A 72,089-nucleotide genomic window follows, 5' to 3' on the forward strand; every position below is an offset into this window, starting at 1 on the left:
TAAATTGAGCATGAGGTTATATTTTTTATTTGCTTTTATATTTGGTTGCTATACAGTATTATGTTTAAGATTTGTTCACATATATTTGTGAATGAGATTGGACTATCTTTCTTGCCAATTTTTATCTGGTTTTTATATTAAGGATATTTTAGACTCATGAATTATTTGGCAAACAATACTTGGCAAGTAATTTTTTTGGCAAATTTGTTTTGGCTATTTTGAGTATTACCCAATATATTTTAATTAAGTTATTCTTAATGTTTTCTTAATTTAAAAAATTACCTACTATATCTTTAGAGATATTCTTTACGTACCCCAGATTTTGTCTATTTATACCATTTTTCTTTTTTCCTTGATGAGTCTCATAGATGTTCATCTATCTTTTTATCTTCTTTGATCTTCTCATATTCTTTGTTTCTATTAATTTCTGTTCTCAAATTTATTATTTTCTTTTTTCTACTTCCTTATGGTTTATTCTTTCAATTTTTCTCTAACTCCTTAAGTTGGGTGTTTAATTTTTAGCTTGCTTTGCTTTTCTAGTATAAGCATTAAAACTACAAATTTTCCTTGTTATTCTTTTGCTGCACCCCAAATTGTTGGTATGTAGTATTTTTATTCAATTGTAATACTTTATAGTTTCTTTTTGATTTTTGAAAACTAACTTTTAAATTGACAAATAAAAATTATGTATATTTATTGTGCACAGCATATGGCTTTGAAATATGTACACATCGTGGAATGGCTAAATTTAGCTAATTAACATATCATTATCTCACATACTTATCATTTTTCATGGTGAGAGCTATGTGACTTTTTAACTTATTAGTTATTTAAATATTTTTAAATTATTAATCATATTGGGATTTTAAGTAATTTACCTTTTCATTATTAACTTATAACAAGTAGAACAGATAGTAACCTGTATGATTCTGCACCATTAAAATTTATTCACATTTGCTTTATAGTCTCTTATATGGTCACTTTTGTGCATGTTACAGCTGTAGTAGAATTGGCTAATAGTTGAGTAAAGTACACATATGTCTATGAAATCAAGTGTAATCCAGAGAAAAAGAGAAATTTATTGAATATATTGTTCTAGGTGGTACTATATGTTGTCATGTTTAATCCTCACCACAATTGTATGAGGCAGCCGTAATTAATTCCACTTTACGCATGAGGAACCTGAGGGTTAAAAAAAAACCTAGCTCTACTATTTGTAAAGAATGAAACAAAGATACAAATGAAGGCCCACATATCCTATAACTAGACATTTAAGCATTTTAATTCAAGATTTAAAACTGCTAAGTAAAATGTGCTCCAATTTCTACATTGACAGACATACCTTCATAATGAGCTGGGGTTCAAATTTAGAAATCTCTGATGCTTCAGAGTCCCACACTGAAATGTGGAGGCACATGGTGAGTTGGTCCCCAGCCTTCAGTCCACCCACCTCTTTACCAAAACACATTTCACATACATGTATGAACACCCCAGCCTACAAGTCCAAACCCTAAACAAAATGGGACACCCTTGTGCATACACTGAGACACAGCCCATCCTCGGGAAAACCTGGAAGAGTCCATACAAGTTCTGGAAGCAAACTTGGGATGGTCTCAGTAGTGTGGTCTATAGCAGAGGCTTCAGAAGACATGTTTTCTTAATTCCGTGAACTTCTCTCACTGTAGAAAGGGTGCTGGAGGAGCGTCAGAGTGAGGACTTCTAAAGCATGGGGTCCTGAGTAGGGGCCACTCTTGCCCAAGTCTAAGAAGGGTACTAGAATAGCAAACTAATGGGCTTTATATCACACTACTACTAGGTACCAGAACCCGGATAGAAGCATAGGTCTTCTGAAATTAATAATAATAATAACTATTACCGTTATTATACCAGTAGCTGTCATTCATTCAGTGCTTACTATTTGCCAGGCACTGTTCTAAATTCTTTACATGTATTAGCCTATTTAATTCATACAATTGCCATATGAGGGATGTACCCTCATTGTCACCATTTTACCAATGAGAAAACTGGCATAAAACATTTAAGTAACTTGTCCAAGTTGCAGAGCATAGTGAAGCCACAATGTTGCTCGATTTGCTCTCAAACTTCAAAGGGATGGGAAGGACATTTAAGTCTATAAGAATTAGAGCCAGAAGGAATCTTAGATGTTATCTAGTCCACCTCCTCCCATTACAGTCTAAGAGAAGAAGGCCCTGAGTTACTTATAGGTATTTTTGCATGTAAATTGCAGGTGAATATACATTCTACTGAAGATAAAAGATCTTGAAAGATATTGCTGGGTTATAGGAACAAACAAACAGTGGTTTTAAACCTCTAGGCTTTAACTTTTCTCAGAACAAGGAACCCTTTTCCATTTTAATCTACATGCACATCTGTGTTTTTCTCAATTATTGGGTAGTAAAATATAACTTTTCTTCTGTAATATTTTTTAACTTTAATGAGTGTTCCTCATAATAGAAAAGTTTGGAAACCATTGCTATGGGTATATGCTTTCTAAAGAGATAGTAATTTCTCTAGAATGTTCATCTCATGCTCCAGACGTAATTAGCACAATTGTGCAAGACTGTGCAACATCAACTATGCATTCTGCCTGTTTACTCCAAATCCACATGAAACTGATTATACAGTCAAAGTTAAGCCCAGTGGAGAGGCATTTTTGGAGACTTCCTGGTACATTGAGACAGGGTTGGCCAGTCTGCATTAGGGTCTTGGTCAAAACTGCATTTCTGAAACTAAATTCAGATTGCTTTCTTTTAAAGGGTCAGAACTGATTCAAATCCACATTTTTAAGAGCCTTAGATATGGGGCTTTTCCTATTCCCAGTCCCTTCTATTGGTCTTTACGAATCCACAGGCAATTTGGCCACATCCTTGACTCACTCCTATATTAAGAATTAGAGAGTTAAGTTCATGCAGAGGAAATATAACAAACGAGGGACTTTCCTACAAGATCTTTGAAAAAGTGGAACATTTGCATAAGTCATATTTAGCCAGAACTGTTGTTTTATGTTTTCCTTTCCGAATACTTTGTTACACACCCTCCCAGCCAGCGCCCCCTCTCCCTGACCCCAACTAGTCAGAGACCAAAGCCTTCACAATGGTTTACACTGGAACCTTCCTGGCCCCACCCTCATCATCACGCCTGAATAATTACATTCACTGACTGGTCTCCTCTGCTTCCGTTTATCTCCACTCCTAAACCCTCTGACACCTTAACTTCCCAGAATACCACTGTGATCCTGTTCCACTCTTGCTCAAGTTTTCCCAGAAACTAGAGCACAAACTTTATAAGCTTTAGAGTTTAAAGCCACTCTATCTCTTTTTCATCCCCAGGTCTCTACCAAGACAGTATAACCTGTCCGACATCTCTAACTTCAATACATTTGTCTTAGATACTAGACTCTCCACCTGGTTTCTAATGAAACCCTATCTAGGATCTAATTTTATCTCTGAATTCTGCTGCCCACTTGGCATGGCCATCGCACACACAGCCTTACCTTGGCAGTTAGTTCAGGGTGTTTACCTTCCCTCCCCTTCCAAGTGCTGGATCCCCAGGGATAGGAACTCTGCCTGTACGTGTCCACAGTCCCTGGTAATATTTCTTGCAGTCGTACATTTTCAGCAAATGTTTAATCAGTTAATTGAAGACCACTGTACCATGCCTTAAGCCTCTCTTTTTGCTAAACATGCCTGTTTCCTTTGTCATTGAACAACTATTTTGATCTATTTTCTTAGTTCTGAGGACGCTGGAATCAAGAGACATAGCCTATTCTCTCAAAATTGCTTTCAAGAGTGATTTTGTTGTGAATTGAGAAATGGCTGCATACTTTTGGACTACCCACTTCAGCAAGAGTGTTTGAAACCAAATGTATTCTAAGTAATCTTGTATTCCCTTTTATCTATGGCATTAGACGCATAGCTCTTTTAAACTACCTTTTGTTAACTATTAAACAGACTCTCAACAACTCTATAGACACTGTCTAGCTATATGAACATAGACAAACTAATATCTCTGAGCTTGAGTTTCTTAAAATTTAAAAGGAGGAGAATACCATCTATGGCCAGGGATTAAATGCCACGAGGAATGTAAAGCAGATGTCAGGTACCATCTCTCTAAAATCCAGATAAAATGAATTAAAAATACTGGCCCCAAAGCCTCTCTAAGAGTTCTCAAAATTCTCAGAGAACTCAATTTTCATGCTCACCATAGCACTGATTTTCTTCTAAATATTTTGTTTCTACCAAAATATTTTGTCCCAATTTTGCCTTTTGTGGCTATTTCTTCATGTCCACTTTCCCAAACTAAAGAAGCAGCCCCTTCACCTTAAACTCCTCCTTCAAAGCAGCCTAAATACAGGTCTGGGTTTGTATTCCTAGTAGGATGTCACAGAGGTTAGTGTGATGCATGGGAGTCATGCTGTTTAAGTTCATACTAGCCCCCAGAGGCCAGGCTGCCCCCACCACTCCCACCCCTCCCACCACAGAGCTCTTCAGCTTCTCACATTTCTAGTTCTTCTCTCTCTACTGTCATTACCTTCTCTTTTTTTCTTCTCATGTGCTCACAGGAGCAAAGAAAATTAACTCCTCTAAGTTTTCTTACACAGAGTGCCTTAATTACATATTACTATTGTCTGAGTTCCTGCCAACACTACATCTGCAGGGTCTCACCTGCTATATTCGAGGCTTATCAAAAGGTAGCTTTCTCCTAAAAAGGGATTTGGATGCCCACTAAGATAACTGGATGCCAAGATAAGTTTAATCTAACAAACTTTATTATTATTATTAATATTATTATTATTATTATTATTAGAGACAGGGTCTTATTCTGTCACCCAGACTGCAGTGCAGGGGTACAATACTCATAGCTCACTGCAGCCTCAAAGTCCTGAGTTCAAGCGATCCTCCCACCTCAGCCTCCTGATTAGCTAGGACTACAGGCATATGCCACCATGTCCAGCTAATTTAAAAAAAATAATTAGGGATGGGGTCTTGTTGTATTGCCCAGGCTGGCCCCAAACTTCTGGTTTCAAGCAATCCTCCTGCCTTTTACCTCCCTAATTGTTGGTGTTACAGGCATGAACCACAGCACTCAACCAAGATTTAAAAACTTTTAAGAGAAACCGTATCACTTACTATTATCATCATTGTGGTTACTAGTACTATTAAAACAATTGATATTTAAAACACCACTACCAGATCAAGCTTCAAACCAAGATGTCAAATAAATATTATTGTCAGCCCTCTGAGCCCAAGCCTGCAGGTACACATCCAGATGGCCTGAAGCAAGTGAAGAATCACAAAAGAAGTGAAAATGGCCAGCACCGGCCTCAACTGATGACATTCCACTATTGTGATTTGTTCCTGCCCCACCTTGGCTGAGCGATTAACCTTGTGAAATTCCTTCTCCTGGCCCAGAAGCTCCCCCATTGAGCACCTTGTGACCCCCACCCCTGCCCACAAGAGAAAAACCCCCTTTGACTGTAATTTTCCACTACCCACCCAAATCCTATAAAACGGCCCCACCCCTATCTCCCTTCACTGACTCTCTTTTCAGACTCAGCCCGCCTGCACCCAGGTGATTAAAAAGCTTTATTGCTCACACAAAGCCTGTTTGGTGGTCTCTTCACACGGACATGTGTGACAATTGTTTTATGACTTCCAACGAAAACCCTTTCGGAGTCTCACAGAGAAGGCTGTATGTATCTCATAAAGTGTCGGGGCCCACTGGATCAGACAAAGCTATGAAGGTCAGAGGGAACTAAAGATCTCATTATTTCTCCTAACAATTTCCCTGTCCTTTGTCATAAATGGGTAGGTTGTTTTGGTGATGGCAGATTTTCTTTCCGTAATAGGACATTTGAACAGAAGGGAAAAATCAAATTGCTGAAGTCAAAAGAGGTCAATGCAAAGAACTTTGGAGAAAGAACTATAGAGAGAAGTCAGCTGGCAGATAGGACGAAGTTTAAGGGCAAGAATATGGATGTCTAAAGAATACATTTATTCATTTTCCACAGTGCAATTTGGACAAGAAGCCTCTTTCTTGCTTCTTTCTATTCTCATTAAATCATTAGCACTCAAGCAATCCTTCTGCCTCAGCTTCCTGACTAGCTAGGACTACAGGTATGTGCTACCATGCCCAGCTAATTTTTTAAAAATTAGATTTTAATTTGGTGAACTATTTCTGTAGGAAACTACCATCATATAGCTCAGGCACATTGATCTTGAGGTGAACAAATCAGAAGGAATGAATAATTCTGTGTTCCTGGAACTCTGTCACTTTCATAAACTTGGTACTCTGAGTAAAGGATGGGAGGAGTTATTTCATAAAATGTGGAGCACAACCATGTGAGGAAGATAATGGGATCCCTATTTCATAAATAAATCTGAAGTTCAGAGACAGTAACAACTGGCCAGGGTCACATCACAGAGACAGAGGCAGGGTTCCCACTGATGCCTCTGACTCCCTGCCCCAGACCCTTCCACCGCCCCCCAGCAGAAGGGTAGGTGTCAGAGTTGACCCTGTGCAGTGAAAATCTGAGGACTGGGTTCCTATTGGAACACAAGTGAAAGACTTCCTGGCTTCTTATCTCAGGATAAGGACTCAGAGTTCCATCTGTTCCAGCCTTAGGATAAGAGCCAGAATCTTACACCAAGAAAGCATGAAAGGTAAGATTTGAGTGAGAAAAAAAAAAAAAGTGCACGTTTCAGATTCAGTTCACGAAACAATTTCATACTTAAGGTACCATCACAGTAACGCTGTGAGGTAAGCAAGGCAAATTTCATTCTTGTTTTACGGGCATAGGAAGTAAGTCTCAGGGAGGTTAAGACCAAGGTTTTTAGAGAAATTTATATTATGAATATTTATGGGATATACTATTATGTAATTCCTAAGATCATATAGGAATCCTAGAACTTGAATGTAGAACTTTATTTTTAAATCTATATGCATCATAATTACAAGGAGTAGTGTCCATTTGGGTTCCTTGGCCCTGATGTGTTAGTCAAATAAACAGGTTCCATCAGGGTTGCCATGTGAGTCTGTGCGGGTGCGCACCGTACACCTCCAGGGGATGTACCTGTTACTGGGAGATCCTTGCTCCCAGAGCACCCAAGATGGTGGCGGGCCACTTCCAAAATGGTGGCAGGCTGCTTCTAAGATGGTGGCAAGCCTTGTGTTCTCTGACCTGGGGTTCTTGGCCTCACGGATTCCAAGGAATGGAATCTTGGGCCATGCGGTGAGTGTTATAGCTCTATTAGAAGCCATGGGTCACTGAAGAGAACCGTGGAACCCAGTGACTAGTGTTCAGCTCCATTAGGACAAACCCGCGCCCTTAGCTGTGCAGGAACAATGGCAAGCCTTTAGCCTGATTGGGAGTGGCAATGGGCGCCTCGCTGTATCAGGAGCACAGCAGACACCCTGCCAAATCCGGAGGGATGGAAGTCAGTGGTGGGTCTGCCATGGTGGCAAACAGCAGTGGTGGATGGCAAGTGAAAGCTCAGCTTGAGCTATAACAAACACAGACCAGAAGAGAGTGCAGTTGCAAGATTTAACCGAGTGAAAACAGAGCTCCCATACAAAGGGAGGGGACCCAAAGACAGTAGCCATTGCTGGCTCGAATGCTTGGGTTTATATCCTGATTATTGTCCCTCCCGCTGTGCTCTCAGGCAATAGATGATTGGCTATTTCTTTATCTCCTGTTTTTGCCTAATTAGCAGTTTAGTGAGCTCTCTTTACTACCTGATTGGTTGGGTATGAGCTAAGTTGCAAGCGCCATGTTTAAAGGTGGATGCGGTCACCTTCCCAGCTAGGCTTAGGGATTCTTAGTTGGCCTAGGAAATCCAGCTAGTCCTGTCTTTCAGTCCCTTCTCTCAACAGGAAAACCCAAGTGCTGTTGGGAAGGTTGGCCTACGACTGCTCTAACTTCTTCCTGCTGAATTGGGGCGTAGTAGGGGTTGTGCAGTTGAGATTTCCTTGCAGTTGAGATTTCCTTTGAAGAACCATTTGTAGCTTTACAGCTTCAATTCTGGAAGAGACAAACTTAACAAGGAGTTTAAAGATACAGGGTCCAAAGAGGAGTAGCAATATATAACTGCTAGAGGTCCTAAGAAGGGGAGAATCCAGGGCATCCACTGACTGAGGAGGCCCCGGGGTCCGGTGTTTTGAAACTCCTCTGCTCTATGTTGTATTCGATCTCGAATTTCTTTAACTTTCTTGGTGATGATTCCAGATTGATTAGCATAATGACAGCATTCTTCACCTAAAAATAAACAGATTCCCCCTCTTTCAGCAGTTAGCAAGTCTAAAGCTCTTCGATTTTGAAGGACTACTGCTGCTAGGGAGTTAAGTTGATCTTGCAAGGTGACCAGGGAGTCGGCGACCAGTTCCCTGTCATCATTTAGTTCTTGAGATAATTTGTAGTAGAACTGACTAGAGGTTGTGATACCACCAATGCCAGTACTTAGTCCACCTAGCACTCCCACTCCAATAACAAAAGGAAGAATGGGTACTCTTTGTTGCGGCCCTTAGATACGACATAATTATATAAATCTTGTTCAGTGTAAATGGTCATGGGGGCACTAAGAAAGAGAGGAAGCACATAGATTCTGAAGAGCCATTCAAACAACAATAGGCTGAGATACCACAGACAAAAAATATTTCTGAGGGTGGTCAGACTATTCGTGTGGGAGAATTTATCCACCTGATGCATTGGGAGTTGGTTGTGTCTATAGTATTGCTAAATTTTACACAGGTGAGGTCAGAGGTATGGGTTATTTCCAGATTGGAAACAAGAGGTCCTACTAAAACTGTAGTGGTGTTTATTTCTGTGCTGAAGTTGTTCCATTGTTCAGGTACAGGGATTGAAATGTATGGCCTGAAATGCAGAGGGAGGCACATCCAATAGTTAGTAGGGTTTTGAGCCGAGACCTCATGGAGCCCAGTGAGGGTGGTATTAAATAAGCTTACCAGGCAAGTATGGGTTTGGAGGGTTTCATGTAGTTTTGAGAGATCTAGTCCTTTGTAGGGGGTAGGGGTACTATGTACCAGGGTCAGTTGAGAGATTACTGCCTTTACGTGTTTTTCTCTTGCCTGATCTTGAACTCCACGCCTGTCAGACATACCAGTATGGGTGAAGTCAGTCCACAAGGCAGTGGCTCCAAGTCCTCCAGGACAACTAAGATTAATCATTTTCCCTGTCCAATAATGAGTATTTGCATGCATGCAAAGAGTGGCAGAGTTATAGCAGTTGCAGGGCATATGGGTGTGGGCAGTGAAGGTCAGAGTTCCCTTAAATAAATTCCTATACGATGGGGCATCAATATATCTGGGAAGCTGCATTCTCCATAGAAACTCTTGGTAAGGGGAGCTACTGGTCATACAGCAGCATGGAGGGGGTGCAGTAAGAATGAAAGGGGGTAAGAGAACAGTAAAGATAAAAATATGATAAAGGAGGGCCATGGGGATTTATGATTGTAGTTACTTTCTTCACGATTGTTGAAGAGCAGGTACAGATCCTCTAGAGGTTCACAGGAATAGCTAGCATTGTCTCCTGGATTTTCGAGTTCCTTTGGCAGTATCCAGGGTTTGACTCGAGTGTGATGTATCCAAGACTCCACTCCAGCCACTTCAACCACGGTTGGGGTAGACAAAATGACTGGGTAGGGTCCTTCCCAGGAATGTGTGTAGGGATGGGGAATTAGAGGGAAGGGACTTGACTAATACCATGTCACCAAGTGGAATAATTCCTTTCCCTCTTCTCGGGGACAGGCTTCATGTAATGTTTTAAGAACTTGTTGATATTTGGCTACGGAGGTGATGTCTGCAACTAAATGGGCAGTCTCTCAGTCAAGCACAAGGTCATTGGTTAGGAAGGGCCATCCATACAGCATTTCGTATGGGCTAAGTCCTGCTTTTTGGGGAGAGTTTCGGATTCTTAGTAAGGCTATAGGCCACAGAGCAGGCCATGAGAGATGGGCATCCTGGGTTAGCTTTTTTAGATGTCGTTTGAGTGTTACGTTCATTTTCTCGACCTTCCCTGAGGACTGTGGCCTCAAGGCGCAGTGTAAGTGATATTGTATACCTAACAGCTGGGATATTCCCTGGGTTACTGTAGCCTTGAAAGCGGAGCCATTGTCACTCTTTCACTCTGTAAGCCTCGGGGAAGTCCGAATCTGGGAATTATTTCGTGAACTAGTGCCTTTATTATCTCTTGGGCCTTTTCTATCCTACAGGGGAAGGCCTCTGCTCAACCAGTGAAAGTATTTACCCAAACTAGTAGATACTGAAATCCCTGAGATTTGGGCATGCGGGTAAAATCTGGTTGCCAGTGTTCTCCAGGGTAATGTAATGGCCTGTTCTTTGTTGAGCTTGGCGATAAGGCAGGGGATTATTTCTTTGGCACACTTCACAGGCTCTGACTATCTGCTTGATCGTTTTGAAAAGGCCTGGTCCAGATGGCTTTGGCCATCTGATGAGTGCTATCAATGCCTAAGTGAAAGATTTGGTGAAGGGTTTTAAGTAATTTCCATTGGTTAGCAGCAGGCAAAAGTATTTTTCCTTCTTCGGTGACTAGCCATCCTAAGGGGAGCAAACTATGTCCTTGTGAGTTTCCCCATTCTATTTCTTCTTCTGAGTACTGGGGCTTGGTTTACCAGAGGGGATTACACCATACTAGGGGTCCTTCTATAAGCATTTCTAATGGAGGGTCCTGACTTGTGGCTCTTTTGGCTTCAATATCCTCTTGGTGGTTCCCTTCCATTTCCCTTTCCTTTCCTTTCTGATGACCCCAGCAGTGTAAAACTGCCACCTCTTTAGGTTTCTGTACAGCCAATAACAATCTCCTAAAGGCTTCCTGATGTTTGATAGGTGTTCCCTCGGAAGTTAGGAATTCTCTTTCTCTCCATATCGCTGTGTGGGCATGGAGGACTAGGTAAACTTACTTAAAGTCTGTATATCTATTTACCCTTTTTCCTTCTCCTAATTCTAGTGCCCGAGTGAGGGCTAATAGTTCTGCCAGCTGAGCACTAGTTCCTGGAGTGAGGGGATTACCTTCAAGTATTCCATATCACTGACCACTGCGTACCCCACTTTTTGAAGTCCTTTTTCTACAAAGGAACTTCCCTCAGTATACAAGTTGAGGTCGGGATCAGTCAAGGGAACCTCTAAAAGGTCCCTTCGAGTGGCATAGGTTTGAGAAACTGTTGACAATTATGTTCTATCTGTTCTTCATTGTCTGGAAGAAATGTGGCTGGGTTAAGTGTTGCACAGGTGTGCAGTCACAGCACTGGCCCTTCAAGTAATAGAGCCTGATATTTAAGTAAACGGTTGTCTGACAGCCACAAGTCTCCTTTAGCAGTGAGTATGCCCTTCACATCATGAGATGTCCACACAGTAAGATCTCTTCCCTGTATTATTTTAAATGCTTCGGATACGAAAACTGCTAGGGCTGCCACTACCTGTAAACAATGAGGCCAACCCTTTGCCACTATATCAGTTTCCTTACTCAAGTCTGCCACGGGTTGCAAGCTTGTCCCTCGGACCTGTGTAAGGACTCCTAGAGCTATTCCTGCTTTTTCTGTGACATATAAAGAAAAGTCTTGCCCTGTTGGCAAGCTTAACACTGGGGCTTGGGTTAGGGCCTTCTTTAGGGCTTGGAAAGCTGCTTCTGCTTCTGGTGTCCATCTTACTAAATGAGTATTGGCTTTCTGAGTTTCCTTAATTAGTGTATATATTGATCTGGCTATTTCGCCATACCTGGGACTCCATATTCGGCAGAAACCTGTTATGCCAAGGAACCCTCTTAGTTGCTTTAGGGTTTTGGGATGAGGATAAGCCAGTATAGGCTGGATACTTTCCTCACTAAGGGCCCTGGTGCCTTTGGATAATTTTAGCCCTAAGTATTTAACCTGCTGTGAGCAGAGCTGAGCATTTGGTTTGGAAACCTTGTAGCCACAGGTGGTGAGGAAATTTAAGAGTGCTTGGGTGGCTTGATGGCACAAGGTTTCTGAACGGGCAGCTAAAAGTAAATCATCCACGTACCAAAGGACAAGAGTGTCCAGGTATGAGAACTGACTCAAGTCTTCAGCTAATGCCTGGCCAAATAGATGGAGGCTAACCCTGAACCCTTGGGGTAAAACAGTCCAGGTGAGTTGAGACATTGGGTTCGAGGGATCTTCAAAGGCAAACAAGAAATGAGAGTCAAGACGTACAGGGATGCAGAAAAAGGTATCCTTAAGGTCCAGGACTGTAAACCACTCTGCTGCCTCTGGTATTTGGCAAAGCAGAGTATAAGGGTTAGGTACAGCTGGGTATAGAGGGACAACGGCCTCATTGATAATCCTGAGATCTTGCACTAACCTCCACTGTCTGTTGGGTTTCTGTACTCCTAAAATTGGAGTATTGCAGGGTCCGTTGCATGGTTTTACTAGGCCTTGGGCTTTTAGGTCCTTAACAGTATTTTGGAGTCCTTGTTGGGCCTTGGGTCTAAGGGGGTACTGCCTTTGTTAGGGAAAGGAGGTGGAATCCTTTAACTTGAACAGGACGGGCATTCTTTTCTCATCCATATTGTCCTTCTGTTGCCCAGACTTCAGGATTAATTCCTTCCTCAAGCAGGGGACAACAAACGGGGGTTCCTTCTCCTATGTTCAGGTGTATAATGGCCCCTGCTTTTCCTAGAATGTCTCTCCCTAACAAAGAAGTGGGGCTTTCAGGCATAATTAGAAAAGCATGTGAAAAGAGTAAAGTTCTCCAGTCACAATTTAGTGGCTGGGAGAAGTATCTAGTGACTGTCTGTCCTAGGACCCCTCAGATAGTGACAGATATAGAGGACAGTTGTCCGGGACAGGAGAGTAAGACTGAGAAGGCTGCGCCAGTGTCCAGGAGACAGTTAATCTCCTGGCCCTCAATGAGGGGCTCTGTGAGGTGAGGGCATGGCCTGGTGCTTGCCCTGGGCACCCTCACCCTCAGTCCTGCTGCTAGATCATCTGGCTAGTGGCTTCTGACTCAGAAGAACTTAGTGTCTTTGGGCAGTGGGCCTTCCAGTGATTCCCTTGACATAAGGGGCATGGACGAGGGGTCAGCTTACTTCTACTTGGACAATCTTTTTTAAAGTGTCCTTGTAGACCGCACTGGAAGCAAACCCTATGAGGCATTCAATTTGCCCAGCTTTTCCCTTTTCCAGAGCCTCCAAAGTCTGCTTGTCTGAGGGCCATGACTAAAGCAGTGGCCTTTTGTTCATCCCTCTGCCAGCTCCTCCTGATCTCTATTATAAAAAACAGAGGTTGCCAAGTTCAATAGGGTTTCTAAATTTTGCTCCAGGCCTAAGGCAGACTTTTGAAGTTGTTTTCTAATGTCTGCAGCTGACTGAGTGATAAACTTATCCTGTAAGATTAGTTGGCCTTCAATAGAGTCAGGTGACAGAGAGGTATGCTTTCTCAAGCCTTCCTTAGTCTCTCCAGAAAGGCGGTAGGATTTTCTTCCTTTCCCTGTGTTATAGTGGACATCATTGAATAATTCATAGGCTTCTTCCTAGTTTTCCTTAGTGCTTCTAGCACCTAAGTTAGCAAATGTCTGCAGCACCAATCTCCATGTTCTGATTCTGTGTCCCAGTCAGGGTCTGCATTGGGAATTGCCTGCTGGCCTGTGAGGAATCGTTCTCTTTCCTCTGTTGTCACCTTATCATTGACCTGACTGAGATACCTGAAATAGCAAACTCTCAGGCTGCAGTTAAGGTGGCACTTCTCTCATTTGGACTTAGTGTCTGAATTAGCAGAAACATTATGTCTCTCCATGTCAGATCAAAGGATTGTCCTAACCCTTGTAAAACATCAATATAGCCATCAGGGTTATCTGAGAATTTACCTAGTTCTCTTTTAATTTGCTTTAAGTCTGAGAGAGAAAAAGGTACACGCACTCTGGCTGGGCCGAATTCTCCTCCTCCCACTGCTTGGAGGGGGCATAATCGGGGAATATTGGCACTCTTTGGTTTATTGTTTACCCCTTTGTCTATCTTCTTTTGGACCATTTGGGTTGAAGGGGGGTCCCTATTAGTTGGGGAAGGAGTCGGGGGAACGCTGGGGTAGGGAGGTAGACTCTGAGGGCTTCATATAGGGCATAAATCACACTTTTTACATAATTGCGAGTTGTCTCTTAATGAAAAGAAAGTTTGTACATATGGCACTTCACACCATTTGCCTTCTTTTCTACAAAAGAGGTCCAGCTGTAAGATGGTGTTATAATTTATCCTTCCCTCAGGAGGCCAGGTTTCTCCCCCTTGAAGAGGGTATCGTGGCCAGGCTGTACTGCAGAAGAATATAAGTCATTTCTTTCTTAGAGTCTGAGGGTCAAATTGGTCCCAATTCTCCAGAATACATCTTAGGGACGTTTTTGCCTTGGGGGGAAACGTTTCCCATCTGAAAAAAAACATAAGGATGCCAGTACCCCTAGTCATTTTCCGAAGAGCATTAGTCCTAAAGCGTCCTCTATGATTCTAATGCTTATTCCTTTCCAGGGTGCATAACCACCCATGGAGCTCTGCTGATCGGATTAGTTATGCTCACCAATGTAGCAGTCCTGCACCCCTTTTCCCACCTTTCTTGACCACAAAGAAAGGGGTCCAGGCTTCTGGATTCTAGTGGTCCTTTGCCAGCATGCCCAACATTGCCTTTGTGCTCAGGGGTGAGTCCTAGGCCTGGGCTGGGTTCCTGAGCATTTCATAACAACCCAGCTGCCCCATCCAGATGCATTCCCATAAACACAGTTCTTACGCAAATTCATTTCAGAGAGAGTGTAGGTAACCTTCTGAGACAGAATTGAGATAATCTTTTTTGATTCTGTAAGTACTTTAAGGCTTGGCTGAGTGCAAACAGCTCGCGCGTTTGAGCAGACCAATTAATAGGCAATTTTTCTAACTCTGCTTCCACAAGAGTCTCCCTATCACTTACTGAATACCCACTGTGGTTTTTTCCTCAATCGCCTGGGAGGAAGCATCTATTGTCCTGTCCTGAAGGGAATTCCTCCTAGATCTGGTTGGAACTTTGTATGGTAATTAAGATTTAAATCCCCTGTTAGGAAATCTGCTGGGTTAAGGGCATGATCAGTGGTTGGTGTTAAATTACCTTTTTCTCACAGAATAGCCCCATACTTTTAGATTTTTGAGTTAGTAAGCCTCCTTTTTGCTTTTTTGACTTAGAATAATTCTGAACTGGTGAGGTGTGCTCACAGTGAGGTTTCCTCTAAAAGTTAGTTTTCTACTTTCTTCTGTTAGCAAAGCAGTTGCCGCTACAGATTGAATGCATCCGCGGGTTACTGGGTTAAGGATTTTTGATAGGAAAGCTATGGTTGTCAGTGGTCTGAGTGTTTTCAGGCTATGCCTTTGTTCACACTGACAATAAGGTAGTATTGGAGTGTTATAGGGTCACAGAGAAGACCTTCAGTTATCAATTACAGGTTTTAAATTTACCCTGGCTTTTAAAGGAATAGGGCACACTGTTGTTGTTGTTGTTGTTTTACTATCTCTTTCTCTTTTTTTCTCTGACTCCGTCTTTGTCTCTCTGCCTCTTTCTCCTGTTTCTCTCTCTCCTCTCTCTGTCTCTCTCCTGTCTCTCTCTTCTCTGTCTCTCCTCTCTCTGTCAGTCCTGTCTCTCATACCCTAAACCACACAAATGTGACTTGCACATCCAAGATTTACAGTGTACTATATGGAGAATCTTTTGCAACAGCTCTTGCTATAATACAGAATCTGAGATATCTTTGAGAAAGAAAAATGTAATCATTACTGAAAAATTATTCTCATAATGTGTGCAAATTTGTATGAAATCTGTATTGGCCATGGGACAAGGAGGTATTTCCAGCTAGCTTCTGATAGGGCCCTGTTCTCTCATAAGAATCCAGCTCTTGACATTAGGTGATATCTGCCCAGGTCATCAGATGCCATAGAGAAAGAGGGTTTGCTGAAACTTATATCAGCAGTACACTGTATGTTCTTTCCAATTTATCTGAACATTCATTTATTGATTGTCAAGTAATGCACTAGACACTCCAGGGATCTGACACAAACTCTGCCCTGAAGAAGCCAGGAAGAGGAGCTCAGCATGGGTTCGATTAGTTAAGGACTAGTTATTTTGTTTTGTGTGTGTGTGTGTGTGTGTGTTTTTGGGTGGGGAGGGGGACGGAGTCTCGCTCTGTCGTCCAGGCTGGAGTGCGGTGGCGTGATCTCGGCTCACTGCAAGCTCCGCCTCCCGGGTTCAAGCCATTCCCCTGCCTCCGCCTCCCGAGTAGCTGGGACTACAGGCGCCCGCCACCAAGCCCGGCTAATTTTTTTGTATTTTTAGTAGAGATGGGGTTTACCGGGTTAGCCAGGGTGGTCTCGATCTCCTGACCTCGTGATCCGCCCGCCTCAGCCTCCCAAAGTGCTGGGATTACAGGTATGAGCCACTACGCCTGGCCAAGGACTAGTTATAAAAGAAGTGGTGGGGGTGAGGGAGGCCTGAGATGAAATTTGAAGAATATGTAGAATCTAGGTAAGTGGATAAGAGGTCTGGGGGCAGGGAAAGGAGAGCATTTAATTGTGAATCAGGAATTTCTCTACCTGTTCTAATTCTTCCACATAACATCAAAGAGATTTCACTTGCAGCTAGCATTTCAGTAATGTTTTCTTACTAATAATATAGTGACAAAAGCATTGACTATAAGAAATAGGAATGGGTCTCACAAAAAGATACAGCAAAACCCCCAAACTAAAACACAGTGCAGGCTATTTCTCCCTTCTCTCCTTTTGCTTGGCACTCATGAGATGCTAGGTGTGGAAGTCAGCCAACTGAAAAAGAGAGGCAGCTGAAGAAGGTGGGGAGGCTGAAGCCAGTTAAATAGGATGGTCCATTCACAGACGGTGACGCTACAGTGCGAATAGGACTCTTTCAACTTGAGCAGGACCCCGTTACTTCACTGGAGTTAGAAAGCAAGGAGAGCGTAGACTCTATGAACTTTCTGTAAGACTGTTCTACCTCCACAGGATACAGAAGATGATGTGAAATTTGATCTGCAAGAAAACTGAGTCCATATTCACATATGTGTCAAATTTTCACTACATTTAGAAGTGCCTGTCATCAAGTACAGCACTGAATTGAAACTGAAAACAAGAGTCAAGAAAGAGCAAAGTCAGCCATCTTTATATTCCACAATAATCCTTTCCCTTTATGGTCTTATTTGTTTCTCCTCAGAAAAGACAAAAAGCTGAGCCATATAAACACCTGTGGGCTGGGGGTTGAGGGATAAATGAGGGGCAGAATGGAAGCAGAAGGAGCTGTTGGTCAGGTAGAAATCTTTCCAGATGTGCTGAAGGAAACACACTTCATGTTTGATGTAGGAGGTGCCACCATGCAAAACGTTTCAAGGAAGGATTTAAAGGATCCCATGATTTTCAGTATTCCAAGAATTTTCTGTCACCGAGGGCGATTTAATATGGGTCATCCATACTGAAAGAAAAACAAAAGATAATAAACTTAAGAGTTTAAAAATTGCAAAACTTGGAGTGTTAGTAGTAAAGGTAAATATTCGTTAGAGATGAGAAGAGGAACAGGGAAATGCTTTCAGCTGGAAATCTCAGACAACAGGCCGGCCTTTAGGAAGTTTTGAAGATGAACGAATGTAAGGAAACCCTAGAGGCAGCACTTCTCAGACTTTCATGTGCTGACCATTCAGAGATGGTGTTAAAATGCAGACTCTGATTCAGTAGGTCTGAGTGGAGCCTGAGATTCTGCACCCGTAACAAGCTCTTTAGTGATGCTTATGCCACTGGCCCACAGACCACACTTGGAGAAACTTTTGTGGTACATACAGTCTTTGTCTCCAGATCTAATGAGTTTGAAGGACAACGTAGATTGATTTTTTAAATTTATTTTTATTTTATTTTATTTTATTTTTGAGACGGAGTCTCACTCTATTGCCCAGTCTGGAGTGCAGTGGCGCGGTTTCAGCTCACTGCAACCACGGCCTCCTGGGTTCAAGCCATTCTTCCACCTCAACTTCCTGAGTAGCTGGGACTACAGGCACGTGCCACCACACGCAGCTAATTTTTGTATTTTTAGTAGAGATGGGGTTTCACCATATTGGCCAGGCTAATGTCAAGCTCCTGACCTCATGATCTGCCCGCCGTGGCCTCCCAAAGTGCTGGGAATGCAGGCGTGAGCCACTGCGCCCGGCCGTAGATTGATTTTGAGCAGTGGAAAGTCAAGACATTAGAAGGCATGCTTAAATGGAAAGTGAAATTGGAGAAAATTTAAACTCATGAAGTAGTGGCAGTTATAAACTCCTGATAAATTATATCCTGGGATATAATTTAATGAGATGGTAACACATTTAGTTTAAAGAAATAAGTGACACTTTTTTGGTGTGATACAACTCTACTTCTTAGAAAGGACAAGGAGAGAATGAAATGTGGTATGTCTTCATGGCACCTTTCAAAGGGAGAACCAGATTCTGAGGTGCTGGTCTCATGATGAACTGTCAGGGTAAACCACAGTTCAGCAGCTGCAAATGTGCTTGCGAAAATAGAGACAAAAAAGTGTTTCTGAAAGCAAAATTTCACATATGCCCTCCTCTGAGGTTGGCATCGTATCTTCCTGTGTATCTTGGGTGTAGCTTCTACCCTGCCAGAATTTAGACAGCAGAAACCAAATGAGGTGATAAACAGAGTCAGTTTGCAGAAGAGTCAAAATAACCCAGCAAGAAATGAAACCACAAATGCCCAAGGAATCATTCATTCACCACTCAAAAGCTAATAGAAATGAACACAAACTACTATGAAAATTAGCCCAAGAACAAAAAGAAAAAAAGGCTCACAGTGTTTAGTGTGATAGTATTCATCCTACCTTTGACTTGTTCTAAAAACATACTGAACTTCTTCTACCCCACCCTTCCTCAGTGCAATCACACAATGGTTTCAGTGTGAAAAAAAATCACATTACTGGAAAAGGAGGGTGTCTGGGACTTACCAGTCTAAGCTGGTAATCAAGGGTCTTGAGTTCTAAAAGCATATGTGTTAAGAGCATGATCCCTGGATCCAGATGAGTATGGATCTCAGTCTTGTCATTTGTTGTGACTTCAGGCTATTTTATTTCTCTGTGCCTGTTTCTTTATCAGTAATGAAGATGTTCATAGACCCTTATCCCGCAGACTTAAAGGCATATTTCATGATTTAAGACATGAAAACCATTCATAATAGTGTACAACATGGAATTAATATTTGATAAAGGCTTATGATTATTATAACTCTGTCACTTGCTCAAGCCCTATAGAAAAGTTACTTGATTAGTTCAACTACAAATAGAGTTTGAATGTGATATCCACCAAGATCTTATCCAGACCTAAAATTCTGTGATTCTTATGAAATAATACAGCCTTAGTCAATAAATGAGAGCTGGGCAAATAATTCTTCTTTGCTAGGCCTTTCTAGACCATCTGGTGAAGCATTCAAGACTTATGTTGGTGAGGCCAGCCTTCCTTTCCAACTTCCACTCCACAACTCCTCAATAAGCCATGGGCTCAAGAAAGTTCTGCGCACTGGCTCCTGAACATGCTCTCATAGTCTCACTACCATACCACTGCTTACATCTTTTCCTTCCTACAGACTGCCTTCTTTTCCTGCTTTTCTCCATACACCTAAACCCTATCTATTCTTCAAAAGCAACCTCCTTTATAAGATTTTCTATAAACACCAAGCCAAATGACTTTTTCCTTCTGAAATATAGCACCCATTGGCCATTACCATGCTCTGCCTTGTATTTTTCTGATATTTTTCTTTCTATATTCCTGTCTTAACTCCCCAGCTATGTAATAATTTTCCTGAAATCAGGGACCAGGCTTACTCCTCTTGGTATCTCAAGCAAGCTTAGCAGTTTCTGACACAAGAAAGTTCGATAAACAACTATTAATTGACTGGTTATAAAAAAAATCAGTGAACCATTAAACTTAATATAGCAATTAGCATAGTAATTAGCTTATTGCTAATATTCTTCCAGCCAGTATCTCTTCCTGTGCCTCAAGGACATCTTAAAAAAAAAAAAATCTAGTTGATCTGCTTCCATCTAGTGGCAATTAAAACAGGTGGTTCCGGTAGCCAGAAAACAGCTCTGGGTAGATTGTGCCAGAAAATACTTTCACTCAGTAGCTGTGAATTTGAAAGATATCTTCAAACCTTGTGGGTTTCCTGCCACAGACAGGGAGACCAGCCCAGAGAAAGAAGCCTTTCCTCATTAGACTCCATTTACACTACTAAAGAGAAGACAGAGTAATTAAAAAGAATAAAAAGAACCTCCACTGATCGCACATCCTCGTCCAGTTACCCCTGCCCCACTTCGCCTTCACAGCCAAACATTTTAAAAGAGATGACTGCTTGTTCTGTCTCTACTTTCTCATCCTCAGTGATGCTCAATGCTTGGCCATCTGACCTCTGTCTTGATGTCTGCACTGCACATAGTCTCCCCACTGACACCCTTGTTGCATCCAGGGAATACTTACTGGTTCTCCTGGCAATGTTTGAAACTGTTCCCCTTTCTTTCTTTCCTTGGCATTCATTACCCCACACTCTTCCTCCTCTTCCTTCTCCCTGCCTGGCAACCTCTTCTCATTTCTCTTTCCCTTAGTTGACTTATTAGACAATGATGTTCCTCTGGCTCCCATCCTCTCTCACATGTCCTCTTCCATTCTCAGAGGACTCACAGCCTCCCTGGATGATCGTACCCACTCCTGAGATGGCAGTTACCTCCTGAAATGTGAGGGCCCCAAATCTCCTGCCCCAACATAGCCTCTGTGCTGTGGATAGGTCCAATGAACCACAGTGAATGAAGAGCAGACACCCAAAGCTCAGTACAAAACCGAACCCATGATCTTTACCTCCAAAACCTCTCATTCTTTTATGTTCCCTTCTCAGAAGTAAACAGTACTACCATCCGCCAGTTTCCAGGTGAGAAAGATGATAATTTGATTCTTCTCTCTTCCTTTTAGCCAATTAACAGACACATTCAGTTAATATCACCTTTTCCTATTTCATGAACCCATTCTTACTACTAGTTCCCTAGACAGGCACCATCAGTTTTAACCTAATAACTTCAAATGCCTCCAAAACAAGTCTCTTTGCATCCAGGCTCACTTGTCTCCCACACTTGCATACTGCTCTGCAGGGTGACCTTATAAGATGCTGGAGGCAAGGCTACTTACTGTTTAAACCCCTTTAGTGATATCCCAAAAGACCTCAAGATAAAACCCATATCACATGGCTTATAAATTACTTTATGATCTGGTTTCTGGTGCCTCATCTTTCCCCACTTTTTCCTTTGCATGCTAAGCAATGGCCCATACTAAGTTTGTGGTTGGTAGGATGGTTGCCCAAACCAGCACCCAATCCCTTCAGAAATCATCTCACTTCATTTCTAGCATTTTAAAGGGAGCTCAGTTGCCCAGCTGGGTACTGAATATGTCACCAAAGTCTTCCTTTCATAGTTTATTTTACTTACACTCTCCTTCCTAAGATTCCAGAGCAAGTCACTAAACCCTAGATACTGAGAAATATTTTGCCATCTTCATTTCTGCCAGGTGGGCCATCCACTTTCACAGTCTGCATCTCCTCCCACTGTGCTATTTCTCCAGTACAAGAAATTTGAGCTTCAAGACCAAACTGAAAAATACTTGCCTCCTTGGGGAAGCTATAGGTAGAATTCATGCTCCCTATCTTTCCCACACTTCCGGAGGGCAATGCCTATTAGAGCAATTGAAAGCAAATATTCAATTGAACAAGCATTTATACATTTCTCAATAAATGCTTGTTCAATTGAATATTTATTAAATAATATATTTAGGGCCTCACGTTCAGCCAGAACAAGAAGAACATACCACAATGTTTTTAACCCTCAGAAAAAATTCTGAGATCATCAGAAAAATCTCCCTTTACATAAACTGCCCTTTTCTAATAGGGATTACTTGTTCATTCATTCATTCATTCATTCATTCATTCATTCATTCATTCATGCAGCTCCACTAGCACCAAAAAGCACAGGTCTCAAAGGAAGCTAGTAGATTTATCACTTTATCTGGTCATTTGGATGAGGACTCCAAGTAAATAAACTACTATGGCATTAATGTGTCTAGCTAGAGCAGGAATCAACTTAAGCAAGTAGAGAAGGAATCAGCAGATGTGGAAACTCCTCCCCACTAATAAAACTTACCTTTTCTTGGATTTCTTGCCTGCAAATAGAAAATAGAGAAATGGCATTAGCAAAAATTAGACAATTTAAAGTTTTTCCAATAAGGGAGAAGGAAGACTCCCACTCTCAAAACTGTCTTTTGAAGTATATTAGGTATTTGTTAGGTGGACCCTTTCTGTGTCAAAGGGGATTTGAGGAACTGGCTTAGTAAACAGTGGTAGACACTCATACAGAACAGACAAGTTGATGCAGATGCCTCTTGAGGTTCCATTCCATTCTCCATGCTACCCAAGAAGACAGAAGTGTAGGCTAAATTGCCTGGTGGTGAGACCCAATATGCCCATTCAAGTGTTTATCCCTTCCCAATCTGCCATCTCATCCTACCTGCAGATTCTTCCCTTGAGGGACAGCTGCTAATACTGTAAGACTATGTGCCATTACAGCTCACAGCATCATCTCTATGAGAATCCACAAGAGGATTTCACTTTTTGGTCTTGTTGATAGGAATTGCACAGCCTCATCTGAGTAACTAATGTGTTTTTATCTTACAAACACAAAGAGTATCACATGCCTCTCCTTTGACTGGCTGCAGGGAAACTCAGAGCTAGAACTGAGACCCTCTCCTACCAAGTGTATAGAACTTTGTGACATACATTTTTGTGCCATAACTTCACCCTTGGTTCCAAATGATTTTTGTACCCTAAGTTTAAATTTGGTTTTCTTTTACTTTTTAATTAATTTTAATTTGCTATACTGAACACATTTTGCACTCACATTCTTTTTGAAAAAGGAAGAATATAATTAAGTAGATAACTTAAAAAAGAACTCTTTGAGCAGAAACAATCATTTGGGAGGCAATATATTTCAGTGGCTATAAACTGGCATTCTAGAATCATCTCACCCAGGTGCAAGCCCTATTTTGCCACCTGTAGTACAGTGTGTCTTTGAACAGCTACTTTCTTCTCTAAACTACAATTTCTTCATCTGTTAAAGAGGCATAATAATTGTATCATCCTCATTGGATTGATAAAATAAAATATATTCCAAGTATTTAGTTCAGGTGCTAGCACTTAGACAGTGCTCCATTACTGTTTTAATCCTTTAAAGTATTAAAGACTACTATTTGAAATTTTCTACTAAAATTCAGCCTGCTGATGACCAAGTGCACTTGAGCAGGGAGAATCAAATCTGAATTAATTTCAGATTCTGTTTAACTTCGCATAAATCTTTTTTTTTTTTTTAGGGACAATGAACCTAACAGCAATAGATGAGTAAGAATCTGTTCCTACTGAGAGAGTTTCATTTTGAAGAAAAGGGAACTAAGGGGGCATGTGTTCAGTTTCATGCCCAGGTCTAACCCTGTGTGTTGGTTCTGGTGGGAAATTCTTCCAACCGAGGAAAAAAACAGTTCATGAATCTGAAGACCAGTGCTTTTAGAAGATGTATCTGGGTTAGAGTCTAATCTCTAACTCTGGGTCCTGCTGATATGGGATTTTCGAGATTTGGCCTAAAACATCATTGCCTTGGTTTCCTCATTTACCAAACAGGGCCAATGGTAGTGAGTAATCAGAGAATGATAATGCCAGGAGCAAAAAATATGTCTAGATGAGCCCATGCACAAGGACACATGTTTCCGGAGCCCTTCCTTATTCCTTTCCTAAAAGAAAGGAGCGAAAGTCTGGGTACTAAGACTACTAGGGCACGGGACAAAGTGCTAGAGTCAGAAGATTCATTTGAGGACAGAAGAATAGGGATGAAAACTTCAGTCACTTCATTGGCTTCCATACGCTAAATAGTTACCTGTGCCCTTTTTCTAGTTATTAGAACCCAAAGAGTCTATAAATTCTCTCTCTCTCTCTGTGTATATATACATACACACACACCCCTAAACACACACACCCCTAAACACACACATACAGATTTATGACTTTTTACTTTTATCCTTGTAAATGCCATGAACTATATTTTGTCTTAGATTTAGCCTGGGAATGTAGCCATTATTTCTACCTTTGTCTCTGTAGGAAAAATATTCTTCATGTCTTAAAGGACCAACCTACAACCAAAATGTTTGGAAAGCAGAATCATTTGTAAGTTGGTGATAATGGAAGATGTTTTACAAATGAAGCTTTTTTTTTTTTTTTTTTTTTTTTTTTTGAGACAGGACCTCACTCTGTTGCCCAGGCTGGATTGCAGTGGTGCTATCATGGCTTATTGCAGCCTTGACCTCTTGGGTTCAAGTGATCCTCCCACCTCAGTCTCCTGGGTAGCTGGGACTACATGTGCATGCTACCATGCCTGACTAATTTTTTATATTTTTGTAGAGATGTGGTTTTGCCATGTTGCCCGGGCTGGTCTTGAACTCGTGGGCTCAGGTAATCCTTCTGCCTCAGTCTCTAAAAGTGCTGGGATTACAGGTGAGAGCCATGGTGCCTGGCCCACAGATGAAGACTATTTCATATTACCTTAAAGATACCCTGAACTTCCTACCAAGCCAGCGATCTTTTGGGGCTTCTGTTTTCTTTGTTGGCATAACTACAACTAGCCTAACTGCCCGTTATCTGTTTCCTGTTTGCCCCACACTGATTCCCACAGCAGTTTTCAAGTTATCGGTTTGAGATCTTGTACAGAAATGACTCCAAGGTAAAACATTTAAAAACAACCCCACTGAGTTTTGTACCCTTGCTTATAAAACAGCGTTAGCCAGCTAACCCCTCACTACATACAAGTGACTTTGATTCTATTCTTTTGATTCTACAAACACTTACTAAAATATTTTAGAATTCTGAAATAAATAGCTTCCTTATTACGGTGACTTATAGCCCCAAAGTCCTTAAAATTATTTAGATAATAGCCACCTTATCCCAGAGGGCAGTGTGTAATAACCCACCCTGTTCTCTACCCATCAGTTCTGCCATCATCACCCAAGGTAGGAAGAAAGACAGGATGATTAGGGTCAGGCTTTGAAGTCTCAGTGGAAAGAATAATCAGTGGTTGGAGAAAACTGTCATTCTTCTTTTGCCTTAATGCAGTACTTGGCACTTATACTTAGTACTGTATAGTACTTAGTACTGTATAATACTGTAAGATAGTGAGAGTCAATCAGCACAAAATTTCTAACAGCAAGGGCAGAGACATTTTAACTGCTCAGTGCTCTCAGATTATACATAGCTAATGAAGTTCTTGCATACCAACAATCCCCACCCCCCCACATTTTGTCTTTCTGGATTGGTTAGAAAACTTACCTAGCACCCACTATTCTCAAATTTAAATGAAAGATAAGATCAGAGTGGCACACAATTAGGGACTGACAAATAATATTTTTGTAATTGCCAGTGTAAATGGACAGGGGGCAACCTTTACATACCATATTCAGTGAACAGAATACATACTAATTAATTTGATGGAAGGAAAATTAAAATGACAACTGACCCCATAGAAAGGCAACACAGAGCAGTTGGTTAGCAATTGTTTTGAGATCATCCCTGAACTTGAAACAAGTATATCTTTTTTTTTTTTTTTTGGAGATGAAGTCTCGCTCTGTCGCCCAGGCTGGGGTGCAATGGCGCAGTCTCGGCTCACTGCAACCTCCACCTCCCGGGTTCAAGCGATTCTTCTGTCTCAGCCTTCCAAGTAGCTGGGATTACAGGTGCCCACCACCACGCCTGGCTAATTTTTGTATTTTTAGTAGAGATGGGGTTTCACCATGTTGGCCAGGCTGGTCTTGAACTGCTGACCTTGTGATCCTCCCGCCTTGGCCTCCCAAAGTTCTGGGATTACAGGTGTGAGTCACCGCATCTGGCCAAAACAGGTATATCTTAAAAGCTGCCCAATGTCCATGAATGTTACAGCCTTGAATGGTTCTTCCAGGTGAGTTTGGCCAAATGTGGCACCATGCATCCAAGGCCTGCTGCAGGCTGGTGGGTTGCTCACACTTTAAGGCTGAGACACACTCATGCCTTAAGGTAAAGGGAGTGATAATCTGGGCAGCAGATGTTAACTTCTCAAGGCAGTCCTCCTTCTGTTTTCCTGTCCAGTGACAGATGGAGGGAAAGCATATATGGTGCATTTGGTTAGAGCTGTGGCCTTGGTAAATACATACTTGGGAGAACACATGGGAATTTCTCCCAGGGTTAATGCAATGCCCATGTGTTGGGAACCAGGTGACTCTTGAAGAGGTCAGGTATTTGGAAGCAGTGCCTTGAAACCTTAGGGGACATTAGACCCACTTCCTAGTGGAATTGTACCATTGAAATCCAAGGCATGTAGGCTCTTAGAGGACAGAGATTGTGTGTTATCTTTTCAGAATTAATTAAGAGCAGGCCAGGTGTGGTGGCTCACACCTGTAATCCCAGCCCTTTGGGAGACTGAGGCAGGAAGATCATGAGGTCAGGAGACTAAGACCACTCTGGCTAACACAGTGAAACCCCGTCTCTACTAAACATACAAAAAATTAGCTGGGCATGGTGGCATGCTCCTGTAGTCCCAGCTACTCGGGAGGATAGGAGAATAGATTGAACCTAGGAGGCGGAGGTTGCAGTGAGCTGAGATTGTGCCACTGCACTCCAGCCTGGTGACAGAGTGAGGCTCCATCTCAAAAAAAAAAAAAAAAAAAAAAAAAAAAGAATATTTCACTTACTTGTTATCAGCCTAGCAAGCTACCTTGAAGATAATAGACATTTTTAAAGTTTATGAGATGAAAAGCAAAAATCAGCCAACCTGTTTTAATGAAGGTGTGTCCTGCTGATTTACATGCCTCCAGGGACTGATAGCTCTAGAATGTAAAGTTTGGCATCCTGCTTCTGTTGAATCTATTACACTTAATTTCCTGTGGGTTTCTTTTTTTTTTTCTTTTTCACTTTAAAGTTGTATTCTTTTCATATGAAGTTAAACTTACATACCTTTTTTTAATCTCCTTGCCAGCCAGATGATAAATGCCAACCCAGAGAATGCAGTAACCATGACTGCCACTGGAATGAAGAGGGGATTATAATCACCCTCCTTAATCATTGAGAAACTTCTGTCCAATTCTGAAAGAGAAATCAGTAAGGCACATAGCATGAGACCACCAGCATTATTTCTTTAGTCCATCTCATGATATTTGACTTTTTTCCTCCTTACATCTCCCAGTAGTAGCCCATTTGATGCCATCTGACAGATGAGGAAACTGGCATGGGAAGGCCTATAATGAGTACAGCATAGGCAAAGACTGGACCAGCCTTGCTAGTCTAATGCCTACAGACTCTCAATGCCCAGATTTGTGGTTCATAGAGTTCCTGGTAATGCACCTAAAAATGTTGGCAAGAATGGTCATCATTGTATTTAGCTCCATGGACTTGTTCAATGATTGGAACTCTGAAACACAGAGAAGAGCTAAAAGCCTAATACAACTTCAGGAAAAATAAAAGCCAGTGATCTGAACTGGATAATTCATCAGTCAAAGGAAATCATTAATGCTTTTACTTTAAAGCAGTTGTGCAAAAGTCAGCACTTGTTTTTTACATGCCAAGGACCTGCACTAATCTCTTTCCAATGCAGTAGCGCTACCACTTCCCTCTACTTCCTTCACGAATAAGTAAAAGGGCATGTTTAGAGATACTCTTGTAAGTGTAAACTAAGTTCATTTGGGAGCCTCTATTTAAAAATACCGATTCTATCCTTAGTTCTTCCCATTACTTTGATGAACCTTTTCAAGGTGCTTTGATCTCCACACACAAATATATGATGGAGAGAGGGCTCAAGTTCCCAGGAGCTCCAGACAGAGGGTACCTGTTGGCTTGGTGAAGATGAGGAGGAAATGAACACTAGCTAGGCCTTAAAGGTAAATGTCTCTGATAGGCCAAATATACAGTCCTCTGCTAAAGGCCTCCTTGCCTCTCTCTGCTCATCCGCTCTACTCCGTGGCCCTGGGCACACAGCACACGGAGATCAGCATTTCTGACAGCTTCTGCAGATCCTACCATTTAAAGACTTTTGTCATCTATGTAGATAGTCTCAGGAGCAGACGTGGGTAGCTATTCTTTCATGTGCTAACTTAACATGCATTTGCTTTAGCACCTATTGCCAAGCACTGTGTCAGGTGGAGGGTATACAAAGATGAAGAAGACATGACATATACAGACAGATTTGGGGGGCATTAACTTAGTGATAATTCAGGAGTAGCCATTATTTGTGGAAGTAGGTGGTCATTAGTTACCTTTTAGAGGCATTTAAATGGGCTAACAGAGATGTTAGATTGTAGTGGAACAGAAGAATAGATAAAAAGTAAATCAATGAGTCCAGATTTTAAGAGTTAAGAAGGCAAGAGGTGAGAATGAAAAAAAGAAATGATTGTCATTAAAGGAGGAGGCAAGACCAACCAAAGATTTTACAGTGACTTAAGTATACAAATTTATTTCTAGGTCACATATACTTAGCAAAACAAAATGTAAATGTTTATGTATGTCTTTCTTCGTATCTGCTCATCCATCAGCTCCATCTTTAAGTCTTCAGTTTTCCAGGACAAGCTTACTCACTTTGACATATTGGATTAGGATTTGACCAGATTCCAGACGACTCACAAATGGTTTTCTTCTCCCCGATTAACTCAGTTCCTTCTGAGCAGCTGAAAGTACATGCAGAGGTAAAGCTGAAGCTGGCCAGGGGGTGACTACAGTTCATGATCCCCAAATCTGGTGCTGATAGAGGCTCACACTGAATCACTTCAATGAAAAAGAAAAAAAAAAAAAAAGACAAAACAGTGTTTCTGAGTAGAGACCCTCCCTTGAGCAAAGGATTTTTAGCCAAAGCTGCGTGATTACATTACTTGTGATATTGCTTCCAGGCTTTATTTTCTTGAGAATGATGGAGGGTGGTAAATGAGAGATGAAGGCAAGGAAGCATTGAAAGTCCATGGGGAGAGGAGTGGCTACTCCAGGCTGCTGCCCTCACTAAGGTGACCCTCAACTTCTGCTGGAAGTACCATGCCACATGGCCTGTGCATCAAGGGCTCTTATGGGGTATTCTCAGAGAATCTCTGCCTTTTCACCTGTTCTGATAGCTACCCAAGCGTTTTGAAAAACATCCCAATTCACTGAAGCAAGTCCAAGTTCTGTAAAATTCCAGTAGGTGGGTTGATAGTTTTATGATTTCAATAAGGGATTTTGATAGCACTTCTAAGAATGAAACTACTTAAACTAATGCGTCAAGAGCATACTTGTAGAAAATTTAACCAAAACTTCACAAGTTCAGATGACATTGGTTTTCTCCCATATCCAGATAAAGTTGGCAGTTAAAAATGAAGAAAAAAAAAACCTACCATATTTCAAACTTAAAAAGATCAAGAGACTGTGTTTTTGTTTTTCAGTTGTTATTCTCCTAAAAGTTTATGCACGAGGAAAAATAAAAGGTGTTAAGAATAAGCCAAATAAAAAAACCAAGAAAGACCTCCACTACCCTGAGAAGGAAATTGGTTGGTGTTAAGTAGGACACCACATAAAACAGGTATTATTGAGATGAGAAGAACCAAATTTAACTGAGCTTCAGCAAGACGTTATTTATGCAATGGCAATGAGAAAACTAAAAAGCATAATAATAACCATGCTGTATTGCTATAAATCATGTTACATACTGGGCAGTGGCTTCAGGGGTATTTGGTTTTTACTTTTTGTTTGGGAGGTTTTTCAAAAAAATTTAGTAAGAATAAATCCTTTGAAAAACATCACAGTAGGTTAAACTAAGTTAGGTTAAATTAGACTCCTCAGTTTGACTTCTCAGCAAACTTCTACTAAATATTCTGACTGTAAGCCCAGGATCGCCATGACACAGGCTCTAGTCTGAAGTTACTCACCTTGACAGGTTGGTTCTGGAGATGACCAGTTTCCAAATGGTCCACAAGTGGTTTCTTCAATCCCAGTTAAGTTTGTTCCCTCAGAGCAGTTGAAGGCACACTGTGAGCTGAAGCTGAAGTCTCCCAAAGGGTGAGTACAGTCCATGGTACCCAGCTTCGGGGGCTCCAAAGGCTCACACTGAATCACTTCAACAGGGAAAGAAACAGTATGGGGAAGAGTTAAGAGGACCTGATGCCTGGATTTGAATCCTAGCTCTGCCACTTGATAACCATGCGCCTTTAAACAAGGTTACTTGAACCCTCCAACTTCAGTTTCTTCATCTATATAAGAAGAATAATGAAATTGTATTATCGTTATCAAATTGGTATGGAAACTAAATGTAATTCAATTGGCATAAGTCAGGGACCTTAGAACAAAGCCTGACTCATAAGAAATTCTAATTAAACATTAGCTAGTCTTCATATCATTATCTTCAGCATTATCTGGAGGAAGAATCCTTAAATCCAAATAGGTGTAACTGGGAATGACCAGCTTAGTTGGGAAATAACTATCACATCAGAGCCCCTGAGTCTACTAGAGTATTGGGAGCAAGACGTTCAGAGAGAGAGGGGGTCTCCATAATAAGCCTTCTCTGCAAGGAAAGAATATAAAAGTCTAGGAAGCATTTTGACCTCAATTCTGTCTTCATCTGTTCTAGCTCAGTTCCAGAATTTTAACTCTTTCGATTTTGACAACCTCTCCAGAAACTATACCTATTTCCCTGTTCTGACTGGTGGTACGATAGGTAAATTTAAGACTTGGGAATTAAAGTCTTCACTTTTTAGACCCTGCCATGCCATTTAGTAAACAGTACAAGTTTCATGTCTTGTTCCTCATCTGTCAAATTTAAGCCATTATTGCTACCCTGCTCTAGAGACTTCAATGAAGAATGGACTCAAGGAATCAGAAGAATTTTTGTATTTGGAAACTATATGAGATGAGATTAGGGAGAAAGATGGGAACTAAGAGAAAATGTTATTATCTCTTTTCATTGATTTAATGATTATCTATTATACATCAAGCATTACTCTGGGGCTTGAAGAGCTTAGATTTCACCCTCTAGGATAAAATGGTAGGTAGAAATTAATGGGTGGATTGTCATGTATGCGTGATGTGTTTTAATTGCTTTTAATTGATCAGTCTGCCTGTAGTATGAATAATATATTTGAGGGGAGCTCATTTAAAATTGTGGAACTCATCTAATAAGCTATTGCAAGAATCTAGGAAAAGGATAATGAGGGCAATGGTAGTAGAGTTGACAAGTGGAAGACAAATTAGAAAAACACGAAGTTGTAAAAATTGGTAGAATGTTACCCTGCATAAATGTTAGGGGAGTTAAGAGAGTCTCATACCAGGGTGCCCATGTACATGGTGATTCCATATACTGAGATAAGAAATACAGAAAGGAAAGCTGACTGGGAACAAATGGTTTTATAGTCTTTTAAACATCCCAAAGGACATCCTTAGCATATTTGAGTTCAGAGCTGGAGATAGGCTTATTGGTCCAAAGATCACGTAGATTTGTGAGTTCGCAAAAGTCAATAAGTTTGACCAAAGGACACATGTAGATTAGAGTCGGAAGAGCAATATACAAAAGACGAAAGCTGAGAAATGATAATAGTTTATGGTCCTGGATAAGTGCTCATGAAGGATCCCAGGAGAATTGATCACAGGTAGAAAGAGAATGAGGAAAGACTGATATGACAGAAACCAACACACAAAAAAGTAAAGTGTTAAAAATCGGTGAAATAGACATACCAGTAATCAAAAACCAGTAAAAAGGGCATACCAATAACATAAGGGTTAAAAAATACAGTTCAAAAATGGGGCGAGGGTAAAGTATTAGGAAGGAATGATAGCCCAGGGATCAAGTGAAATGAGTTAGATCTATAGATCTATTTCAGTTGGTTGTCATTAACATTTATTTGGGTTTTAATTCTTTATTCTTTACAAACATTGCTTTTTTAAAAAATTAAATTGTCTAGTTTAATTCAGGCTTGCAAGCAAGTGCCTGATATATACCAGGCATTCTGTGAATCCCAAAGATGCAATGATAAATAGGACACTTACTGATCTCAAGAAGCTTTCAGCACCAGAGGAGATGGACAAGTGAACAGATGACTTCAACGTAGGTGGGAGAAATGAGGAAGAAATATGTGGAGCTATCAGAACTAAGAAACTTCCTAGAAGAAATTGTCTTTGAACTATGTTTTAAAGATGACATGTTTGTTGGCCATGTGCAAAATGAGAGAGAAGGCCACGAACAAAGTCAGTGTGCTACAGAGTACATGTGTTAACTGTGGAGAACTGCAAGAAGGAAAGGAACTACTAGAAGGAAAAAGCAAGATTAACTTCTGGGTAACTCAGCCTCCTAATGATAAATGGCATAGTTTCTTCCAGACCTTAGAGTTCTAATTAACCTAACAAGCTCATTAGATTGTGAGCTTCTTGAGAGCAGGGACCTACCATGCTAATTCCTTATTATAACCCTGACAGCTTTTATTCCAACGCTGTGCTCCTTGTGGCACTCAAAAAGACTTGTTGAGAAGTGAATTGAAACTTCACGCTGACTTATGAAATATTTACGGAAAGGTAACAATATTGTGAAAGCAGAGCTTTATGATCAAAACTTCCCATTTCTCAGAATGGCTAGTATCATTTTGTTCCAACCAGCTTCCATCATAAGCTATAATGATTCCTGTGACTTTACCTAAGAAGAAGCAAAGAAAGGAAAGAGACTTACCAAACTGACACTGGGGCCCATAGTACCCCACATCACAGTTGCAGGTGTAATTATTGATGATTTCTACACATTCTCCATGGCCACTGCATGACCAGGGCTGGCAAGAAGCTTTAAGGAGGTCAGAAAAAAATATTTTAATGTGATTACATTTTAGTACTCAAAGTCATTTCTTTAGACATAGATAACCTTTTGTCTGAGATGATTTAAATAATCAGGAAAGGTTTATTTGTAAATTCATAGCATAAAAATCATATGCTAAAACTTTTACTTACAAAATACACTAAGCATATAGCCATAGTCATTTATTTGCTTTTGGAATGAAACTACCAATACTAATATTCTTTAACACTTATGAGAAACTTAGTGGCATACCTTGAAACTCTTGAAATTACTTGTTTTTAATGAGTGAGAAGGTTAAATGATGACCTGACCTCAGTCATTTCTGCAAGCAATTATTTCTTGGCAATCCCTTTCTTTATAGAAATCACAAAGATTAAAAAGTCCAAATTTGCTAAAACAGTGGAGTCCAATTTATAAGAGACCAAATTAACTACGGTTGACTATTAAAACATCACTTGGAAAATCCCGGCTATTTTGGAATTGTAAAAGATTTTATAGAAATATTCATACACCAAAGATAGTGCAATTTTTATATAAAATTCTATAAGGTTAGACCAAGAAGGAAGCATGCGGCACCACACTCTTTACTTCACAATGTGAAAACTGAGGTGGTGTGAGCCTGAGTTTCCAACTGGCCCAGCTGTCAGCTTCTCCTCCCCTGCCTTATTATCAAAGGCACTGACTGTCTAATTCTTCCTCTGTACTTCCTACGTACACCTATCATTTTGATGTCACTTTATTTAGGGGTATAGCTTTTGTGCACAGGGATATATCTTGTACACCAAAAATTCTTAGAAGTGACATGATGCAAGATTATATAGAGGGCTAGATGTATTTTAGAATGAACCGGCTGCTGTTCTCATCCTCCAACCTTTCCATGGGGTAAATCTGATTATTCTTTTCACCGTGGTCCTTCCTGAGTCTGAGGTAGCATAGCCGTCTTGTCACTCCCTACCTGTGTAACAGAGGGCTGCCTTTGGTTTGTGGCAGGCGTCATCATTCCATTTGCCCGCATCTTTCTTTCTCTTGATATAGATCTCCACGCAGTCCTCCTTGTTTTTCTTGTTGTTGGGCTCCCCATCTCCCCAGTTCTCTGCTTCTTGGGTGAGAGATTTGTTGGTTCCCACCCATGTCCATATGCCTCCTATCTTCCGGATTCCTATCCAGTAGTAAGAAGGACTGAAAGGCAGAGTCTTCTCCAGATACTCAATTTCTGCCTTGTTTTGTATGGCAACTAAATCTGTGTAATTCTCTCGGCAGAATCTTCTAGCCTTTTGCCAGTTCATGGGATTTTCAGAATAATGGTAAGTCCAGCAGTCGGTTCCATGATGTGCCAGGAAATCTGCAAGATATCAGTGTGACCTATGCAGACTTACATAATGTTACAGCTAAAAAGTACCTAGCACTGCTCCAGGCTGAACCAGACACTTAGAGATGAGGAAACAGAGCCTAAGAGTGTGTGTGACCATCTCAGGATCACAGAATAGTTGTTTGCAGATTTGAAGTAGAACCTAGGCCTTCTGGCTTGAATATAAAATGCTTTTACCTAAGGTTCTATTTTAAACAAATTTAGTGGCTTTCTAGGTTTATTTTCTTATTAAATTTTTTCTCAAAATTATTTCAGGTGAAATTTAACCAACATATTTTAGACATTCATATTCCTTTTTCTTTGTAGCTGTTAATGATTTACAACTAATTACAGTGTAATATCATATAACTATATAATTTACAATATACTTTTTAAATCCTGGAATAATTTCTTGAAGGCCAACGCATGTATACCTATGGGAGAAGCATAATAAGGACAGGAAAAACAGTGACATGCTTTTAAGTAATCTCTTTTATATAAAAAATATTTTATTTTTACCATAGGAAGAACTGCTTCTGGGAAAGCCCAATATACCACTCAACTCTTAGATGTCTAACTGTATAATTTTAAAAAAGAACAATTTACAAAACCAAATGATACAGGGATTATGAAATTGATTAGATCATGTTCTATACACAGACTGAACTGATGATGTTTAATAAACATGTGGACCCATCAAATATGTGTGCTTTAAAGATATCTAATTAAACACATAATTACACAATGACTTCATAATAATATATGACATTCTAAGCGTGGTATGATCTACGTGCATCACTATTTAATACAGTAAAGAAACAGATATAATTGATGGTAAAGAGCATCATAAAATAAACATTTGGAACAGAGTTTTGAATGAGCATTCCACTAGAATGCAAGTTCTAAGAGGGAAAAAACAGTCATGTCCACTGCTGTAATCTTAGTGCCTAGCATAAATTTCACACATTGTAGGGACTCAGATAATACCTGTTGTATGACAAGAGCACTAAGTTTCCATGTGACACAGTGCAGACATGGTATAAGAAATGTGTGAAGGGGAGAGTTAGCATGTTTGCTTGGCTAGAGCTGAAAATCCAGGCTAGGGAGTAAGAAGACATTAGTTTACTTAGGAAATGAAAAACCAAGTTCAAAGCTATTTCTGGAGAGTCTTCAAGAATCAGATACAAAATTTGTCGCCACAGTGGGAGAAGGACCAAAAAATGATAAGGCCCCATCCCTTAATGAGGTCATATTGTAACTGTAGAAGTGACATTAATGTACACTGAATTATGAATAAAAAATAGAAAATGAGGTGCTAAATATTTGGTACAGATAGAAAGTGCCTTAACAGAAATTTCTTAATTAACATTATTCCTTTATAAGTGAAGGATTTGTGCGGTTATTGGGATTTGAACCCTACAGCATGGGCTATTATAGGTTAAAAATAGTGTTCAGGAGTTTCTGGGGAAGAACTAAAGGTAAGAAGAAAAGAAATGTTCATAGAAGGGATAGAACTAACAGCTCTCTGAAATAATTTCCCCTTAGACTATGTATAACCAGTGGATATTTAAGAAAAATGAATATAAGTAAAATAGACTTAGCGATATATAAATATCATAACATACCACAGCAGAGCATTGTCCACCCCCACAACTTGAAGATGTTCCATAAGTCCCTCTGGGTGCTCTGACATTTCCGTGGAAATATCTGCAAATGAAATACAAAATTGTGTTTAGATTTATACGTTTAAACCACACATTTACAGCCTTTGAGGTGGTGCTTACAGCTTTCTTAATATTCAAAATAAAACACATATGTCTACTAACCCTGTCTGAGGTAACAGGTTTCTCAGACATAGATGAAAAAGTACTTCAAATTTACATCAGAACTGATGCATAGTTTTGTTTTGTTCTGTTTTATTTTCACGCTGTAGTCTCAAGTTGCTAATCAGTACTGCCCTGAATTTTTTCTGTGGTTCAGTAATTTTTGTACCTGCTTTTCTGCTGAGCTATTAGATAAAACTATTTAGTATTTAGTATGTATATTGTTTAAAGTATTGTTGGTGCTTAATTAACTATTGATGCTTATATTTAATGTTATAGCCTCACTCTTGATCATAATGGGTCAATGCCTCAAATACCTAAAAATAATTTAGATCGCTAGATACCAGGAAAGAAAAATATTTCTTTTTTTAATAAAAAGAAATACCTTTTTGAGCAACTGAAATGACAAAGTCACAGATTTCCTGCATACCTTAGAATACACCTAACGTAAATGATGAGTTAATGGGTGCAGCATGCCAGCATGGCACATGTATACATACGTAACAAACCTGCACGTTGTGCACATGTACCCTAGAACTTAAAGTATAATTTAAAAAAAAATTCTATCTTCTGAAGCACATCACTTCTCAGGTAGACACAGTGTTTATTGCAAAAGATCTGATTTCTTCAAGAGTCTCCCCAGAGACAAAGTCAAGAAGAGGAAATCAGCTTATCTGAGAAGAAAGATTTCAGGATCACTTTTTTTGAGGATCTAAGAAAATTTTTAGTTTCTATATTTTTTAAAACCAGAATTGAAATGGGGGTGCTTCCTATCCTTGCCACCTGCCTCTACAACCCCAGGAATTTCTATCTGAGCATCTAAAAGTCTTTTAGGCTGAAAGGCTCACCATGGCTTTGCTTGGTCTTTCTCTAGTTCTTCTGCAGCCCATTGAGCCTCTTGACTTAGCAAAATGGATCTCAGGTCCTTGCCCAAGGGGAGTGTGCTGTGATGCAGGGAGACTGCGCTGAATGTCAACAGAAAGCCTTGCTTTCTTTCATTTCTCTAACCCAGTCTCACATCCTCCTCCTCCCCTTTTCCCTCCCCTTCCTCCTCCACTTCTCTTTCCTCTTTCCCCACCCCTTTCCTAGACTGGCCTCTATTGCCTCCCACTGAGAAAAAAATGAACTGCTGATCAGAAAAGTAATGTCACTAGATTCTCTCTTCCTTCCCTCCTGTTTTTCTATCCTTCCTTCCATTCTCCTGTGCACCTTTCTTCCCCTCCTCCTTTTCTTTCTTTTTCTCTTTCTCCTCCTCCTTCCCTCATTGTTGTTGTTGTTCTTTTTCCTCTTCTTTATCCTCCTCCTCCTCTTCTTCTACTTGTTCTTGTTTTTGTTTGGTTCTTGTTCTCTTCTTCCTCCTTCTTCTCTCTCTCTTCCTCCTCCTCCTTCTTTTCCACCACCCTCCTCTATCTTTTTTATAAACGCTAAGCTAACTCTTGGCTACCTGTAGTAAATGGCCCTTGGAAATTGCAAATACTATAAATCAAAACTGCATTTCAGACAAATTTATGATGTTTGCAAATCTTCAGTAGAGCTAAGTGGTGGACTTGACTCATTTTGGTTCCTTCACCTCCGTCTTTCCTTGCTCACCACCTAGTGGAAGTCCTTGTTAGTGGCACTTCCTGAAGTTAACCTTTGAAGAGAGCCATGCTCTCTAGCTTTTCACCTTGTAGGTGTGGGAGCCTACAAGTACCTTTAATATTCTTGGAGTATAAAATGAGACGGTGATAACACTGCATGTGAAATTAGGACCCATATGATGAAGGACAATAAAAAGAAAGACCCACTGATGTGAGTCAATGAGTCAAATGCAAATCAGATTTGCATTTTTAGGAAAATAATTATAGCAACAACAAAAGCTCTGAAGTGCAGCACCCCATATGTATTATATTATTTAATCTTTATAGCAGCTCTCTGCTATAGATATGATTATTATGCCCATTCTAAAGAGTCTCAAAGAGGTTAAGAAACAAATTCAAAAACTCGCAGAAGATAAGAAATAACTAAGATCAGAACAGAACTGTAGGAGGTAGAGACACTTAAAACCCTTCAAAAATCAATGAATCCAAGAGCTGGATTTTGAAAAAATCAACAAAATAGGTGGACCACTAGCTAGACTAATAAGAAAAGAGAGAATAATCAAATAGACACAATAAAAACGATAAAGGGGATATCACCACTGAACCCACAGAAATGCAAATTACCATCAGAGATTACTATAAACACCTTTATGAAAATAAACTAGAAAATCTAGAAGAAATGGATAAATTCCTGGACACATACACCCTCCTACGGCTAAAACAGGAAGAAGTCGAATCCCTGAATAGACCAATAACAAGTTCTGAAATTAAGGCAGTAATTAATAGCCTACCAACTAAAAAAGTCCAGGACTAGACGGGTTCACAGCTAAATTCTACCAGAAGTACAAAGAGGAGTTGGTACCATTCCTTCTGAAACTATTCCAATCAATAGAAAAAGAGGGACTCCTCCCTAACTCATTTTATGAGGCCAGCATCATCCTGATACCAAAACCTGGCAGAGACACAACAGAAAAAGAAAAGTTCAGGCCAATATCCCTGATGAACATCAGTGTGAAAATCCTCAATAAAATACTGGCAAACCGAATCCAGCAGCACATCAAAAAGCTCGTTGACCACAATCAAGTTGGCTTCAACCCTGGGATGCAAGGCTGGTTCAAAATACACAAAGTGATAAACGGAATCCATCACATAAACGGAACCAATGACAAAAACCACATGATTATCTCAATAGATGCAGAAAAGGCCTTTGATAAAATTCAACATCCCTTCATGCTAAAAACTCTCAATAAACTAGGTATTGATGGGATGTATCTCAAAATAATAAGAGCTATTTATGACAAACCCATGGTAAAAACTGAAAGCATTCCCTTTGAAAACTGGCACAAGACAAGAATGCCCTCTCTCACCACTCCTGTTCAACATAGTATTGGAAGTTCTGGCCAGGGCAATCGGGCAAGAGAAAGAAATAAAGGGTATTTAAATAGAAGAGAGGAAGTCAAATTGTGTCTGTTTGCAGATGACATGATTGTATATTTAGAAAATCCCATCGTCTCAGCCCAAAATCTCCTTAAGCTTATAAGCAACTTCAGGAAAGTCTCAGGTTACAAAATCAATGTGCAAAAATCACAAGCATTCCTATACAGTAGTAATAGACAAACAGAGAGCCAAATCATGAGTGAACTCCCATTCACAATTGCTACAAAAAGAATAAAATACCTAGGAATACAACTTACAAGGAATGTGAAGGACCTCTTCAAGGAGAACTACAAACCACTGCTCAAGGAAATAAGAGAGGACACAAACAAATGGAAAAACATTCTATGCTCATGGATAGGAAGTCTCAATATTGTGAAAATGGCCATACTACCCCAAGTAATTTATAGATTCAATGCTGTCCCCATCAAGCTACCATTGACTTTCTTCACAGAATTAGAAAAAACTACTTTAAATTTCACCTGGAACCAAAAAAGAGCTTGTATAGCCAAGGGAATCCTAAGCAAAAAGAACAAAGATGGAGGCATCATGCTGCCTGTCTTTAAACTATACTACAAGGCAATAGTAACCAAAACAGCATGGTACTGGTACCAAAACAGATATATACACCAATGGAACAGAACAGAGGCATCAGAAATAACACCACACATTTACAACCATCTGATCTTTGACAAGCCTGACAAAAACAAGCAATGGGGAAAGGATTCCGTATTTAATAAATGATGTTGTGAAAACTGGCTAGCTATATTCAGAAAACTGAAACTGGATCCCTTCCTTACATCTTATACAAAAATTAACTCAAGATGGATTAAAGACTTAAAAGACCTAAAACTATAAAAACCCTAGAAGAAAACCTAGGCAATACCATTCAGGACATAGATACGGGCAAAGACTTCATAACTAAAACACCAAAAGTAATGGCAACAAAAGTCAAAATTGACAAATGGGATCTAATGAAACTAAAGCGCTTCTGCACAGGGAAAAAAAAAAAAAAAAAAAAAAAAAAAAAAAGCCTATCATCAGAGTGAACAGGCAACCTACAGAATGGGAGAAAATTTTTGCAATCTATCCGTCTGACAAAGGGCTAATATCCAAAATCTACAAGGAACTTAAACAAATTTACAAGAAAAAACAAACAACCCCATTGAAAAGTGAGCAAAGGATATGAACAGATACTTCTCAAAAGAAGACATTTATGTGGTCAACAAACATATGAAAAAATGCTCATCATCACTGGTCATTAGAGTAATGCAAATCAATACCATAATGAGATGCCATCTCATGCCAGTTAGAATGGTGATTATTAAAATGTCAGGAAACAACAGATGTTGGAGAGGATGTGGAGAAATAGGAACGCTTTTTACAGTGTTGGTGGGAATGTAAATTAGTTCAATCATTGTGGAAGACAGAGTGGTGATTTCTCAAGGATCTATAACCAGAAATACCATTTGACCCAGCAATCCCATTACTGGGTGTATACCCAAAGGATTATAAATCATTCTAACTATAAAGACACATTCACACATATGTTTATTGAGGCACTATTCAGAACAGCAAAGACTTGGAACCAACCCAAATGCCCATCAATGATAAACTGGATAAAGACAATGTGGCACATATACATCATGGAATACTATGCAGCCATAAAACAGGATGAGTTCATGTCCTTTGCAGGGACATGGATGAAGTTGGAAACCGTCATTCTCAGCAAACTAACACTGGAACAGAAAACCAAACATTGCCCATTCTCACTCATAAGTGGGAGTTGAACAATGAGAACACATGGGCACAGGGAGGGGAACATCACACACTGGGGCATGTCAGGGGATGGGGGGCAAGGCTAGGAACAGCATTAGGAGAGATACCTAATGTAGATGACAGGTTGATGAGTGCAGCAAACCACCGTGGCACATGCATACCTATGTAACAAACCTGCACGTTCTGCACATGTATCCCAGAAGTTAAAGTATAATTAAAAAAACAAAAAGAATAAAAAGAAAGTTGCCTTTGTCACATAACTAGTAAGAGACACGGTTGAGAATTTGAACAGAGGCCAGTCAGTTCCAAATCCCCTGCTCTTGATCATTAAGCTGAACTTATGGCAGGAACTTGGAAGACATGGTAAAATGGAGACAAATGTGGAGCCAGGGAGACTTGTGAAAGTGCCACATGCTCCTACTATACCCTGAAAGAAATATCTAGATTTGCTTTTTTCTAAGTCCTCTCCTCTAATTCTCTCAATCTCACTCTCTCTTTCTCTAAGAGATGGAAATGCTGCTTTGTCACTCAGACTAGAGTGCAGTGGTGGGATCATAGCTCATTGCACTCAAGTAATTCTGGGGTCTAGTGCCTCTTCTCCCTCAGCCTTCCATGTAGCTAGGACTACAGGTGCATGCCCCAACCCTCGGCTAATTTTTTTATTTTTATTTTTTGTAGAGACAGGATCTCACTATGTTGCTCAGGTTGTAATTCTCTCTTGAAGCTTGTCCAATCAGGCTTTCAGCCACACCAATTCCCTGAGACTGCTCTCACCAAGGTCCTACACTTCACTAATACCAACAGTCTATTCTCCATCCTCATCTTACTTCACCAGGGAGCCCCTGGTTTTTCTTCTACTTCACTGGCTATTTCTTCTGTATCATGTGTTGATTCTCCCTCATCTCCCCGATCTCCAAACCCTTGGAGTACTCCAGAGATCACCACTTTGCTCTTCTGTGTCTAACCTCACTAACTTGGTGATCCAATTCACTCCCTTGACTTTGAATACCATTTAAATGCTAATGATTTCTAAATTCTGTACAGCCAGAACCATTCTCCTGCAGCCAAATAACTACTCAACATCTCCATCCCCAAATTTAGTTGTTCCATAAGCCTCTTATATTTTACATTTCCCAAACTGAACTTCTGAATTTTTCCTCCAATCTGTAGGGCTCTTCCCATAGCCTTTCCATCTCAGTAGATTATAACTCCATTCTTCCAGTTACTCAGACCAAAACTTTTGGAGCTAACTGAGACACCTCTCTTTTTTTCACAACTCATATCCGATGTGTCAACAAATTTTGCTAGTGGAAATATTGTGGGATTTTTTTAAGGAATCAGAGAGACAAATGGGGTTCAGGAGGATATTTATTTTTTAGGTGCACTGGCCAAGTCGGATTAACATCCAAAGGACTGAGCCCTGAACAAAGAGTTAAGTTACCTTTTTAGCATTTTGTGGGGTTGGGGGAGGGGGATCTGTGCAGGGGGAAGCATACTACAGAAGTGAGAAACAAAGACAGTTATTCAATTAATTGAGACATGCATTACATCATTTCTTACTTTTCAAAGGGAAACATGTTTTGCGACTTGAGTTTATCTGTCTAGTGACCTTGCAGCTGCACAGCTAGGGAATCAGTGTCTTCACAATGCCTGAGAAAAGAGGAGAGATAAGGCTCACTAGCCCCAGAAAAACAAGCAGTTTATTTTTAAAGGACTCCAGCTCTTTCTCTTTCTCAGGGGGAATTGGGTTTTTTACATACAACTGAGTTTCTGCTTACACATTATTTAATTCTTTTAATTCCTGTTCCAAAAGAAGCCAGATACAAAAGGTTACATGTTGTCTGGTTCCATTTATATGAAATATATAGAAGAGATAAATCCATAGAGACAGAAAGTAGATTAGAGGTTCCCAGGGGCTGAGGAGGAAATGAGGACTAACTGCTTATAGGGTACAGAGTTTTCTTCTGATAAAAATATTTTGGAACTAGATAGAGATTTTGTTAGGCCATTCTTGCATTGTTATAAAGAATTACCTGAGACTTGGTAATTTATAAAGAAAAGATGTTTAATTGGCTTACACTTCTGCAAGCTTTACAGGAAGCATGGTGCCGATATCTGCTCAGTTTCTGGTGAGGCCTCAGGAAGCTTACAATCATGGCAGAAGGTGAAAGTGGAGCAGGCATATCACATGGCAAAAGCAGGAGCAAGAGAGGGATGTGGGGAGGTGACAGTCACTTTTAAACAGTCAGATCTCATGAGAACTCATTCACTATCATAAGGACAGTATCAAGAGGATGGTACTACTAAATCATTCATGAGAAACCCCACCCTCATGATCCAATCACCTCCTACCAGGCCCCACCTCCAACACTGGGGATTACAATTTGACATGAGATTTGAGTGAGAACATGGATCCAAACCATATCAGAGATGGTTATACAATGTGATAAATGTCACTGGATTGTACACTTTAAGATGGTTGTTTTATGTTATGTGAACTTCACCTCAATAAAAAAAAAAATATTTAATGTACATTCAGCCAAAAGAAGATTTGGAACAGGAAAGGTCATGGAGATTTATTAACAGCCATTTGATGGGTGGTAACAAAGTGTGGTTATTAGACTGTTTTGTGGCCCTCAAAAGGTAGAACTAGATTGAGCTGGTGAGCATTGTAAAACCATCACAAAACCCTGGAGAGAGGACCCAATGCTGAAGAACCATTTGCCTGTCAAGAGACATGAGGGAAGTACCAGTGAATGCTATTGAAAGCAGCATCACTGGGTCCAAGGGTTGGTTAAAGGACCACTACCCAACCTTTCCCTAGCCTACACCTCCATTACAGATGACCGCAAGGTTTATTTGCTCATTGCTGCCAACCAAGGCTGCACTCACTGCAGTTGCTATCAGTTTATTATGGGTAGAAGGAATGTGCAGTAGAGAATTAACTAACTGCCCACCTACCTCCACAATCCTATAAGGACAAAACACCACGGCTCACGTTTTCTTACATTTGGCATGTAAGCCACTCTTATTGTCTGTCATCTGTCTCCTAGACCATTCACCTAAACTGCTCTCTCCTGACCCAACCTTGATTTTCATCCCAAATGCTTCCTTGCCATCCCTACGATTCCTGTCTTCACCATCACCAAACTCCCCTCAATCTTCCAGTTTCCTTTTCAAACTTTTCTCCTACCTTCTTGCTTTGTCATCAGCCCGACTGCCTCCCAAGGACATCACTTCCCCTGCAGATCTCTCAAGATGACAATATTTATTCTCCACACAGTGAACACTTCAGGGTTGGAAGGCAGGGGCAATCTTCTCCTTTATAATGAGGGCCTCCTGTATATCTTTGTTCATCTGCCCTCTTGTAAAAAAAAAATGCAAAGAAGAAATAAAATAACTCTGCTTCTTTGAAACTTGTGACACTGAGATAAACCATCTCACTGTCCTCATTGTAGTGACCTCCCAACTCCTCATGCAAGGATGGCTTTGGCACCTGGCTCCTGATCTTCCTTCCGCTGTAAGCACTTCTCATAGTCTTATGGGACTTCACCATCCATGGCACAATCCGTACCACAGCCCACATCCTCAGCTCTCCAATGACATTTTCCTCCACTAGACTTGAGCTACCTCCTTCTCTAGGCACAGCTTCAACCTCAACATCACCTAAGACTGTACCATCTCTAAAGTCACATGATCAAACACTTCACTCTTTTTTTTTTTTTTTTTTTTTTGAGAGGGAGTTTCGCTGTTTTTGCCCAGGCTGGAGTGCAATGGCGCAATCTCGGCTCACTGCAGCCTCTGTCTCCCGGGTTCAAGCGATTCTCCTGCCTCAGCCTCCCGAGTAGTTGGGACTACAGGCATGTGCCACCATGCCTGGCTAATTTTGTATTTTTTTAGTAGAGGCGGGGTTTCTCCATGTTGGTCAGGCTGGTCTTGAACTCCCAACCTCAGGTAATCCACCCGCCTCAGCCTCCCAAAGTGCTGGGGTTACAGGCGTGAGCCACCGCGCCTGGCCCAACACTTCACTCTTTAACCACTGTCTCCTATTCTCCCAAGTGTATTGCTCAAGTATCTCATTGCAATGCTTTTTACTCCTACCTCATTGAACCTCCAGGCCATTAAACATTTCCTTATTTCTAGCCATCAGGTTTCTCCTTATTTGTTGTTGCTGTTTTTGTTTTTGTTTGTTTGTTTGTTTGTTTGTTTTTAGACAGGGTCTCACTCTGTTGCCCAGGCTGGAGTGCAGTGGGGTGATCTTGGCTCATTGCAGCCTCCGTCTCCCTGGTTCAAGTGATTCTTGTGCCTCAACCTCCCAAGTAGCTGGGACTACAGGCATGTGCCACCATGCCTGGCTACGTTTTTTGTATTTTTAGTAGAGATGGGGTTTTGCCATGTTGACCAGGCTGGTCTCAAACTGCTAATCTCAGGTGATTCACCTGCCTCAACCTCCCAAAGTGCTGGGATTATAGGCGTGAGCCCCTACTCCCCTTCTGGTTTCTCCTTATTTGTTTCAAGTCTATGCTGCACTATTAAAACTGCCTTCACAAAAATTATAATAGTGAAAAAATTATGACAGTGAAAGAGATCTGATATAACCAACCCCCATCTTGCCTTTAGCTTCCAGACTGCCCTTAGTAATTCCTGGGCTTGGGCCAAGCTATCTTTGGCAGAAATTTAGTTTATAGTTTAAATGGTAATAGCCCTTCTCCAAAACTAAACTGCCTTTGTAAAGCTAATAAAAGACCACCAGTGAAAGGTTAGGAGGATGAGAGGAGCCTGAATTCTGCTAAGGTGTAGAGGTAAACAATTACCAACTGTTATTCCAGAGGTCACAAGATTCACAACATCCCCAATTACTCCTGCAGATAACAGCACTATCATAGAACCTGATTGGCCTTTTGAGATGTCTTTTCAGATTCTTACGTTTCAACTGGTGGCTCTACCTGGACCCACCAACAAGTCCTGTGGCTCCCCCCAGAAACAGACTTAGCATGCACAAGGACCATTTTCCACACCACTATGATTGCATAGCACCCATTCCTCTGCCTGCCAAACTATCCTTGAAAAATCCTAGCTTTAGAATTTTGGGACAGGCTGATTTCAGTAATAACAAAACCCTGGTCTCCCATTTGGCTGGCTCTGCATGAATTAAATATTTTCTCTATTGCAATTCCCATCTTGATAAATCAGCTTTATCTGGGCAGCAAACAAAATGAACCCATTGCAGAGTTACACTGCTGGCAGATATATCTTGCTTCCAAAATTGGATGTTTGTTAAACAAATTTACTCTATTTTCTTGATATTTACAGCTGTGAATGTTGTGTCTGAATTCTCTTGATTTGTTGTTGAAAAGAACTACATTGCTACAGCCAGTACATACAGATAGATAACTAATTACTCAACACAGAGAGGGATGTGATCATCACTGCAATGTGCAAGTGAATGTTACCCATTGTCCACTTTTCCCAAACTACACAGTGTTATATGGTATATGACCCAATCAATAGTGGCAAAGCTCCAGAAATACCACATAGACATCAGACTCATTAAACTAATCAGCCTTTGTCAGTAATTTCCAAACGTGGTTGTGCATCCAAATCACTTGGTAACATTAAAAAAACAAAAAAACATACACACATTTGCTTCCAATCCTACTGAATCAGAACATTTTGGGTTGGTTCAGGAACAGATCCAGAAGTTTTTCAGGGTCCAAGGTTTATATAATTTGAGGTCTCTCTTTGAGAAAAGGAATGTAAAAGCGTCTTGCTTTTATAGATTTTACGAAGATGTATTACCACGTAAACACATTCTTAGGACCCAGGCCCTTGTAATTTAAAGGTTCATCTAAGTAATGGACCCTGGCTTAATTTTCATTATCTTCAGGGTAAATTACCTGTGGGTTAGGATTTAGGAATATATCTCTGTGTGTATGTGTGTGCACATGAGCATGTACGCTTGTGTGGCTTTTTTTTTTTTTTTTTTTCTGAGATAGAGTCTCGCTCTGTCTCCAGGCTGGAGTACAGTGGCCTGATCTCTGCTCACTGCAAACTCCTCCTCCCGGGCTCAAGCCATTCTCCTGCCTCAGCCTCCTGAATAGCTGGGACTACAGGCATCGCCACTATGCCCAGCTAATTTTTGTATTTTTAGTAGAGACGGGGTTTCGCCATGTTGGCCAGGATGGTCTTGATCTCTTGACCCTGTGATCCACCCACCTCTGCATCCCAAAGTGCTGGGATTACAGGTGAGAGTCACTGCGCCCGGTGCTTGTGTGGATGTTTTAGGTGAGTGGATACAAAACTAGATATTTCCCTTCTGTAGCATCTGTACTGTTTAATCTATGTACCTCAATAATTTTTCTTTTAGTATCTTTCCTTTTTCTCTCTTATTACTTCCTCTTGTGCTATTTTTCCACCTCCTTTTTAAAAAAATTTTTTCGCCCTCTTATTTCTATTGATCTTTAGTCCTCACAATGATTCCTACAAGCCCCATTTCTGTATATGGGGATTGAAATAATTGCTGGACATTTGAGAGAGAGATATATTAAATTGCAAACTGGCAGTAGGGGGGCAGTTGATACATAACTGGGTTTTAAACTGTAGCCCTCTGAGACCACTCATTCCATTTGTGAAAAGTGATTCTACTTCTTATTATGAGCCGAAATATACATTCATTCACCCATGCATTGATTTATTCATTCAATAAATAGTTGTTGGATGTCCACTCTGCATCAGGAATGTGCTAGGCTCTGAGAATACAGCAATAAACAAGGTAATTTTTCTCTACCCCTGAGGAACTTAGAATTTAGTGGGGAAGACAGACATTAAACAAACAATTATGCAAGTAATAATCTATAGTTATTTATTACAGTTAAAGGAAGGAAGAGAAATATGGGTTATGAGGGCGTTAAAGAGGAGACCTAGTCTAAGTAGCCAGTTCTCATGAAGGGACATGTATTAGTTGGAGTTCTCCAAAGAAATAGAACCGATAGGGTGTGTGTGTGTGTGTGTGTGTGTGTGTGTGTGTGTGTGTGTGTGTGTGTTGGGGTGTGGGGGTGTGGCATTTTTTTATAGAAATTGTCTCACACAATTATGGAAGCTGAGAAGTCCCTTGGCCTGCTGTCTACAAGCTGAGAACCAGGAAAGCCAGTGGAATACTTCAAAGTCCAAAGGCCCTAGAATCAAGAGTGCCAGTGTTGGAGGGCAGGAGAAGATGGGTGTCCCAGCTTAAAAAGAGAGTGAATTCACTCTGTTTGCTCTACACAGGCCCTCAGTGGGTTGGATCATGACCACTCACATTGGTGGAGGCAATCCTCTTAGTCTACCAATTAAATACTAATCTCTTCAGAAATACTCTCACAGACACACTGAGAAATAATGTTTTATCAGGGTGATAGAAATCTTCCGGAGTTAAACAACGTTGATAGCTGTACAATCACATACATTTTTAAAGGGTGGATTTTACGGAATGTGAGCTTTATCTAAATAAAATTTTTAAGAAAGAGCCTTAACTCAGAGATAAACATAAGCATGTTTATTGTCAACATTTATAGTGTCATGTCAAATAGGTCTGACATAAGCTTAAATAAATATATACTTTAAAAATATAAAATATTTTAAGTTATAATTTAAAATTCTCCATAAAACTCAAACACAAACCACATTGGTATTTCACACAGCTAATTTCTAACGGAGTTTACATAAATATTTACAACACTTAAACAATTTCAAAGAAAATAACAATTTATTCCATACATAGCCTGATCACAGTAGTTGTTCTCTCTTATTTCCCAGAGTTTTTCTGCCCCTTTGAAAGAACCTCTGCTGTTCTGATCCTTATCACATCTCTGTTTTGACTGTTGGCTTTGTCATTGCCAGTGTTCAGCCAGAACTTCTCTGAAACTTTTTTTTCAACACATGCTAAGCTAATGGAAGTGTAGGAGAGTTTTGATTCTCACACTCCGCAAGGCTAGAGCAGCTTTGGCAATTACTGACTGAGAATTTCTCATTGCCAATGATCAACTGAAAACTGGAGATTCCTTTGGAATTGTTAAATCTGCTTATAAATAAACATAAATGCTTGCTCACACAGGCATTCCTCTCTTCCAGAGCACCCTAACATACAGAAGAAAACAAATAGGGAATAACTATTAGACATCTTCATTCGTTAAAAATCTACCAGATGACTCTTTTACATGGTGAGTTTCTATCGTGAATTTAAAATCATCCATAATATACAAGAATTATGTTTACATATCACATCTGACAAACATCTTTGTGGGAATGAAAAGCACGTCCATCTTTCTGCATTCTTTTCCAACAAAGACATTCATAAAATTATAACTTCGTGTGCTTGCATTTATGCTTTTATTAGTTCCAAACATTTGGCCTCATGGAAGTTTTTCATCATGGAAACAACATACTTCTGAAAAAATACCTGACAATATACAAACCTTCCATTCAGTTTTTACTCTCCAATTCTACCATGTTTTCAAAAAAACAACTGAAGTAAAAAAATTCAGAACTTTATTCTGGTTAACATCATGCCTTGCTAGGGGAAAATAGTTTCCCTTTTTGATATAAATTTATAACAGATGTAACATAATTTATTAATAAACAATGAGGGGGTAATCTAGAATAAGTAACTTTTACCAGATCATAGTTTACAACATTTGCAAGTTTTTTAAGTCCCTATAACACTTGTATTGAATGAAGAATTATGGAAGATTATAATATATTCAGTGCAAGTAAAAAGATCACAATCTTTAAGAACTCTTTAAGAAACACTGAATCCCATAGGGATGAAAGTGATTAAACTGTGCACAGCAACCCTCACACAGAGTGTTCAGTAGGATTTGCACCATTAACAACCCTCCATGCATTTGCCTGTGGGCATTCAACATCTGTTTTTTTTTTTAAGTTATAATATTTTAAGCCATTTTTTCCTCTAAACTCTTGATAATTATTATTCATTCTTGTGACAGCAACTGTGTAATCAGCTGTCAAAACACTGTGAAGGGCAAAAGAAAGAAAGTCACAGAATATTGTGTTTCTGTGCCAAGATTTTACAGCGAGCAAGGGAGAGTTAGAAAAGGAATTCTGAGATTTCAGAGTCTTGGTCTCTTCACCTTTTCTTGGAAGAAAATATCCTTTCCCTTCTTTAGCCAGCACTCTCTTAATCCTGAGAATAGGAAAGAGAACACTGAGTCGTTTCAGTTGAAGGCTGACCTTGCCCACTGGACTTTGATCTATTGAAGTGGTGGTGGGTGTTGCGGTTTCAGCCATAAAGACATCTGGCATAGTAGGCAAGAAGGGCCAGAGACCCGAGGAGAGTTATCTGTCTCTGTTAACTTCAATGTGTCCCTCTAGTTCCCCAGATGCACCTGTGTTTCTGCAAATATAAACATGTATGTCATCAAAACACTTAATATTCTGCATACTGATCATGACAACAAAATGTACCTTCTAACACAGACTACTGTATATACTCTCACTAGGATAGACCATGTAGGAACATCGAATTCTATTCAGTTAGGACAGTGATGATGGATGCATATTATACATCTGTCAAAACCTACAGAATATACAACACAGAGTGAATTCTACTGTAGCCTGTGGACATTAATGAATAATCATGTATCAATATTGGCCCATCCAGTTGTAACACTAATATAAGATGTTAATAACAGGGGTAATTGGAGGGGGTAGTGAGGAGATATGTCGGAACTCTTTGTGCTTTCTGCTCAATTTTTCTGTAAACTTAAAACCGCACACACAAAAAAAGTTATTTTAATTTTTTAAAAAGTATTCAGAGGGACTTGACCCTTCCAAATTCTCTCAAAGCAGGTAAGAGTAGTTAAGAACACAGATTTTAGAACCAGACTGCCTGGGTTTGGATCCTGGCTACACCACTTACTCGCTTTGAGATTTCAGGCAATTTACTTAACTTCTCTCTGTCTTATTTTCTTCATCTGTGCGATAAGAAATAGAGTAACAGGCCAGGCCCGGTGGCTCACGCCTATAATCCCAGCACTTTGGGAGGCCAAGGCAGGCGGATCAGGAGTTCAAGACCAGCCTGGCCAACGTGACGAAACCCCGTCTCTACTAAAACTACAAAAATTAGCTGGGTGTGGTGGCAGACACCTGTAATCCCAGCTACTCGGGAGGCTGAGGCAGGAGAATCACTTGAACCCAGGAGGCGGAGGTTGCAGTGAGCCAAGATCATGCCACTGCACTCCAGTCTGGGCAACAGAATGAGACTCCATCTCAAAATTAAAAAAAGAAAAGAAAAAAGAAAAAGAAAAGATAAGAAATATAGGAACAGCCCATATCTCAGAGTTCCTAGCTTAGAAAAGTTCCTAGAATATAGTAAGTGCTATGTAAGGGTCAGCTATCTTCATTATTATCTATCATAAATGAAATTACACAATAAAGCTAGATCTCAGTTTCTTTCCTCTCCTTCTATAAAAAAATGAAACAACTTTCCAGAACAATACCCAGGTGATGATTTCTCCCCTGCTCCCTCCCTAAGATTGGCAAGTTTGGAGGGTTCAAAGAGAAACAGAGCACGTAGAGAAGATACCTCTCTCATAACCATTTGTGAGTTACAAGTCTTACCTGATTCTTTTGAACTTAAAGGATGTAAGAAGGCTTTTGGTAGCTTCCATCTGATTCAAGACTTTGGCAGCTGCTGTGGAATACATGAGAACACTAGGTAAAGCACTGTCTTCCAACATGCAGAGAGAAAAATATGTGGAATGTTCAATGGCATGCTTTATATAAGAATGCAACTTACCTGGCAGGAACAAATTTCTTTGCTGCGAAAGAAAAGACAAACCACCATTAATTCAGACTAAATGACTTTTAAGGATATATTAAATCCAGATACAATGTGACTTAATTCATCAAGCGTTGCAGACTCAGTGCTTCAGGGCCTCTGTAATAATCAGAGCACAAGCATGGCTCGGTGGCATCTAGGGTAAAACGCAAAGTGCACAGCCATCCAAAGGGCATAGCAGCTTCCTAATGTCAGCAAATAGCTATGGGGTCATCTTGCCTGATTCAGCTCCCAATTTTTCATGAGAAGTCCAAAGTCTGAATTTAAACATGAGATTTCCTATTTTGTAAATGTCAGAACTTAACTCAAAAATGTTTTAAGTACTCTTAAACATGTAAGCCAAACAAACAAACTATGAGTGTAGTCAGATGTGCTTGCATATTCCTTATGAGATACTCCCAAATTTAAGCCTGCACTCCAAATAAATCTCCTTAGGAAGAATTTTATCCATTTTCCTTAGAGGGCTCATTATGGCAGTCTTATTGCACAATTCCTGGAGGCATCATATAATCCAGCATGGATAGCACCCCCTGGAGTTGTACAATATTAGGCACAACGAACATTTTTATTTCCTAAAACTCTTCCCACACTGAGTTGTACTACTAACTCTTTTCTTAAGACTTCTGCTTAATTATACTGCATTTATTAGTGTTTATCCAGATTCTAATTATTGTTTAAATTAGTAAGCAAGACCATGACTTATCAATGAGAAAGAAATGTATTTTCAAAAACATTTTTGAAGAACATTCATAAACTTCCTCACCTTTCCGAAAGCATTTCCGAAGCCAGAGGAGAAATGGAGCTAATGTCAGGAGGGAGAGTCCAGCAGCAGAAAGTCCAGCTACCAAGGGAATGTTGGACTCAGTGGGAGCTAAGGAAACAAGAGAGGAAGAAATGTCATGAGGAGGAACTGACGTTAAAGTCTCTCTGTCCTGTCCCGTTGGGCTTTTTTCTGTACATTCATTACTAGGAGCAGAAGAACTATCTAGTTTAATACAAGAAGCAGAGAAGTGGCATTAAAGGCCTTTGAGATCTGCTCCAAGCCACCTTTGAAGCTATTTCTACCATTGGCAGGCAGAACTCTAACTTGCCAAGCTCATTCACAATACCACACCACACCTTGGTTAGTAAACACTGCCCTTGCTTGCTCTCTTGCTCTCACTCCCTCTTATTTTCCATTTCCCCTTTTTCCTCTCCTCTCTCTGTCTCCTTTCTCCACTTGTCAGAATTCTACCCATTTCATCAACATGCAACTTCTGTTTTTTCTGTATCCCCATACAACTTAATATTAACAACTTGTCAACCTGGGTGACCTTTCTGGTTTGGATATAATGGATAGTTGATTACTGTAACAAGATAGTTCCCCCTTTTTCTCTTTAATCCCCAAACAACCACCATCAATCAGTGTATCACCTTCACAGGTAGGCAGCATCCCAGACCAGTGTCCTGTGGCACCACATGTCATTGCTGCAGAGCCATTGAGCGTCCATCCTTCAGGACATGCAAAGTTGCACACAGTGCCAAACACGGGCTCCCCACTGCAGCTCATGTTGATCTTTTCCAGAACTGCCAGGCTTGAACATTTTACCACTGCAAATATTAGGTACACAGGTAGAGTTTCAGAAAAATCTACTGGAAAACTTCTAAAACTTGCTTAAAAGTCAATAATAAATGTAACGTAAAAGCACTACTTAGTTTTCAGCATTTAGGAAATTAGGATCAAACCCCCTTGGGACAATCCAGGTTCAGAAACTTATGAAGTATTTGACCTGTACCCTAAAAAAGTCTGCACTCAATTCTACCTTGGCAGGAAGGAACCTCTTCTGTCCATTGTCCCTGAGATGTGCACTCAAGTTGAGTTGATCCATGTAATTCAAATCCTTCCTCACAGCTGAAGGCACAAGAGGACTTGTAGGTGAATTCTCCAATAGGAGAATGAGCACACCTCACCAAGCCCCTCGGGGGCTGGTGGACAGCATCACATCTCACAGCTGGAACACATGAGAGAGCACTTCAGAAGTTTGTTTGCATCTCCAGCAATGCATTTCCCAAGGTAACCACGTTCCTAAGCTCTTCAATAGTTTTTTATCTTAAAATAAAATAAAAACAAAGACTATACCTTCACATGTGGGCTTCTCATTGTCCCACTCCCCTGTGGGGCCACATTGGAGCCTTTTGGATCCCTTCAACACAAATCCCTGTTCACAGGTGAACTCACAGCTGGACCCATTACGGAAACTGCCAGAAGCACTAGGAAGACAATTCATGTAGCCTCGCTCGGGGTTGGACAAAGCTGTGCACTGGAAAGCTGAGACATCAAAATGATGGTCAGAAAATATTGCAGTGGAACTAGAGAGTACTTGGCATTTGTTGAGTGCACCCAGTTCATTCAAGCAACACTTGGAGAACTGAAGATTCTTTATAATTCCCTGGACAAGTGGGAAGATGGTTGTTCTCTTTGAATTTCAGCCCCCTCACTGATCATGGCACTAATTAAAAGACTAATTAACCAGAACATTAGTTCCTGAGCACTGTTCTTCTAACATACAAAATAAATTATGGTCAAGGGAAAGATTTCACACAGTCCGAGGACAACATATGGGTCATGGATGTGTATAGATGGTGCCAAAAAGAAAGAGAAGAAAGCACCCCTATAAAATTTGTCTGTTTTGCAGTTTGGTTTTTGTGTTACAATGTTTTGCTACTGGAAATCATTCTGTACTGGCTTTGGCTAGGAGAAGGCCAGTGCCTGATAGTCAAAACTGCTTGTTTTCAATATCCTTGCTCTCACTTAAAAGTGAATTAAAGTTTGCTGCTTATATATGTATCAATACTATCTCTGTAGCTGACCCCATGCTTGAAACAGTCTCCTCACTGCTAATTATGAGCCATTTCAGAAGACAGGTGTGATGAGAGTTTTATATTCAAATCATGTTCTCATTATTCCGCTTTCTGAATTTTCTAATAAGATTCCTTTAGATTAAGAATTCTGTCTATTCCATGCTAATGTCTATAAAGTTATATTAGCACATCACAGTAAAAATAAACCAGCAAAGGATTCATTCTTAACACATATGATCCTTTCCCTGGCCAAACATTAGTTCTTTTAAATGAATCTCAAAGATATGAGTGTTGCTCATCAAATCTGATTTCTATAGTTAAAGTGGGTATTGGTTTTTTTTCTTCACTGTCCAAGTTTGAAGATGGTTGTTCTTTAAGAAAGCAGAAATCAAAGGATCTTAAGCTTACCTTCGCAAACTGGGGTTTGCTGTGTCCACTGCCCTTGAGTGGTGCATTCAACCTGGGCTGGTCCCTGCAACATGAAGCCTTCTTCACAGGTGAAGTTGCAGGATGATTTGAAGGTGAACTCTCCAGCAGGGGAATGGCTGCACCTCACAGAGCCATTCTGAGGCTGGTGGATGGCCCTGCATGTCACAGCTGTAACAAATATACCCATTGATATTAGCAGGGACTAGAATTAGCTTGCCCATTTCCAGTATGGGTTGAGAAAAAGAATGTTAACAGTAAGTCTCCATGTGGAGCAACTCTACCTTTACATGTTGGCTTCTCGTTGTCCCAATTCCCAGATGAGGTACACTGAAGGCTCTGGGCTCCCATTAGTTCAAATCCTTCTTCACAGTCAAATGTACAGGTTGTGTTCCATGGGAAACTTCCAGGATTTTGGAAACATTCCACAAACCCATTGGCTGGATTTGTCACAGCATCACACTCAACCACTGCGGATTTGAAAGAGCACCGTGAGTTTTACAGAAGAATGATCTTTTCACTTCCTATTGAGCTGGGTGCATAACAGAGTGAGGAAGCTGCCTTCAAAGGGTAGATCCCAAAGTCCTGTAGGTCCCAAAGTCCTATGTCAATTCTTAGGGACATGCACAGCCAGAATAAAAGCTTTTTCTTTTTCATGGATATTCTGTCGTGTCTGATTTTCACTTTGCCTATGCTGAGTGGTCTATAATCTATGTTATCATTTACGTGAGGTAAAAAAATTTTTAAGAAAAGATTCCAGATTAGGAGTTATGACCAGTACTGACATACATAGGCTATTCATTTATTTTAGCCCATCAGAACATGAAGAACTGTTGTTTTTGTTTTTTTTTTCTTTTGGCCTCTGGTTCAGAAAGATAAAATTAAGAGAGAAAAAGAGATACTAAGACTGCTTGACTATCATGGTCTTAAGTTAGTCCCATGGCATGGAAAAGTTAAACAGGGAAAGAAGATGAGAAAGCTATTGAGATTTCTAGAGCTTTACTGTTTTGTGATCTCCCTTACAAATCACCAGAGCCTCAGAAATACCCGTTTCAAGCATAGAATTAAAAACCTCTCTCAACCCAAGCAGGTACTGGATTGACAATATGCATTGGCTGAGAGAACAAGTTGTATTAAAAACAAAAACAAAAAAACTTTCCCTGAAGTTTTGAAAACGTTGTAAGTTGGATTAAAAAACAGAAGCAATGAGGGATGAGTTAGAGAATGTTCTGTGCATTCCGAAAGGGATTTACCCTTGCAGGCTGGAATAGGAGCACTCCATTCTCCAGAGGACATACACTGCGTGGTCTCCATGCTGCTTGCCAGGTAGCCCCTATCACAGCTGACAGAGCAGGAAGAATTGTAGCTGAAGTTTCCCAGTGGGTGACTGCAAACCAGGCTTCCATGCTCAGGGGATTCCAGGGCTGTACAGTTCACAACTGAAAAAGAAACCCAAATCAGTTCTGCTCATCTCTCACCTTTAACAGAGAAGAACACTGGAAACTAGAACTACAGTTTTTTGTTTTTTTAAGTTTAAAAACTTATAAAATTTCTAATGGAATATGTAAAATTGACTGTAATTGTACCCCCTTTCTTTTATTCAAGAAAACATTTATCCATAACAACAATGACAAAAAAGCAGTGACGACCACCATAAAAAAGAAATATTGAGTGATATGGGGAGAGTAGTGTAATTGTGTTTACCTCAGAACTGTTCAAATTATATGAACAAACACACAAACTTACAACAAATTTCTTGTTACTTTTCTCACAACTACTAAAAATACTATGGTAAGCTTCCACCCGGGGTGAGAACCATCCACAAAGCTATATTTCAAATTTAAGTACTAGAATACATCACAAATTTTAAAACTCCAATGCTGCACTGTCTAATATAGTAGCAACTATCTATGTGTGGCTACTCAAATTTAAACTTCAATTCGTTGAAATCAAATGATATTTAAAATTCAGTTCCTCAGTGTCACCAGCCACATTTCAAGTACTTAATAACCACATGTGGCTCGTAGCTACACACTGGACAGCACAGCTGTGGAACATTTCCATTATCACAAAAAGCTCTACTGCACAACGCCGTGCTAAGGAATTTTGGAGAGAAGCTAATCTAACTCTCTTAATTTACAAATTTAGGAACTGAGACCTCATTCATTCAATCGACTTGCTCCATGCTACACAGCTCGTCATTACAGAGCCAGAGCATGAACCAAGATACCCTGGACTCTGTAACTCACTCATTTCTACTGCAACGTCTTGTTACCACCTAGATGATGTGAGTACCTCTTCCTTGTAGGGACGCAGAACTACAGTTTATTGAATGTGTCCTGTGCGCCAGGCACTATGTAACCATGAGCCTATGAAGTTCACACTATTATCCTCATTTTACAATGAGAAAACTGTGACCTAGAGAGTTAAACTATCTTGTCAAGGTGCCATAATAAACAACTGGTGAATCTAGGACTCAAACCCAGAAGGGTCTGACTTCATAGTCTCAGCTCACGATCACCATATGACACCATCTGCACCAGGGAAGGGAAGGCATGCAGACCTGACTCTAATGCCAGCTAGGACATGAGATCGTGCTACCATCTCAAGTGAAGAAAGAGGTGAGAACCAGACTTACTTTGCTCACACTCGAGTCCACTGAAGCCAGGGTCACACTTGCAAGTATAATTATTGATGGTCTCTACACATTCACCGTGGCCACTGCAGGATGTATTGGTACAGGCAGCTGCAGAAAACACAAAGCATGATGAGGAGGACTATTGCTGTGCTTATACTGAGTGCCTTTGATTTTAGAATCAACAGTGTCCAACGGAGACATCAACAGTGTTACAGAGTGCCATAGACTTTAACTGAAGTGTTTTACGAAGTTCCAAATCTGAGTTTCAGGCCCACCTATCCTAAACCTTGATGCTAATGTATAGCTGTGGCTGGCACCTACCATAGAAAATTTACTTCTTCACAAACTCTGAAGACAGTTCCCCTACCACAATAAACAAGTAATTAAAATATGTATTGTGTGTGTGCAATGTAAAGAACTACATATTTGCCTACAGTATTTAGATACATTTTATATACACACACACAATGTGTGTGTATATGTGTGTGTGTACATACATATATACATATATACATACATATATACACATACCCACGTTTTCTTGCCCACATTCACACAAAACAGCAAAAGAGAGAAACTTCAGCAGTTAAACAGAATCTTTTAGAACATAAAATGACCACAATAGAGAGCAAGTTTTGCATGCCGTAAATTTGCCAAGATGCCCACACACTGAAACTACCTCCCACTGCGGCCGCAAACTCCCTACCTGTGTAGCACAGGGCAAGCTTCTTCTTGCTGCACCGCTCATCATTCCACATGCCCACATCTTTGTCTCTCTTGATGTAGATCTCCACGCAGTCCTCATCTTTTTGCCTATTGTTGGGTTCCCCTGGAGCCCAGTTCTTGGCTTCTTCCGTCAGAGGTTTCTGGGTTCCTACCCAGACCCACACATTGTTGACTTTTCTAATTCCAATCCAGTAATAACTTGGTGAAAAGCTCAATATGGAGTTTAGGTACTCAATCTCTTCTTTGTTTTGAATTGCAACCAGATGTGTGTACCTTTGCTGGCAATAAGCACTGGCCTCATCATAAGTCATAGCTTCCGTGGAGGTGTTGTAAGACCAGGCTCCACTCTCTTTAATGAGAAGCACTAGTGGGAGAAAAAGAAAAGAAATGGTAGAGTTTGGTGCTGTTGTGGTTTAACTCTGATAACTGTGCTTTTTGTTGTCTTATTTTTGGCAATGTTTGTGACATGGCCCAGACTTTTCTCATCTTTTCAAAAGTAAGAAGCACGTATGAAGAAACAGTGACTTATCGTTTATCTCTTTTGTGACTGGCCACCCACTAGGTGCTTTACCTGCACTCACTCACAACATTATAGTAAACCCATTTTGTAGTAGAATAATAATCAGAATAAATAAGCTTTATCAAGCACTTAGTAGGCACCAAGTAGTACTATTTGAGGTACTTTCCATGAACCATGCTATTGAATCCTCACAATGCGTCTGGGAAATAGGTCATTTATGATCCACACTTTACACTTAAGGAAAGGGAGACACTAAGAGGTAAATGGCCCCAAGCCCAGGGAAGAGCACATTGCAGGTAGAGGTCAAGGATGCTGCCAGATACCCTGCACAGGACAGCCCCAGACAAGCAAGGATATTTCAGTCTGAAATATCTGTAGTGCGAGAATGAGAAATCCTGGTCTAATGACACTGACTTACCCAAAGTGAAAGCCGAGAGAAACTGTGAAGCAATCATGACTTCAAGAGTTCTTTTCACCGAAAGGTTTAGGCTTGAAATACTTTACTGGGGAGATAAAACACAAAATGAATTAGAGAAGGAAATCCTGAGTAGCAAGTCACATTATTCTTCCATGATGTTTAAGGCAGCATCCTAAGATTTTGGGTAAAGGATTCTAGTGCCATAATCTTTATTTCAGAGTTTAATCACATAAATAAACAAATTTTAAGATGTTCATCATTTAGGTCAAAGAGAAAAGACAGGTTTTAGCTACAATTCAATAAGAGCTTGTACAGATGTGGTTTTTACTAGAAGGCTTTTTGCGTATCTGTGTTTCATGGCCCAAGGCTGCCCTTATAAAGCGTTCTGCACTTACTGTTTTGGGAAGCAGTTGTTCAAACCCAGGATCTCTCAGATGGATATCACTGCTGTCTCTGTCTCAGGTCAGTATAGTAGTTTTGATGTGAAGTCAGCCAAGAACAGCTGAACACTACTGCGGCTGAGGCCCTTTTATAGGAGGGATTGCTTCCTGTGAATAATAGGAGGATATTGTCCACATCCAGTAAAGAGGAAATCCCCAATGGCATCCAAAAAGTTTCCCGGGAATATCCACGATGCTTAAAATTATAATGATGTCAGAAACTCTGTCTCTTGAAGCTACTTCATCTTTGTCCATGCCTTTATATTGTACATGCAATTTTATTAATATGACACAAATGCATAATTTTTAATTCTAATAATGTAAAGTCTATGTCTTTAAAAAGTTGTAAAACTTTGCGTGTTAGTAGTATCTCTCGTGTAGTTGTGGTAGAATTTCAGAAACATAAGGAAACCAAGAATAGGTTTGTCATCCGTAGTCTACTACCTTCAATTTCTCATTCATGGCTGTTGATAACCAATCACTACTCATTTTTTCTTCCTTGTTCACCTGCCAATTCAACATATTTAACATGCACTGTCTCACAGAGGAATACTCACAAGGTAGATTTTAATCTTCAGATTTTGCATAGCAGTTATGCCTAAATTAAAATATTACCTAAAAATAGTATCTACCACTCAAATTGATTAAAATGATGTCTTATTTTTAAAAAATAAGAAAAATGGGAAATAGATATTTACATCTGGGAGAGTTTAATGGTTTATTCGGTGTAAAAAAATAAAAAGGAGGCTGACGTGGTGGCTCATGCCTTTTTTCCCAACACTTTGGGAGGCCGGATCACCTGAGGCCAGGAGCTCAAGACCAGCCTGACCAACATGGAGAAACACTGTCTCTACTAAAACTACAAAATTAGCCGGGCATGGTGGTGCATGCCTGTAATCCCAGCTATTCAGGAGGCTGAGGCAGGAGAATTGCCTGAACCTGGGAGGCAGAGGTTGCAGTGAGCCAAGATCACGCCATTGCACTCCAGCCTGGGAAACAAGAGTGAAACTCTGTCTTAAAAAATAATAATAAATAAAATAAAAATAAAAAAGAAAACTATATATCCATATTTAATTGCTCCAAATTTTGTTTAATTTTTTTGAAATGTTAATGTGCAAAGATTAAAAACTCTTCCACAATGTAAACGGTGACTATCTCTGGATGGCAGGATTTGGGATAATTTTTATATCCTTCATTATTATTTTCAGAATCTTCTAATTTTTTCAATTTCTCTTTTTTTCCACCTTTATCATAACAAGAATACAGTTTAAAGAAACTTGTCTCTAGGCCAGGTGTGGTGTCTCATGCCTGTAATCCCAGCACTTTGGGAGGCTGAGGTGGGTGGATCTCCTGAGGTCAGGAGTTCCAGACCAGCCTGACCAATATGGTGAAATGCTGTCTCTATTAAAAATACAAAAATTAGCCGGGTTGTAGTGGCACATGCCTGTAATCCCAGCTACCGGGGAGCCTGAAGCAAGAGAATTGCTTGAACCCAGGAGGCGGAGGTTGCAGTGAGCTGAATCGCACCATTGCACTGCAGCCTGGGTGACAGAGTAAGACTCCATCTCAAAAAAAAAAAAAAAAAAAAAAAAGGAAAAGAAAAGAAAAGAAACTTGTTTCCAAATGCAACAGAAGGAGATGTATGTGGTATCCTATATTCCTGCTGTGCATTTTGACCTTTCTTCTGGATGATTGTACGTACATTCCCCATCTCTGCATCTTATCCAATCTCAGTGATGGTAACAGTAAATGGGGATCATTTTAATTTCCATATTCAGTAGGTTTTCAGAGCTCAAGTCAAGCTAATATTCTATATCTACTGCTTTTTAAAACAGGAGATCTATCTAAAAATGTACCGTCAGCAGACCTGAACGAGTAGTGGTAAAAGCCTCGTTTTTCTCTTTATTTGTTAGCACTGGTCTTTCTGTGTTCACAAAGATGTCAAGACCCAAGACAAACAAGAAAAGAGAAGAAAAATGCCAAAAAATACAACTGATTAGAAAAAAATAACTTAATTAATGAATTTAATTCAACCCCTGTTAAAAAACATAGAATTTATTCCCTCCACCTTCCCACTCTCTTACAGGATCCAGATAGTGACATTATTCCAATTCTTTATCCCACTTTACTTAGCTCAATGTGGTTGTTGCTTCAATAAATTCAGAAGAGTGATCACTCACACAATGTTTATTTAGATTTTAGGGCAGAATGTCAAGCTGGGTTAATACATTATCTGTATGTATTTTATTTTTAATAAAGTATGAATACATAATCTGCTATTTTTAAAAAGCATGGTCAAATGTATAGTGTAGGCAAATCTTAAAAAACAATTTATCTTCGATATCAAAAAAGTACCTAATATTTTGCAAATAGAAATTAGTCGTAAACATCCCTAGATAATTACCTTTTTTATTGTGAATTTTTCATGACTAAGTTTATAGTTTATCTCTTCCCCTGTTTAAAATTAGTTCAAAGATATCTAAAAATAGCCCCAGTGGTGATGCAGTTTCTATTTTACTTGCATATATATGTCCTGGACCCCAATTGTAATCTCTAACATTTATTGAGTGCTTACTATGTGACAGGCCATGTTCGGAGCATTTTGTATGTTCACCTATTGATTATTTAATCCTTACAACAGCCTATGAAATAGGTACTCTTATCATCCCCATTTTACAGATGAGAAAATTGAGAATCTGGGGATTTTATCTCATTCAAAAGCACAGAGCTAAGGGTTGAAACCAGGTAGTTGATATCCAGAGCCCACTCCCTTACTTGCTACTCCAAACCATGATTTCTTTTGTTGTTATGCTCTGAGATTCCTTGTTCTACCCAAGTTTCCTGTACTCTTCTTGCCCTCCTCTTCCTGAGACCTCCTTGACCATCACAACTCTCCACTGAGAGGGCTGTGTCCTGGGCTCTGAGACATGGGGGCTGGAAGGGACCCCATGGGCACCAAGCAGTAGGGAGAGGATGCAGTGAGAACAGATCCTGGATCCCCGGTGCGTAGGCAGAAAGTGGACAAAGGAAAAAACAAGGCAAGCGGAGCCATGCCTATGTAAAGTTGATCCCTAAGCCACACTTACCAGACGTTCCTGATTCAAAAGCAAATTTTCTCTCAGGTAAAAGGGCAAAATGATTATTCTAAATTTACATTGAGAAAGCTTCAGGGAGAGAACCCAATATTGGAAGGATAAGAGAAATAAGGAGTAGAAGAGATAGGTGAATAATAGTAACTTATATGTGGAATATATGTAATATATATAATATATATGTAAAAAGTATACATAAAAAAATATATAAAATACTGTGAAAGAATCGAATCTCGAGACCTCAAATTCACTATGCCAAAGGGAAAGTTAAGCTTGGGAAATGAGTCATGCAAAAACTGCCTTCCTTTTTTTCCCAAATACCTGTAATTTCACATGCTTACTTTATCATATATAAAATGTAGATGTACTGAGCATGAGATCAATGCATAATTTCCCTCTACTCCCTTCTTTTTACATGTAAAGTGTAGACTTACTGAGTGTTAATCAGAGCCTTGCAACAATATAAACACTTGCCTCATTGCCAACCCATCTTTCGTTTTTCTTCTTCCCCTCCTGCTTGCTCTTTCCCCTCTAAGGATGGACGTTCCCAAAACCCTCTTTGGAAAGAGCAGAGGTCACAGATCCTACAGTGATTTGTGTTTCTTTTACCTGGGACAAAACAAATCTCCAATCTACTGAGATATGCTTCAGTTACTTTTTGGTTTACAATATGTACATATTTTCATATATCATATATAATTTATATGTATATAATATATATATATATACTTGTTTTAACCAGAGGTATGTTATTCAAAATCCACTTATCCTTACAATTACCTGCATTCTCCCACAATATTTTCTATGTCCCTGCCCCTGAGGTTGGGACTGCAAATCAGGTACATGGGTACTGGGAGCTGATGGGCTCCCTTCTGGCTGTCTGGGCTACTGAAGAGGCCATAGACAGACCCGGCTTTCCTCTCATGGAGAGGCCCTGGGCCAGCACAGGGTGGGAGTGGGATTACAGCCAGACTATAGCTGCTTCACCTGCTTTTTCCTATCAGGATCTCATAAGAGGCAATTGCTTGTTTTTTGAGGGTGGGGGCAAATCGGGGGAGTTGAAGAGGAAATTGGGTGAGATTTGAATAGTTGGGCATGTTGAATATTATGAATATTATCTCCCTCTTCAAATAATCCAAAATATACCCCCAAGAAACAGGCTGATTAGAGGTGCTTTAAGGCTCCACTGAAACTCCCAAACTCTGAAGATGTAGCTGGCTGTTACCGGACGGCTGGTTTTCAAGCCTGGCCTCACAGGGACCCTCTTGGCAATTTCCTACATGGGGGAAGCATCCGCTACATGGATGAGAATGAAAAGAGGAAAGAAGATGGTGCAAACACAGGCACACCCCAGTGTCTGCCACCAGGGCTATTTCATCTATAAGGTGTCACCCTTCCTGGCTTTATTGCCTTTTCCTGGAAGTCTCTTGTCCTCTCCTCCACACCCTTTAATCAGGCATCAAAGACTTTAACCACTTTTGCTGTGTGCCCAGGCCCAATCATTGTCACTTTTATGGCAAAGGGAGTGAGAGACAGAGAGACAGTCAGAAAGAAGAGATTGGGGACCCCAAGACAAATGTTAGAGTTTTAACCAAGGCCACCCTGTGGACAGATTATTGGGTTTAGTGGAAGGCAGCACTGGCCACAACCACACGTGGCAAAAGCATCTATCGAGAAGTGAAGTTATATTTGGGTCCTCAGGGCTGAATATGACTGGGAAACAGGGGTGGTGGTGTCCTCCTGCCTTCCTGAGGCTGTCTGATTCCTTACTTCTGGGAAGGTTTATTTTACCCCTGAGTGCTTAGTTTTGAAAGCCTTAGTTCCCTCTCTTCCATAAAAAAGCTCTACTCTGCTAACATCTAAGTTACCTTTGCAGTCTTAGGTAGAGGGAGGAAATCCCAATAAACATTCCACCCTGTTTGCAAAATACAAACATGGTATTTCTTGCATTCCCAAAATTGTAAAAGAAAATGTTCGTGTATCACCACAGTAGAGAATGGCATTTTTTGTTTGATCAAAACCTAAAAATATTTGATGAAAATGTGTCTGGTTCTAAGTTTATTTCCCAGAAAGCCATGTTTACTCACTTGGAATTTATAGACATCTTTTTTTTTTTTTTTTTTTTTTTGAGACGGAGTCTCGCTCTGTCGCCCAGGCTGGAGTGCAGTGGCCGGATCTCGGCTCACTGCAAGCTCCGCCTCCCGGGTTTATGCCATTCTCCTGCCTCAGCCTCCCGAGTAGCTGGGACTACAGGCGCCCGCCACCTTGCCCGGCTAGTTTTTTTGTATTTTTTTTTTTTTTTTTTTTTGGTAGAGACGGGGTGTCACCGTGATCGCCAGGATGGTCTCGATCTCCTGACCTCGTGATCCGCCCGTCTCGGCCTCCCAAAGTGCTGGGATTACAGGCTTGAGCCACCGCGCCCGGCCAGACATCTTATAATATCTGAGTCGAGTAGGAGCTCCGGGCTCTATCTCACTCTTCTCTCCCACACCCAGGGGGAAGTGTAGGGTTCTCAGACTTTAGAATAAAGAACAATCACCTGGACAACTCACCTAACATGCACATCTACAGGTCCCATACTCAGAGGCTCTGACTCAACAGGTCTGGGTAGAGTCCAGGAATTTGGGCTTTAAATGAGTAGCTCAGGTGATTCTAACACAGAATGTGTAAGATGACCAGATCCTATCACACTTAGATATATTGGCCTAGGGCCACCTAACTTGGAGAAAATGTTAGTAAGATCCCATGGTTGGTGCTCAACTATAGGTACCAGAATTTTTATCAAAATTTACTATCATTATGACACCTCTCTTTGGAACTGGAAGGCTAGAACCCCACTTGTAAAGTGCTGGGGAAATACATGGAAAATTTAGCGTGAGTAGCGTTTTGAATTCTTACACATGGAAAGTGAATGTGTAAGAGTTCTTACCAACAATAACAAAAAAAAGAGTGAGAGAGAATAACTGCTAAAGAATTAACACAAATACGTATATATTAATTTATTATCTTTTCTCTGATTCCAGAGGACTTTGTAATTCCACTAATTCTCCTTGAGCTTCTAGGATGATCTGAGACTTTAATTTTTCATGTGCTTTTTGCTTCCTATTTGGCAGTGCCTTATCTTGAAGTTTCCACCTTCTGCTTGGGGACCTAAAAACTAACTAATGGGAATTTTTTCAAAATGAGCCAACTCTGGTGAATTCCCAAAGCGGAAGAAACAAGTGAGGATGGGCTGGTTAATTAAGAGAACTTTTCCTGAATGTAGCCAGACTGTTTGCCGACTGTTAACACGAGGGAAGAAATACCCCTGGATTTTAGAAGAGCCCCTTGTTTGTTTTCCTTGGCCATTTGTGCTGCTTGTTTTGTAAGTCAGAAATTTCCTGAAGGACTATTATTAGCTTTGTTCTCAGTGCTTCACGTCAGAAAAATTCTGCTCTGGCCACTTTTAAACATATAATTTGGATTTTACTGTATTAGAAAATGTAACAATTACAGACAGCTCTAAAAGGACACCAAAGGGCAAAGAAAATGGGTAACCTTTTTAACCAAATCTAAAATGGGTGATTTTGGAGAAGTAGGAGAAAAACCTGAATTTTCTAGATCTCTTTAGACTTCAACAACTGATATGTTAATTTTGTAGGTCTTTGATATTTGGAAATGATTGGATTAACCTGATAACAATGAATATTTAAACACAGTGATTTGGCCAGAAGCAGTGGCTCATGCCTGTAATCCTAGCACTTGGGGAGGCCGAGGCAGGTGGATCACCTGAGGCCAGGAGTTCGAGACCAGCCTTGCCAACATGGTGAAACTCCCCATATCTACTAAAAGTACAAAATTAGCCACACATGGTGGCGTATGCCTATAATCCCAGCAACTCGGGAGGCTGAGGCAGGAGAATCGCTTGAACCCGGGAGGCAGAGTTTACAGTGAGCCAAGATCGTGCCCTTGCACTCTAGCCTGGGCAACAAAAGCGAAATTCTGTCTTAATAAATAAACAAATAAATAAATACAGTGATTTAACATAAGAGATTTCTATTTCACACTAATGAGATCTGTGACTGGGGCAAGCTTCTTTGCCTCATTAAGTCCCAGATTTCCCAAGAACTTATTTATTTATACCAAGAGTGCTTGACTACCATCTCTGTTAGCTGTGACATAATATGACAAAAGGTATAAATAGGGGGAAAGGCACTAATTTATATCAAAGCATTCTTTATTTTTCCTTGCTGTGAAGTTTTTAGCTAAGAATTCATAAGAATATACCATACTTAGAGTGTTTACTATGGGCCTAGCACTTCACATACATTGCTTCTTACAAACTTTACAAAGTAAAGTTAGATTTTAGTCTCATTTTACGGAGGACAAAACAGAGACCTGGAGAGGTTACATAATTTGCTAGTGTTTTTTTCTGCTAATAAATGGTAGAGTGGAGATTCAATCTCTGTTCCTCTAAAATCCATGTCCTTTTTATTAACTCCATGCCTACTCAGATTTAAATCTCAGCAGGGAAGTAAACCTTAGTTTTTACATGAGAAAATGTTATAGCAACCTTCTTGGCTTCCTTTACTCCCACCCCAGTTTCGTGAGCTTAGTGTCTTAGATGGGGTTCCTTTAGAAGCAGAATCTGAAATAAGGATATGGGTGCCAGTCATTTACTGAGAAGGTGATCCCAAGAAAGCCTAGTAGGGAAGTGAGGAAGTGAGATGGGGAAAGGAAGAAATTCAACAAAATTGTGTTAATAAGCAGGTTACTGCTGTAGGCAACCATGGGGCTCAGTTGCACTAAGGAACTCTCTCTCTTACAGAAAACCTCAGAGTCTCCCTAAGGAGGGGCAAGAAGCCTGCCTAGGGTATGTATCCACCAATCAATCACTGGCTGAGGGCTGATCCTGGGAAGGCATGGTTAATTCCTCTGCACTTTCAAGTGGATTCCTGTGGTCAGAAAAAGTCCTCTACAATGAATTCCAGATGCTTGTATTTAAATCTGACATAATTGGAATGCTGCGTTGGGACAGGTTGGGCGTTATTAATTTTCTGTCTTTACCGTAACAGATTACTACAAACTTGATGGCTGTGAACAACACATATTTATTATGTCATAGTTTCTGTGGGTTAGAAGTACAGGTTAGCTCAACTAGTTTCTCTGCTCTTGGTTTCACATTGCCAATATCAAGGGGTCATCCAGTTGGGCTCTTTTTGGGAGGCTTGGGGATGAATCCACTTCCAAGCTCATTCAGATTGTTGGCAGAATCCAGTTCCTTGTAACTGCAGGACCAAGGTCCCTGTTCCTTTGCTGGCTGTTGGCAGGAGTCATTCTTAGCTTCTAAAGACTACCTGTACTCTCTGATTCGTGTCTCCACTTCACCTTTCAAACGCAGTGGCTAGTCAAGTCCCTCTCTTCAAATGTCTCCAACTGTGCCTTCACCTCGTTTCTCCTCTGTGTACCACATCCGCCTCTACTGCTTGTAAGAGCTCGTGGGATTACATTGGGTTTACTCAATCCAGGATAATCTCCATATTTTAAGGCTAGCTGACTAGTGATCTTAATTCCATGTACAAAGCCCCTTCTAATAGAACTGTATTAGTCCATTTTCATGCTACTGATAAAGACATACCCAAGACTTGGCAATTCACAAAAGAAAGAGGTTTAATTAGATTTACAGTTCCACATGGCTGGGGAGGCCTCACAATCATGGCAGAAGGCAAAGAGGAGCAAGTCATGTCTTACATGGATGGCAGCAGGCAAAGAGAGAGAGCTTGTGCAGGGGAAATCCTCTTTTTAAAGTCATCAGACCTCATAATACTTATTCACTATCACAAGAACAGCATGGGAAAGTCCTGCCCCCATGATTCAATTACTTCCCACCAGGTCCCTCCCACAACATGCAGGAATTCAAGATGAGATTTGTGTAGGGACACAGCAAAACCATATCAAGTACCTAGATTCACGTTTGATTAAATAACCAGGGAGCAGAAATTTTCAGGAGTGGAAGGCATCTTTAGAATTCTGCCCACCAAGGCTGGGTGCCATGGCTCATGCCTGTAATCGCAGCACTTTGGGAGGCCGAGGCAGGTGGATCACGAGGTTAAGAGATCGAGACCATCCTGGCCAACGTGGTGAAATCCCATTTCTACTAAAAATACAAAAATTAGCCAGGCATGGTGGTGGGCACCTATAGTCGCAGCTACTTAGGAGGCTGAGGCAGGAGAATCACTTGAACCCGGGAGGTAGAGGTTGCAGTGAGCCAAGATTGTGCCGCTGCACTCCAGCCTGGGAGACAAAGCAGACTCTCTCAAAAAAAAAAAAAAAAAAAGAGAGAATTCTGCCCACCATGGTAGGCTGTCCTACAGAGACATAACCCAGGAATTAGGTGAATGGCTAACCTAAATTAGCACTGTGATGTGTTTTCTGACTTGGTCCTTATAGCTCCTCTGCTTAGATTTGGAACTAATCCATGAATGCAAGGGTTTGTCTAGACTCTTAAGTGCGAGTTAAAGATACAAAGCACTGGAGATATTATGGGCGCCTCATCCATGTCCCCTTGACATTTATCTTTCTCGGATAACCCAATTCTATTAGTTTTTATATCTCATTTGTTCCTATACTCTGTGAACTGACGTCCCATAAATAGACATTTCATTTTGCCAGTCTTCTTGAACAATAATTACGATTATTAATCTAGCAGCTATCATTAATTGGCCACTTACTTCACATTAGACACAGCACTTAGGACTTAAGAATACCATGTCATTTGATCATCATAACATGGTCAGGAATTACGTATTGCTATCCCAATTTTTCAAAGAAGGCACTGAGGGTTAGAGTTTAAATAACTTGCTTAAGATGTCATAGCCTGTAAGTGACAAAACTAGGACTCAAACCCAGGTCCATCTAACTCCAAAGTCTATGTTCTTGGCTACCACACTGCCTCTCCTGGTTTTACTGCTATATTCACACTCTACTAACTTTACCATCTCCCATGACTCTCTCTAGAGGAGGGCACACACAGCACAGAAAACACATGAATGCAAAACAAGGAAGGGCCTACTTACTACACATAGCCATTCTAATACCTGATGTTTGCTCTAATCCAGTTTTACTATTAATTAGTTGCTGGTGCCCAAATCTTTACTGAGAAATGGGGATAATTTTGGAAGTCATAATGATGCCTTCTTCTCATAGGGTATTTTATTTGTTGTGTCTCCAGGCCCCAACACAGCCTGGCTTTTAGTAAATTATCAAAAATATCTGTTGAATGAATAAATGTGGTCACCTGAAACATGTTAAACATTTGTCCATGTGTCCTAATCGTATATTTCAGGATAGTAAGCATTCTAAAAGAAAAGCATGCACACTGTCCTTGCTACATTAATTTCTCACAATATAAAAAAAGAAAAGCATCTGAAAAAAGCTGCCAGCCCCTGTATCTCCTAATATCAAACTGAGCACAGATATGGAGAAGCTAAGGGAGAGGGATGATGGGCCATGCCTCTATCCTCACCATGGCAAGAGTCCTGGGGGGTCAGACCTGAGGAGAGCAGGAAGCGTCTTTTGAGGGACACATTACTTAAATATTACATACACAGTTCAACTGTTTTTATGTGTAAAAGTAGTGGGTTTTCCCAATAAGGAAGCACTTCTTTTTTCTTTGTGTGTGTGTGTTTTTTTTTTTTTTTTTTTTTTGTGACAGAGTCTCACTCTGTCTCCCAGCCTGGAGTACAATGGTGCTATCTCGGCTGACTGCAACCTCCACCTCCTGAATTCAAGTGATTCTCCTGCCTCAGCCTCCTGAAAACCTGGGATAACAGGTGTGTGCCGTTACACCTGGCTAATTTTTGTATTTTTAGCAGAGATGCGGTTTCACGATGTTGGCCAGGCTGGTCTTGAACTTCTGACCTCAGGTGTTCTGCCCACCTCGGCCTCCCAATGTGCTAGGATTACAGGAATGAGCCACTGCACTCGCTAAGCACTTCTACTTATAGCATTTACAAACCCTTCTTAGAATATTTTAAAATTCTAAGAGAAGAGTAAATTGAGCCTTCCCAACTAATTCTAGGAGGTTATAACCTTCATACCAAAACTGGGCAATGCTCGCACAAAAGAAGAAAGACTGGGCATTGGGCCCAGTGAATCTTGGAAACCTCATCTGTGCCAGCCACCCCGGCATGGCCTGTATGAGTGGATGAGAGTTTTGTCCACAGGCAATAGCCATCTAACTGTGATAAAGGAGTCAAGGTGGTCAGCTGCATCTCTTTCACCTGTTTGCCAATGTTACACAGGTTGAAAAGCCAATGTTTATGTGAAGCAAAGCATCAAAGATGATGAAATGATCAACCTGACAATGAGTACCGTGCCTGCATTATCCAGAAAGGGAAGTGTGGAAGATTTTGGGCTGAATTTCAAAACTGAATTTCCTCATTCTCTAGATGTTGGCTTACTTGGCCTTTGATGTTCAGAAGTGGTGCCTTTGGGTTGTTGAACAATGTTGATTTTGGAGAGAAAACAGTTTAAAAAAAAACCACAGGTCATTCCCTGGGGAGTATTACCGGAATACAGAGGATAATTTCAGCAAGCCAGCAAGGCCTCATCTCTGCTTCTAGTAGATAGGAAGAAAGGAAGAGAGGAACAATACTTTTTTAAGAAGCTCAGCTTTATCGCTTTATCTCATAGAAAGATGCCTCCAGTCTGTCTGGCTAAAGGTAATTGGCATGGGAAAGTCTTTATCTGTGATTCTAACAAGTGGAATATTTCCCTTCATTTAGAGAGCCTTGTCTGGCTTGGGGAAATGAAACACTTTCTCCAAATGAGTGGGCTGTAACCCCTGCTACTAAATACTCAGAAGAAAAAAGGCGGTTGTGGAACAGTCAGGAATGAGTCACTTGCCTCCCTGGAATATTCAGAAAACTGAATCAAAAGTACATTCTTCTGGGTTTTCTTAGTCTAACAGACTAAGGGTCTCCACTTTGTTAAATTTCTGGGAAACAGCATAGAATGCGAGAAAAAAACTGGTCACTGTAGTCATGCAAATGGGTATTGCTGCTAACTAGCTATGTGACCTTAAGCAAGGTATTAACTCTCTCTGAACTTCAGATTCTTCATCTGTAAAATAGTATATATGTAAAATGGGAATTCTTTTCATATCATAATGCTGTAGCTTTTAAAAAAGTTAAAATGGATGAGATGATCAGAATAAAGAGTCTGGGATATATAGTCACTCAATATATAGCAGCATGTAAAGATCC

General features: G+C 40.4%; 2 protein-coding genes across 2 annotated transcripts; both read right to left on the reverse strand.

The window, feature by feature from the left end:
- Window positions 1-17,156: 17,156 nt before the first annotated feature.
- On the reverse strand, window positions 17,157-37,166 carry SELL (selectin L). Its single transcript, XM_010360989.2, has 9 exons — window positions 36,962-37,166; window positions 35,916-35,997; window positions 33,898-34,284; window positions 32,823-32,930; window positions 30,040-30,225; window positions 28,727-28,912; window positions 27,113-27,241; window positions 22,236-22,254; window positions 17,157-17,489 (listed from the first exon to the last, which is right to left on the reverse strand). Exons 1-9 carry the CDS (start codon window positions 37,001-37,003, stop codon window positions 17,471-17,473), a joined length of 1,158 nt encoding a protein of 385 aa, XP_010359291.1. The 5' UTR covers window positions 37,004-37,166; the 3' UTR covers window positions 17,157-17,470.
- Window positions 37,167-48,425: 11,259 nt separating this feature from the next.
- On the reverse strand, window positions 48,426-59,860 carry SELE (selectin E). The gene is made up of 14 exons (XM_010360994.2): window positions 59,708-59,860; window positions 59,313-59,397; window positions 58,355-58,738; window positions 57,649-57,756; window positions 56,264-56,449; window positions 55,295-55,480; window positions 54,993-55,181; window positions 53,863-54,051; window positions 53,546-53,734; window positions 53,157-53,333; window positions 52,507-52,614; window positions 51,702-51,723; window positions 51,524-51,596; window positions 48,426-50,297 (listed from the first exon to the last, which is right to left on the reverse strand). The coding sequence occupies exons 2-13, from the start codon at window positions 59,347-59,349 to the stop codon at window positions 51,539-51,541; spliced, it is 1,833 nt and encodes a 610-aa protein (XP_010359296.2). The 5' UTR covers window positions 59,350-59,397; window positions 59,708-59,860; the 3' UTR covers window positions 48,426-50,297; window positions 51,524-51,538.
- Window positions 59,861-72,089: the final 12,229 nt, after the last annotated feature.

The sequence above is a fragment of the Rhinopithecus roxellana genome, chromosome 8 (assembly GCF_007565055.1).
Source record: "Rhinopithecus roxellana isolate Shanxi Qingling chromosome 8, ASM756505v1, whole genome shotgun sequence".
NCBI classification, from domain to species: Eukaryota; Metazoa; Chordata; class Mammalia; order Primates; family Cercopithecidae; genus Rhinopithecus; species Rhinopithecus roxellana.

Excerpts from the sequence above, each read along its gene's own strand:
- SELL (XM_010360989.2), bottom strand. The coding sequence starts at position 37,003 with ATGGGCTGCAGAAGAACTAGAGAAAGACCAAGCAAAGCCATG. Across the intron at positions 30,226-32,822 it reads TGGGCCCCAGTGTCAGTTTG|TGATTCAGTGTGAGCCTTTG; the intron begins GTAAGTCTCTTT and ends TCCCTGTTGAAG. Across the intron at positions 28,913-30,039 it reads TCCAGAACCAACCTGTCAAG|TGATTCAGTGTGAGCCTCTA; the intron begins GTGAGTAACTTC and ends TTTTCATTGAAG.
- SELE (XM_010360994.2), bottom strand. The coding sequence starts at position 59,349 with ATGATTGCTTCACAGTTTCTCTCGGCTTTCACTTTGG. Across the intron at positions 57,757-58,354 it reads GCTTGCCCTGTGCTACACAG|CTGCCTGTACCAATACATCC; the intron begins GTAGGGAGTTTG and ends TGTTTTCTGCAG. Across the intron at positions 51,597-51,701 it reads AAGAAATTTGTTCCTGCCAG|CAGCTGCCAAAGTCTTGAAT; the intron begins GTAAGTTGCATT and ends TGTATTCCACAG.